This window comes from Uloborus diversus, chromosome 9, assembly GCF_026930045.1.
Source record: "Uloborus diversus isolate 005 chromosome 9, Udiv.v.3.1, whole genome shotgun sequence".
In the NCBI taxonomy this organism is placed as follows: domain Eukaryota; kingdom Metazoa; phylum Arthropoda; class Arachnida; order Araneae; family Uloboridae; genus Uloborus; species Uloborus diversus.
Window position 1 is genome coordinate 19,515,361 of NC_072739.1, and position 72,089 is coordinate 19,587,449.

The 72,089-nt window shown below is 34.6% G+C and overlaps 1 long non-coding RNA gene across 1 annotated transcript; it reads left to right on the top strand.

The window, feature by feature from the left end:
* The first annotated feature begins 20,335 nt into the window (after positions 1 to 20,335).
* LOC129229313 (uncharacterized) lies at positions 20,336 to 26,774 on the top strand. The gene is made up of 3 exons (XR_008581084.1): positions 20,336 to 20,390; positions 23,675 to 23,787; positions 26,624 to 26,774. It is a non-coding gene; the product is annotated as an uncharacterized LOC129229313 (long non-coding RNA).
* Positions 26,775 to 72,089: the final 45,315 nt, after the last annotated feature.

A 72,089-nucleotide genomic window follows, 5' to 3' on the forward strand; every position in this document is an offset into this window, starting at 1 on the left:
CATGTTCAAAACACTTCAACAGTTCTGTTCCTTTTTCAGTTTTTCCAGTGTCCTGTTTTTTAAAGTAGTGCTTGGATTGAAGGTAAGTTAGTACAGGGCATTATGTGTTATCTGTAATCAATGTAATTTTCTAAAAATCAATTAAAATATAATTTTTCGAATTTTGCATGAAGAAAAAAGTTAGGTTTTTATGCAAAATACTAAAAACTGTGTTTCTTCCTTAACTCAAAAGAGCTAAACATACAATTTACGCCTAAAATGTATCATCAAGGAAGGTGTATTTAATTTTAGGGATATATCTATTTTCGGAGTATTTAAAGATAGCAATTTTAAACAGCTTTTTGCATTTTATTTTGGAATTGGATGCGCAGCTTTTAAACCCTGTAAAAAAATGTAATTCTCTAAGTTATACATTTTACTTCGAAACTAATTTGCATTTTTAAAGACCTTTAGAAGCCGGATACACTGCCATAAACTTTGTTTTTAAATCGCTGTTGGAACAACAGATGGCTGATATACAAACCTTTACAGTTTTAATAGTCTCCGCGAGGTGTTACCTAAAATCATATTTTTGAGATGGCTTGCAGATTCTAGCACTTTTCTCCAAATCTTAGCGTGTAACCTTAAGTATTATTAATTGGTACATAGATAAACTTTTTCACCAAATGCAAATTGGAAAAAAAAATCTTTTGCTACTTTTGAACGTGAAGTTGATGTTTATTGAGCAATCATTTTGCTTATTGTTCTTATTTGACTGTCCTAGACGTTACGCTGATTTTATTTTCCGCCCGCCTTCCTCTGCAGCACCACCGTCAACCGGCTCCTCCCGATGCTGCTCCTCTAGCGAAAACCGTCTCCAGGTTACGTCCACATCCTACACACACACGCGCGTACATATACAACTACCCTCACACACACAAATGCACATACACCTACACACGCATACACACACACACTCGTGATTGCGAAAAACATAATTTGAATTTTAGACGTCAAAATTCAAATTTTTTTTTAAAATGTTTATTTTGATCTTCGCCCTCAGTCTTTCCTATTGCTACGTTATTTCTCTCTCACTCTCTCTAAGAATAATTAAATCATTTTCCACTCTCCGTTTCCAAGCACCTATTTTATAACCCCAAGCTGTAACCAAACCCCACTTCATCACACCCATCACATGTTTTGGGGAAACAGCTCTGCTTTTTATAAAGCAAAGGAGTTCAGGAGTTCGGGTAGCAGTTGAACCATAAAATATCATTTCCAGGCGCTCGTCAAGCGTGGCAAATGACTGTCCCTTTCCCGCGCATCGATCCGAGCTGCTCGAAACTCCATCAGCACCAAATGGAACTTCAAAGTGTATGAAAAGAACTCTGACGCCCACATAGGGCATGCGAATAGAAGCCATGACGCCCACTCCGACAAGCGGGCGACTCTTTTTTTTTTATAATTTGATTGACATTGTTGAAAATGACAGTGTTTGTGTTTTCTGCAGACCAGAGACTAGCATTCATCAAATGAGGCAGTGAGAAGCAAAGGGATGTAAGTGGACATTTTCAAGTTTTGAGTAAACGCGTTTAAAGATAAGGTCCTAGGTAGGCTTTCGTTGAATTTTTTTCTAAATCATGCTGTATAACAGAATCTACCAGGGCTACTAGTACTATCTCTTGCCCCAAGACAGAGAAGAGAGGTTCACCTACCATTTGTACTGGTTATCTCCAAATTTTTAATTTTGCCACTTACATTTCTTTGCTTCTCACTGCCTCATATGATCTCAGAATACTAAAAGCTTTCAAAGAACTTATTCATCGAGTCAGTTTGGGGCTTAAAACTTTTATTGAGGTGATCCCAGAAGGAAGATCACAAGAGGCCGTTGTCACCTCAACAAATTTCCTTATTCGGCAAATTTTGTCTGATGATTCGGCAAAACTATCATCATTCGGTGAAATTTGGAGCTCCATGAGGCAAATTTCTACAATCCCAAAAATTTAAGTTCGGGGCGCCCTTACTTTTATCATAACAATAATTTCTGAATTTTTGTATGTATTGTCCACAAAATATATTTTGTATTGTGATGGTATGTATCACCTCATTCAAAAGCAACAAATTTTCTTTTTTAAGAAATACTTCCTTCCTAGTTAAGGAATGCAAATTCTATCGCATATTGAGTATGAAATTTTTTTATCGCCCTTTTTAGAAACGAAAAATTTTATGTACTTTTCCTTGAGCTGAAATTCATCACCGCCTTCTAAACAAACTAAAACTAAAATCGCCTTTCTTTTTAACCCAATTCGGTTTTGGCGGCTTATAAAAAAAAAAAATATTTTTACCGTCTTCCATAAACAGGGCGGCCGAGAGCCACGGAAGGGCCACTGTCAGTGTCCGTTTGGCCGCCGGACCCTTTTTTCCATAAAAATTATAAAACGAAAGCAAGTGAGATTTGGAGTCCTGCCCTTTACGTCGGCCCTATCTATGTATAAGAACATTACATTTTTTGAACTACACTTTTAGGTATAATTTTAATCTTTAACATGTATATAACGCACATAATGCACAAATATCGGATTTGTATGTATGGAACAAACTGGTCTCTTTTTCTTTTCAAAAATCCGGGCCATTTCACTAGAAATAAAAGTTGTTCACGATTCAGTAAGTTTTGGACGGCGGCAGTGCTAGCGAGGTTAAAATGGAAACAAGTTCAAAGGCCAGAAAACAAGCTTTCGTTAAAGTTCTCTTTGTTAACACAGGAATCAAGATAATAAAAAAAAACAGAATGAAGGCCGCAGTGACTAATTTACAGCTAATAATTTTTTTACCATGAACTCGAGGATAATTACGACGGTGTCAACAATGATGAAAAAATGTCATTGGAACTTTTTTATTGATTTTTTGTTGTAATTACACAAATATAAAACTCGCTTCGACAACTTTTTGGTTTCGATATTTCCTGTACGCGTTATCACGAATTTGTTTTTTGTTTACATGTTGACTACAAGTAGGCTTTAATAAATCCCGACTGTAAGTTTTATCTAACTTCATGACCAGACCAACTATTTTCGTGCACTCTTCCGCCAGCGTAACAAAAAAAAAAAAAAAAAAAAAAAAAAACAGGGCTGTGGATCGGAGTCGGAGTAGTTGAGTCGGACTGATTTTAGGATGAAGGGGTCGGAGTCTGGAGTCGATGACTAAAATTCAAAGAGTCGGAGTTGGTTATTTTCCCTCCGAATCCGCAATTCAGCCAGGGTATCGGAGTCGGGAAATCGGAGAGATTTTGGCGTAAATGAATCAAAGTCGAATGCTCTAAAGATTTAGGAGTCGGAGCCCCGAGTCGTTTTTTTTCTTTCCACCATCAGTTTAGTATTTTAAATAATGCTTTTAGGAAGTTTTAATTAACTACGTCATATTTCTTTTGTGAGTGCTTACCGAATTTGCCTGAAATATATATTTTAAAAGCATCCTTTTTTCAGGTAATGAAACGCCGACATAGTGTAAGACGAAACTCATCTAAATGGCGCTCACCACTCGTTTTCATGATTATTTTTATGAAAAAACAAAGCACTTTATAGGCAAAAAATAGCTTTTTTTAATACATTGAAGCAAAGATATCTCTAAAATGAGAACCAATTTCATTTTTATTGTGAATATCTTTTTAATTTCTATAGGTAAGGCTTTTAAACTTGTTAGATATCCCAGAGAAAAAATTCCATCTTCCTTATTGTAGTTAAAAAATATGACAAACAAACAATGATCCGATGAACAAAAAAAGTTTTTAAAAAAATACGTGTTTCACAGACATAAAAGCTGAGCTTGGTACTTCCTAGAAAGATGCAAGAATTTTTTGCTTTTAACCCACCCTCCTTCCCCTTCGAGCGCGAAAACTGGTTTCTGTTCTTAAAACAACTATAATTTTGAGAATAGGTGCGTTGCACAGTTTTGTACTTGCAACGCACTGATGATTCTTCAATGATTTTAAACGTTTTATTACAGCTCTGAAAATTCAACCAGATAGATGAATTTTTAAACCACACTGATAATCCACAAAATTAATAATCCGTGGATGGATATACGGAAATTCTCTGAATACCTCTCACACACATAAAACACATAAAAGGAAAAATTATTGTGCCTCGAGTTCAGAGTTGTGATATTCCTCCAAAGCTGTTTTTGTTTGGAAGTGAAAATCAGGAAATCTTTTGAGAGTGTCATTTTCGTTCTAAATTTCATCCGAGTTGTTTTGACACAAAAACCTTTTCCATCAACAGCTGGAGAGAAATCATTTCTACTGCACTCACTCAAGCGTTGAAAAACGAAACAATATATTTTTTTTTCCACTCATTCCTGCATTTTAACACAATATTTGCAGACGACATAAATGCATCTTATGTTTGAAGATCGTTCCACCATTAGCTGACGATAAGGAAACAACTCAACCCATCTTTCTCATCATGAAAAAGAGATTAAGCTGAGCGTTTCTAAGCCTAACGTGCTTATTCGATACTTCCTACAGGAAGTAAACATTACTCGCCGTGGCCAGCTGAAGACAACTGATCTTCTGGCAAAACATCGAGAATGGCTGCCCTCTTCAAGTTCTAATGGCAAAAAAGAAACAATGGGTTTGGAGGCAAACAATGGCTTCTGTTTCGACCAAACCCTTCTCTTGACCCGCTTGAAAGTGGAGAAAGGAGCACTGGGCCAAAGTACTATCTTTCATGCCATTTGTTGATGGTGTTTAGATGCTTCTGTCACAAGTTAAAATGGCCTGTCACTCGGTTCTATTGTTTAGGGATTCGTTCTTGTTAAATGCAGCTAATAGTGTAAAAATGTCTGTTTTCACGAATACTTACGTGCGAAATGAGTAACATTAACACTGTTTTACATTGTAATTGGAATACTTGAAAGAAGCTGGCCTATTTCAAGGAAAACCCCATGTTTACAGGGGACAAAGTACGCAGGGACACAGCGATAGATTTCTAGAGTTAACCCACCTTCAACAATTATAGAAAGTAAAAGTTTGATAGAAACAATACTGCAGAGTCATTTAAAATGATTTACACTAAAAATTAGTACAAAACGAAAATTAAAGACTATATACTATCTGTGGCATCCTGGTAGGTGCTGTTATACAGCATGATTTAGATTTTTTTTTTAATGAAAGCCTACAAAGAACCGCATCTTTATAAACGCGTTTTAGTCAAAACTTGATAATGTCTACTGACATCCCTTTAAATTCAAAATGAATCCGTTTATAGAAAGTCAATGAAAATTGAGTTGAAAGATTCCGTTACATACATACATAGATACATACAAACATACAGAGAGTGCTATAAAAGCGTGCTAAAAACTAGAGAGGAAATCAATCAGCTAGAATGTGAAGACAGAAAGTTTCGTACTATCTGTATTTTTGGGCCTTTTTAAGTTAAACAACAACAAGACGAAAGAAGTTTTGACTTCAAAACTATTCTGGAATTGCTATAAACTGATTCGTATCAAAAAGTCTGACTACATCCTAGACATTCAATGAACCTATACTAAACTGAGCAAAATTTCATTGCAACTGGAAACTGCAGTAAACTAAGCAACATTTCAATGCAATACAAGTTCTACAGTCATTGAAAAATTTAGTAAAAGTTAAATTGAAACTTAAAAAAAAAAAAAAAATGTGTAACCGACCGATATTCAAAAGTTCAACAAAACTAAGCCTTATTGAAACCTAGATCTAAGGAAAATTACCATGGACGAATGTTATAGAATCATTATGAGCCGAAACAAAATTTAAAATTAGAGCAATTTACACATTTTCATGCAAACAAAACCTTAGAATTTTAAAAATTTAAGTGACATTTAAAATTTCTAAAACGATTTCGATGTTATAAGATAAATTTTTAATATCAAAAACTCAAAAATGCACTGCGAACTGCCAGTACACATTAGAAACTCCTTTGGAACACTAATTCAGGAAAAAAAATGGCCCAGTTGACCGAATGTGCTCTAAAATGTATTACAAATGTACTGCGTTAAAATAAAAAAAAAGGTATTCGGAAATAAGCTCAGAATCTGTTCCGAATGTGTCTTGCTCAGGATTTGTTAAACGTAAACTTGGGAACACATTTGAGAACAGTTTGGGAACATATTAGGGCAGACTTGTGAAATCATCGCTTTTTGTCGTACAAATATAATTTCAAAAGCTTTCGTTAACTACCAGTCGATAGAATAGCTCAATATGATACTAATAGAAATTTTGCTGCTACCAAGCACTGTCGTTTGGTGTCGATAAGGGCGTCAAAACTAATGGTCTTCTACTGTCTGTCTTAAGGTTGATAGCTACCTCGTAAGATTACTGTAAAATTAATAGCAAAAATTATTGGTGAAATCAAAAGAGTGACCCAAAAAATGAGCAACGAAGTATTCCAGAAAAATAAATATAGGTCAGTGTGCAAAATAAGTTCTCCAATGCGTTCCCAAAATTATTTTAAAAAGTGTGCTTTAATCCAAAGAGTGTTTTTTAAAACTATTTTCAAAAGTGTACTTCAAAGAACTCTAAAGATGGGAAAGAGTGTGCTTGTTCAAAAAGTTTCTGAAGATTTGCAGTGCGTGATTTAATTCATAATACTGCCCATAGAAACCTCGATAAATATAAAACATAATAAATACACTTTTTGAGACAAATTCATAGTTTTAAAGCATGCATACCAAAAACTGAAATCAAATGAGCTGATGTGCCTATTACATGACTTCCTTTTACTCAAATTTAATGTTATTTCCCCATTATTGGCAATTTTAATGTGATTCAATTGTTTACTTTCTAAATATCACCAACAGTGGACAAATTGAAACAAAATTAAAAAAAAGAAAAAAATATCGCCAAATTTGTCGCCAAGTTGGCGATAAAACTTGGCGACCAAAAGACTGGCGACATATTGCCTAGTGTCCGACAAATTATAACACAACTTGAGTTTACATTGAAATTAACAATGATTTCCCCCCAAAAAGAGGCAAAAGACCCCCCTAGAAACATCCGAATGCAACCAAAACGGAAGGTGCACAATTAGACCCCACTAGGAGTCTACGTACCGAATTTCAACTTTCTAGGACATACCGTTTTTGAGTTATGCGAGATACATACTCACATACACACATACGCACATACATACGTACATACAGACGTCACGAGAAAATTCGTTGTAATTAACTCGGGGGTCGTCAAAATGGATATTTCGCGTGTCTGTACGTTCCTATGCATATATCCACGTGTGATCGGGTCGAAAAAAATAATTAACGTTCATTCGGGGGTGAGAAAAATGGAAATTAAGGCAGATTTTTGAGTGAAAATTTTTTCGCGAATACAATACTTCCTTTTTTGCAAAAGGAAGGAAAAAAGAGGAATGAACTCTAAATTTTATTTATTTATTTTTTTTAATGAATTCTTTTGCATATAATGATAATGCTGAATAACTTTTCAAACAACTTCATCCTTTCCAAAACAGTCCAACCCAATAATCATTTCCTTTCTTTTACTTCTTTAAGAAGTTCCTCATTTGCATTTCTTCTCTTACGAGGAAGAGAAAAGAAAGCAGTCCTTTGATGAAAATGAAAACACAGCACCCTCCTCAAGCTCACGCTTTTTCCTGAAACAAACACCTACTTATGCCTACGAAACCACCCTGATGGTAATAAAATATAACAATTTCCTAAGGTAAAGTGTAAAAGACTGAATGCAATGTTTGTTAGAGGTGACCTCTTAAGATTTTACGAAGATACCTATTCATTTTTATTGAAACTTCCGGTTTTAAGGAATTTACATCAAATTGGAAAGGAAAAGAAAGAAAAAGAGAAGGAGTGTGGTAGCAGCTAGAAAAGTTTGTGCCTACACTCATCATAAAATAGTGAACACGAACGTTGATGGACACGAACTAGTTTTTTCACTGAATTGAAATTTTTGCTTTAAAGAGAAAAACTTAGTTTATTTTATTACAAACGGTCTTCAACCTTTTTCAACCCATGTACCTCTTTTGTGCATCGTTAACCGTGCGTAACCCCAGCAAAAGCATTACATTAACATTAAAATGTGTTGTACGTATTAGTTAAAATTTAATCACTCTAAAAGATAGTTTTAATTAAAATCAATAATATTTATTTTATGCAAAATTTTCTGCAACATTTTTGCTAGTCAGACATACAGTAGGACCTCCTTAATCCAGACTATTAGAGCATTCAGGTCGTCTGAATTAATAAAAGTGTGGATTAAACAAAATAACCTAGAAATTGAACGAAGGTACATAAACAAATTACCGTTACTCAGTAAAATTTACATTTTGAAGTCAAGAGAATGAAATATAAATCTGCATAAGAGAAAATTAAAAAAAAACACTTTGCAAAATATAAGATACAACATACAAAAAATACGATATTGAACTAAATCGTGTTTTAATTATGCAGTATGTGAATCGAAATGCTGTCCGAAAAAGAGAAGTCCGGTTTAATAGGGTCCGGATTAATGAGCGTTTGCTGAGAGATTGAAAAGGGTTCAGCAAATAATTAGTGAGGACGCTGGTCTTAATTTTGTTTGCTAACAGTTCACTAATTCTTGGGCTCCAGCATGGTCATATACAATCGAGAAATCACTTTCAACATTAGTTTTGTATATTTGACCTTCAGGGAATTTGAACTCAAAAACTCTTAAAGGCACAAGTACATTTTCATTAAAAGATACTTCACAACAATGTCGACCAAATCCTTGTGTGTATTTTTAAAACAGTCCAAAAGTTAACAAAGTACTACAACACTTACGTTTCAATGTAGAACCCCCACGATATTACTGTAACTTTTGTCAGCATTTAATGTTATTTTTATCAAAATAATTTTACCTGCATTTTGGTAATTAACTGCGTGACCTTTAGTGTTTCACGTACCCCCAAAGAAAAACGTATACCAATGGTTAAGAACCGTTGCTTTATTAAATTTTTGAGCCTGGTATGGGGCAGAATTTATGTCAAAAGAATTTTATTCACAGCATTCCAATTTTTTAATTATTGTTATACCTTACTAGGGGACCACACAAATTGCGTAATAATGAAAAAAATAATCTTATATAATAAAAACCCTGTGCGCATGTGGCTATGTATCTATGTATGTATCTATGTCCGAGTTACTTCTCCCGAAAGCCAGTGAACTGACCATCGAACCAGTTATCGATAGATTCATCGTTTTCCCGTCTTAATGTTTGGGTATTTAACCTAATACTCGAACAATAATTGGCGGAGATATCAATTGAAAACTATTAATTATAATACTTGGATTTCGGCTTAAAATCCCAAATTTTCGAAGGCTTTCCGCCATTTAAATTATTATTCAGTGCTTCATCTCAACTTTCCGCAACAATGCTTTTATTAAAATTTGTAGCGTTGAAGAAAATCACTGAGCAGATAGATCTGTTATCATTTTTTCTCGAATATGAACAATTAAAATTTTCGCTTTTGTTTTGAGGCTTTTCCTGTAATCGGGGGATTTAAAATGTTTCCTTTCTGGTTATTTTTCCGCAATCTGTCGCAACATTTTGCTGTTTTTTTTTTTTTTTTTAAATTTTTTGTTCAAGTCTGATTGTTGAACACGAGTCACTTAACATAACTTTTACTTTCGAGGTAGACCGTGCAAAGCCGGGCGACGTAGCTAGTAATAAATAACAATCAAAAGAACACAGAGAAACGTCGACGCCCATATTGTTTGCTCTCGTCTCCCCGAGATCAAGATAGAAAGTCTTCAGGTCTGCAGAAATTTGAAGAAAAGTCTCCAAACTGGCAAGAAGTGAAAGGTACCATACGACTTCACTGTTTGCATGCGGCAGGACATCCATATGCAAAGCGTGTGAAGGATGGCTTCTCACCAAAACTCGTTAAATTTGGTGACTTTTCTTAAATTGTTGGCACAAATTCAGACTTCATATTTCGATTACGAGGAGACGAGGGCAAACAATTTATTCGTCCTAAAAATGTTTTACTATGCTCGTTCGATTGTTACTCATTTAGATTTTTTTCATTATTACACTATCGTGTAGTTTTCCAGTTAGAATGAAGAATAGCCCTAGATTAATTCTTCAAAAACCTCGCTTAAAATATTCAAGAAAAGACCGTGGTCAACAACTTGCCTCGTTTTGTGATGATAAAATACTGCTGGTAAAAGTACTGTATGACCCGGAGATCAAGGGGTTAAAGTTAAAAATAATTTTATGAGCTACCAACGGATATAAAACTTCACCAGCTGATTCCGACCTCCGTTGGTAAACCGAACTTTAGGATCGTCAATCGGGTGGTGAATACGACCATAAGAGGAAAAAAAAGATGCAGTATTCCGCACTCTCAGCAGTTATCAACCTATGTTACTTTGAATCTTTGAATGCTTTTGTATTTCTGTTGGAATTCAGGAAGTTGGAACTAAGGAAGTGTTTTTTTTTAACAAAGAACAAAAGCAGTGCTGTCACAATTTCCGTTTTAACCGTCGCGGCGGTCCTCCCCCTACAGAAAACTAACATACCTGACATCATGAGATTCCATCACTAAGTGATATAAGTTGGAGGATTTGCACTTATAGAAATCATTAACCTACACATGTTGATGACTACAACGAGTTCTAATGACGAAATATTTAATTCAACATTACGAAAACCATATAATCATAAACATCAACGAATATCTGCATTACAACGACAGTAATCAAAAACACAAAGCAAATTAAAGGATGCTACATTTTCTATTTACCACTGAAAATCTATTTTTAGCTTCAACAATACAAAACTCTCGCTTTTAAACTCGAATAATAGAAATTGAAATACACCCAAAAGTGAAAGACAAAGAACCACTCCTACAAAGAAAACATGAAAAGTCAGTCCTAACATTAACCTCTTCAGTGCGCAATTAAACGCCTAAATAACAATGAAACTGAGGACTCAAATAGAAAAGTGTTTTTCCCAGAAATAATTTCCCAAAAGTAATGTCCTGACATCTTCTGATGCATTGTTTATGTTACGCTGACGCCTTTTCTGAATTCAGGTAAAGCAAAGTAGGGCAAGGAGGGTGATTTTATCGTGTGTTATCGCGTTGGATGAAAAATTATCTGGTAGAAATCGTTAGAAAGTTCACTTTTGAAAATTGCTTTTATCTGATGAGAAACTTTCGTTTCTCGTGACCTAGAAATGGATGGAGATGAAACAACCACCGGGTTATTACTGTAAACATTTGTAATAATTAGAACCCAGATAATATGCAAAATAAAATCATCAATATTTTCTGGCAAATATGCACTTAAATTCCTAAAATGCACTATTAAAACAGAGAGAAAATCGCATATTTTTGAGAACATCACTTATAGAGTAAGAGCCCATAAGTACTAGACCTACGTCATAATATAAAGGCCCGAAATTTTTCTGCGTTAAGAGATCACAGCAGGTAAGAAAAGTTATCTATTATTTAAGCTGAATCGCACTGCCTTTGGCAGAAAACAGGTAGCAATGTTGCGTCAAAAACTGAGTCATTCCATTTCAAGTGACTTCGTCGTCTCCACTCGACCATCTCCGATTTGAACGAAATTTTATAGAGGTGCCGACACGCCTTTGAAACTCACCTGTACAAATTTTCAGCTTCCAAGACCCAAATCCTAAGGATCGAAAGAAAAAGGGGTTCTAAAATGGCGGATCAGCTTTGTGGAACGAATTGTCATGTTTAGCACGGCTTCCCCATTGGACGCCATTTTGGAGTCCACTTTTTCTTTTCTTTTTGATGTATCCTAGATCTTTATGATTTGTGTCTTGGAAGCTGAAAATCTGCATAGGTTAATTTCAAAGGTATGTTTGCACCTTTGAAGAACGTCTTCCAAATCGAAGATAGTTGGATGGGGACTACCAGGTCACGTGACATGGAATAAATCTATGATGTTTAGCTTTTTGCAGCTATTTTACGCACCTTTGTTACCTGTTTCCTGCCAAAGCCAGTGTGACTCAGCTTAATTAATATGGAACCTTTTTCACCTGCAATGATTTCCTTACGCAAAAAAAATTTGGGCCTTTATACTAGTAGGTCTGGCACTCATGGGCTCTTGGACTATTAGTCAAAATGGCTCTGAGACAACTTGGCTTAGAATTGAAAAGCAAGAGTTCTTACTTTTGAAATATACCCTCTTCTCAAAAACGCTTTGCCATGATCTCATTTGTGAAATACCACTCTACTCAGAAATGAGCACAGACGGTATCATTTCTGAGAATAGGGCTGTTTCAAAAATAAGAACATGTCGAATTGGTTTGAGAATACGAAGTCTCAAAAATAAGCACATGTTGTACCATTCGTGAGAATGGTATTTTGTTCACAAGTAATTCTTGCTAAGCTAAGTAGTCCATGGACTTATTAGCTCCTTTGGGGAGCTTAAATAATCTGGACGGATCGTAATCGAACTGAAGACGATACACTTTATAAATAAGCTCAATTAATCTTTAACTGCGAGCTAAAAAATATTTTTCACAACAGTGAGAAGTGTGCAGTGAGAAACAGTGAGAAATTCAACTCCCGCTTCCCTTGCTGCGCATGCATTATTTTTGAGATAAAATCTGCTTACCTGAATTTAAATTTGACATTTACAGTGGCTCCCAAAAGTGTTCGTACAGCTACGACTTTCAATGAAATAGGCCCCTATGCATTGGTTAGAATTAATATTTCGGAATGGGTATTTAATTATAAGATCTATGATCTATTTTTAACAAAACTACCCGAAAAATTTTAATGAAATATTAAAACTTAATTTTTTAAAAATCAAAAACCAAAAAGTGCCGCAAATTTTATCTCACAAAAGTCTTCGTACACTTTGAAAAAATGTCAAAAAATTAGTAAATAATCTAACTTTTTACAAATTTATTATTTAGTAGAATATTATGCAGTATCAACAACAGCTTTTAAACGTCTGGGAATAGATTTCATTGTTTTTTCTTTCTTTTTTATGCAATGTCTGAATAAGTGTTCAGCCGCACTTCGAGTCTCACTGTTTCTAGTTCGCTTTTCGTTTCAATGGTGTATTTTCGTAATCTAGCCACCAGATATCTCCAAATATGTCCCATTAAGTTTAAATCTAGCGATTGAGGAGATATTTCTAAATTTAAGGACAATTTTTGATTCACCAAACGCAAACGTGTACTTCTTATCGTTATTTTGATGAAAAACTAAGTTGTTTCCGATTGCCAAATTTTGGGCTAATAGTTTAAAATTGTTTTTTGAAATATTTAAGTGAATAGCATGATTCATTATTTCATCAAAAAATTCCAAATTTCCAAGTCCTGATGCTGTTATGCACCCTCCCAAGTAGCATTGAATCTTGGCGCAATATTGTACTTGGTTGGCTGAATGTTGGCGTACGATTTACACCCAATATTGGCTGAAGCTCGTAGGGGATACATTTTAACAATATCGGCCAATATTGCTATTGCAATCTTGAGCCATTATTGCATGCCGATCTAATGCCAATATTGGCGTTACGTTGGCTAAATAGTGGCTCACAATATTGGCTGAAGCACGGAGGGGATACATTTTGACAATATCGGCCAATATTGCTATTGCAATCTTGAGCCATTATTGCATGCCGATCTAAGGCCAATATTGGCGTTACGTTGGCTACATAGTGGCTCACAATATTGGCTGAAGCACGGAGGGGATACATTTTGACAATATTGGCCAATATTGCAATCACACTCTTGAGCCATTATTGCATGCCGATTTTAAGCCAATATTGGTTAAATAGTGGCTTCCATTATTGTTATTGTTATATACACTGCTGTCTACACAAAATGCGACATCAAGAAGGTGCAGTCAGAATGATACAAAATTTTACACTTGATGGCAACATTGATTACAAAATAAAAATAAAATGAACATTTATTACTGAAAAATCCCAAATGAATGGAGGTTTAAGTACCCTGTTGAATCAACTCTAGCTTGAATGTACAACACTATACAGTCGAACATTGAGGTATACTAGTCTCATATGATGTAATACGTCAATTCCTATCAGTTAATGTAAAGCACTACTAATTCAATCAAACTCATAGATTGTTCAATTTACCGCCAAGTCATTCCAGATATGCTCAATTTGTGACAAATCATGACATCACGCAGGTCAGAAAAGGTGATAATGTGGGAGAGGACCCCCCCCCCCTGCTGTGTGTGACGGTGCATTGCCTTATTGAACACGAGTCTCAACACATGACAAAAATATACCATTAGGTTGTGATAGTGCAGCGAGTCAATGTTAGAGGTGATCCTGTCCCACACACAATATAGCACCCCATAGCATCACTACAGCTGTCGATGTGGTGTGCTCCTAAAAAGTAGGCTTTATTAGGGTCGCATACACTTGGAGTAGGTTCGAGTTCAAATCGATTTGCTAGCAACCGAATGGTTCCTGATTGCTCTCATAGCGATGAATCCAGATCGAATTTCGCAAAAATAACATTTTTTTAAGGTTATGGAGAACACGTTGTGAACTACCAAATAATGCTTTGGCTTTTCAGCGGCATACCCCACCCATAGCTGGGATGCCTTTATGGGTTGCAATCATGTACAAAACATAGTCACTTCTAATATTGATCCACAGCACTACGACAGGTCACCCTGCGGTCCCCATGACACCAAACTGCGTTAATATCATTATTCAGTCACATGTGTTGGCACTCATGCCGGGGCTCCCAGGAAGACACTGCTTGATCACACACAGCAAGGGTGTGAGGGGACTTCCTTTTCCACTTTCTATGTCCAGTGCGTCACCCTGCTTTGTCACAAATCAAGCATATCTGGGATCACTTGAGATGGTAAATTGCGTAGGCTATGAGCTTGATGGAATTAGGTGCACATTTCTAGTACCTGTGTAGTAGGATATCCTACAAGACTGATATGCTTCAATGTTTGACTGTATTACCTCGTACATTCACGCAACAGGTAGCTCGACAGGAGACTTAAACCTCCATTCATTTGGGATTTTTCCAGTAATAAATGATCAATTTGTTCTCATTTTGTAATCACTTTCTGATAGTAAGGTTGCCATCACGTGTATAAAATTTCATTTCACTCTGACTACTATCCTTCTTGGTGTTGCATTTCGTGTGGCCAGCAGTGTAGCTAGCTGTTACAGTTTAACCAGGACTGAAATTGTTAGGATTCCAACAATTTCAACGAAAAGGAAGAAGGAATTAAAAGTCGCTTTCCTGGAAGCTTCGACCACGTAAACACTGAAGATGACTGCCGCAGATGCAGTTGAAACGTTTGTGGTAACAACACTCAGACCACAGCAGAACAGCCCAAAATCTCACAACATCATCAATTTAATTCATACTAAAAGTGCCTAGTTATTAAATGTTGGTCAGAGAAAAAGAGAATTTCTTATGACTGTGCACCAATTAATGTATATTTTATTTTTGAATCATATAACTGTAAAAGTAGCTAACAGAAGAAAAATGAAACAGTCAATGCTTCCATAAAAGTTGATGAAAATGTAAAATGAAATATAATAAAAAGAAAACTTAATTTTAATTCTACATATTGTTATAATAACATAAGAAAATAAAGAGTGATTTGAGGAAGCATTTACTATTTTAAAGACTTTAATTTGTGCTAATTGAAAATATCGGATATTTCCGAATTCTGCTCAAAACTTACTAACATTGCTAAATATTAGTTACAAAAGTTCCTGAGCAGAATTCAGATTAGAGTTAATTCTCCCTCGACGAACAAATAGAAAATTTGTACACATTTGGTTTTATTGCAATTCTACGGTTGCACAGAAAGTAAATGTAATTGAAGTACAGTGCAAAAGTTGCTCAAAATCATTGCTTGATCGTTTTCATTGTCATTCAAATTAATAATAAACTTTTAAATTTGAAATAACTGATTAGTAAAGTTATTTTGTAATATTGAACAATTAATGGTAGGAATTTTTATTCCTATTTAAAAAAAATTAAATATGAACATCATTTTTAAGTACCTTTTTCTTTGACCCGGATAGTTCAGAAATAGCAACTTAATTTTGCAAGAATTAACTCCTTCAGTAAAATGTTTGACCATGTTTATGTAAATAAAGTAAGTAGATGCAGCAGACTCCAGCATATGTCTAATATTTTCACATAAACAAAAAGTATTCAATAATGAACTAACAATTATTGTCAAAGAAAAATAATAAGATCTATTTCACAAAATTGGCATTCATTATAATAAATGTGGAAACAAACTACACTCAAACCTAGTTTTGTGTGGTAGATAGGGACCGCATAAAAAAATTCACTCAAAACTTCACTATTAGCTACAAAAAAATGCTTTCGTAACACAGTCTCACTTGAAAATAACCCAAAACTTACGAAACAACTGTAGGAAATTTTTCTTTAAACAAATTCAAGACACTTTTCACTTCAGAGTTCCCCGTACCTACCACTTTTTGTGGCTTAACCAGTTAGATGGGAACCTGAAGACAGCTCTGCTTTTGCAACTACTTTGAATCTCGCCAACCATTTAAATCCGCTTTTAAAATATACATCAGAGAACGATTCATCACTTAAAAATACTACCGAGCACTTGTTTTATAGACAAGTTAGTCAATTGAGTCACAATTTGATTGAAATTTTCATGTACCACAAAGAAAAAGGATCCCACAGAAACAGGTTTGAGTGTACTGCAAATAAAGTTGTTAAGTTTTTCTTTTTTAAAATGGATGTAATGTAGGTGACAATGAACAAAGAATAATCTGAAAATCATTTATTATTGATGCAAATGTAGGTTGCACTTACTGCAATGAAATAATGGACAAGCAGTTAGCTGTCTAGTACATATGTTTGAAAACTAAAACACATAAAAAAATACTTCCACTTACCATAATGAAAGGAAAATTTAAAAAGTTGAAAATGATTATTAAACCCTTTGCATTTTGGCTTAACTTTTGACATCACTTTTTAGCTCTGTGTTGTCTTAGTTTTTATAAAAAATAAAAACATTTATTTTTATTTATAAACAAATAAATATTCCAAACATAGTGCAAAAGAACTTACAGCTTACTTTACATGTTTTTCCCCTCACCTTTAAATTTCCAAATTCTTCAACATTATTAAATTTTAATCTATTTGATATCACTTTTAATAGACGAAAGAGTATGAACACTTAATTTTTTTGTGCAAAAGAGATGATGTGGAACAATTTATAATTTGTTTTAAGGTTGAAAAGGAACATTCACTAGAACAGTTTGATACCAGGGTTGGCTTTCTGCCGGCAGAAACTAGTTTTTGCCATGCCAGTGGCAGAAACTGGTTATAACCGGTAAAAACCAGCAGGAACTGGCAAAAACTTAAGTGTCTTAACTCAAGTAATTAGTAAATGATATTTGTTTAAGTCAACTAAAAAATGAAACATGATTTCATCATTTAAAAAAATAAAATCCATTGCTAGTGCCCTTGATTTAGTTCAGAAAGGGAACTTTTCAATTGCAGAGGCTCGTAGTATTTGGATTAATTTATCAAAGGATAAAAAATCATACGGGGGTGCTTAGGAAAGAGGAGGGACATACAGAATTAAACGGGCATTACTGATTTAAATTTGCTTACTTATATGCTTCCTCTAAATTGTTTGTGATTGAAATTATCATGTCATGTGCTTCAAGAAGAAAGTGCCAGAATTTTACTTGCCTAGAATTTTGTACCTAATGTCACAGCTTTGCAAAACAAATTAGCCCCATTACTCAAAACGTATTTTTCTAGTCAAATTTTTACCACAACCCCAGTTTCCAGTTATGCAATATATAAAAGTTTCACAAACATTGCTTGCTCCTTGATGCATTGTCTGCTAGCTCTTCTGTTTCAAGAATATTCTAAAATTTCTCATTTGTGCATATTAAATTGAAAACCTGTTTAGATTTTTGAAACCATCTTTTCAAAGAGACAATTTCAGGGTCCCAACAATGTAACATTTGATTTTGCATTGGGATAATTTTGTAATAAAATTACAGTGCTTCGGTTAACAATTAATTATTTTATCCATGCATTTTCTGTTGTATATCAAGAATTAAATTTTCATTTTGCGAGTTTTTGCCAGTTTCTGCCGCAAACGTGGCAGAAAGTGGTTTTTGCCATGCCGGTTTTAACCGGTTTCTACCGGTGGTTTTAACCGCCTCGGCAGAAACTTGCCAACCCTGTTTGATACAGGCAACGGTATAAATAGAATTATTTGTAAAGCAAATGGACAATTCCATGGTACTGGACCTAGAATTTGCACAACATTTATCAATAAAAGTTCAGATTTTCTAGATAAACAGAGCCATTTTTTTTTTTTTTTGCTCAATACTTATGCATGTAGAAACAATTCAAAAATCTACGAAATTTCTAGAAAAAAGTTCTAACTTGAAATATGAAAAACGTCATGGTGTTGAACATACATTCAATAGATTCTTCACATGTCACGTCAAAAATAAGGGTTTGGCACAAAAAATTCAACACTGGTGTAAAATCATAGTTAATCAAAGCATCTTGGTTTTATTCGAATTTGGATACATTTCTTGTACTTTATCAGATAGAACTTCAATTATTTCCGTAACAATGGTTGACGATAAATAGTTTACACTACCTTTACTGCCATTTAATCGTACATGCTCAGCTGAAAATAGACCATGGAACTTAATTCTCATTCCGTAATGAGTCAAAAGTCTTATGATCATCAAAACGCAAGTCCGTGTAGAGAAATGAACTTGGTAGCATAAAACTAGTCCGTAAAACCTTCTTTCAGATTTCTAAAAGTTTACTTGATTATTGTCATTAAAATTAGGTGTTATAGAGCATTGTGAAAAGGAATGCAGTTTTCCAGTAGAAATTTGAATTTTCACGGAAAGTTTTTCTCATGATACATTCTCACTTTTTCCCAGATTTTTTTTTTAGAGTTCCTGCCACATCCACAATGTAGAATCATGAAAATAAAACTCCTGGAATCTTCATCATATATTGATCCAGTGTTTTCAAAGTCAAATATCGATCCAGAATTTACTCCAGTTTCAAATGTTAGTTCAGAATTCTCAATGTTCGACGCAATTTAGAATGTCACTGTTCGATTATGATTTCGAGTTTTGAAAACATAATGTCGATCCAAAATTTTCAGTTTCACATCGTTTCAGCAATTTCTTCAATGTTAGATATCTACCCAGAATTTTATTCAGCATTTAATATTTCTTCAAAAAATTTTTGCCTTATTTCATTACTTTTATTTTGGAAGACAAAGTTCATCACTGCAAAGGAAAGCTTTCTCATTGAGTTGCTCCAATAACGCTTTTCTCTTTCGCTTTTTGAAATTTTAGAGTGGATTAGACATAGTTAAAAAAATTCACTGATGAGAATGATAAAATATCATTTAAGAAATGAAGGCAACAATAAAATTTTAAGGAAAGTATCTCCGATATTCGGACAAAAGCATTTACCATGTGCAGCGGCGAGGAAGAGCAACAAAACACAAAATGTGCAGACAAAGTTGAAGTTTCTTTTTCGCCGGTTTTTAAAAAAATACAAATGCGTTTAAAGTGAACTCAAATATCTCCATTTTTTGAGGACTCTCTCTACGTTCAAAATTTGTTTTAGCATTCTAAAACAGTTTGTGGAGCTTCAGGTAATCAGGCTCAGTGTTTAATTGCTCACTTAGGAAAATGAATCATTTTTCAGATTTGTTTCAAAATCGGTTGAACATCAAAGAGCCATCTTCCGCCCAATATTGGCTTTCCAGAGTTTGACCAATTTTTTGCCAATATTGTCTCACAGTCTAAATACAATAATGGTTGCGCATTGTTAAGCCAATATTGGGACAAGATTGTATGTCAATCTAAGTACAATATTGCTAATGCAATGAGATGCCAATATTGGCACAAGATTATCTGCCAATCTAAGTACAATATTGTTAATGCAATGGGAAGCCAATATTGGCTTAACATTGCAAAAATCGTGCCAATATTGGCGAAGACATTGCCAACGTGAACAATCTCACGCCAATATTGAGCCAAGATAAAATGCTACTTGGGCTCACACAAGAACACCTTCACCTTCCTGATTAACTGCCACTGTTAAAAATTTCACTGAAAAAATGGTTAAATAACAGTTTATTTTATTGTCATTTTACCGTATTCAGCCTCAACAGTCAAATAACCATAAAAAAGATGATTTTCAAACCATTAATCGAAAGAAAAACAGTATTTTCACCGTATTTTGCAAAAGTGGTTATTTCACCATAAAGTTGAGCCAATCGGATCGACTGACAGCCAATAGGAATTCAGCGCGCGCAACGCCATCTTATGCGGATCCGGAAATGGAAAAGCGAGGGTGATGATACATGATAGCAAGCATGGCGGCCTGTATTGGAAAGGTAAATACATTTTTCATTTATTAGATTTTTAGTTAGTTATTTGTTGTGTACTTAATGTTATCCCTACTAACACTTATTTTAAGAGCTAAAACGCACTTATAACATATAAATGAGTGCCACTGCACCTATTCTTTTCTTACTTTAGATTATACATATACGTAAGCAATGTTGAATGTTGAATGCATTTACAGTAGTAAATTTGAAACTTTGACTCTTCCCTCTCTATTTCCCTGAGTTTATTATCCCTTCCAGGGAAAATACTGTTAAAGTTGCAAAAAACAATTATTTTTTAGGAATTGTACCATATTTTGCGAAATACTGAGTATTTAGCCGAGAATTACAATCGTATACGGTTGAAAATTGTCTTCCATATTGCATGTAGTATGATATGTGTCGAATTTGGTTAGTTTATCTGCAATTCTGCATAAATTTAAATTCCTTTATTTATTTGAAAATCTACTGCTTCAGATGTATGATTTTACAGCGTACAATCATGGTAATGTTATGTAAATAAATCTTGCAGGAAACCAAATGTTTCTGCACCATGACTAAAACTTTGATCACTGTGATTAATTAAATTAGATTGCTTTTTAGCAATATTTATTATATTGTAAATCAACTTTTAGATATTTGAAGTATGAAAAATCAGTAATAAGCTGACTTTTCATATTTATGACCACTTAATATCATGATGTCTTATTTTTTTACTTTTTCTGTTTTATGTATAAGGGGCATTCCAAGGTATTTTTGACATTTATATAGAGTCCGTAACATGACCTTTTTTGCCATAACTTTTTAATTTACTGTTTGTTTAGCATATTATTTTATTTTGATCTTTTCCTACAAACACACCAGCTCAAATTAAAATAATTTGCAAATCAAACGGTAAATTAAAAAGTTTTGGCAAAAAAAGGTCACGTTATGGACTCTACATAATGTCAAAAATACCGTGGAATGCCCCATAAATGAGTAAGTAAGAGTAAAGTTAATGTAATATGTCGTAAGATTTAAGAAATAATTTATTAGGTAACGGATAAACTAAAACCCCCACTTATACGAATTTAAAAAATCCTCCCGGAACCAAATACTTCCACTTAGACGCAAGTATTCAAGTTCCCAGCTTAATCGAATAATATTGTTTAGCTTTCCCAATATTTTTGCAGAGAAAATTTTCGAATAAATTAAGTAAGAACTAGGGTTTAAGCCGAGTTCAAAACTTTTTTAGCAAAAAAGCTAAAATGTGAAAAAAAAGCTTTAGCGAAATGCTAAAACATCCAAAGTTAATGAATATCTTTAGAGACGTACCAAGTAGCACTTTGGCCGAGTAGTCGAGTACCGAGTACTCGGCCTTTCATTTCTCGGCCGAGTACCGAGTTACCGAATACTCGGCCTTTCACTACTCGGCCGAGTTACCAAGTACCAATTATATTTTAAGAAGAACCACCGACATATGTGATGAATTTTGAACTTATTGGAATAGTAGTGTAGACCTCCTTGTGTTCATATAATAGTTTTTAAAACTAAATTCCTGCTGAATGTTAATTACGTATTAATTTTAAAAAATTTTTATGTCAAAAATTTAAAAAAAAAATGTTTTTAAAATTTAAAATAAATAAATGAAAGGTATGATTAATCAAGTTGGAATTAAAACAAATTATACCAATCTCTTATAGTTCTAGTCCGCCAAACATAAATAATTTTTTAAAGCAAATAAAACAAATGTGCAGGAATACTGCAGACACGTGTTTCTGCATTATAAGGAACGTCTTTTTCAGTGCATAAAATGTGAGCTAAAGAATGCAAAGACATTCGACAGAAGAATCCGACTTTTGGCGGATGCCTTTAAATCCACAAGCTCACATTTTGTGCATTGAAAAAGGAATTCCTTGTAATGCCAAAACACGTGTCTGCACTGTGCTTTTAACATTGTTTTATTCCCATTTATTTTTTAAGCAAAGGTATTTTTATATTTCTTATAACTAATTTTTGTTTGTAGAAAAAAATCCATTTTTAATATAAAAATTCCATATTTTCCACTCTTACTTTTTTTGCACCATTTTTAATAAAGTTTTATTAAATTTGGGGACATTAAAATAAAGACTAATTCCATTGAAGCATTACAAACCTCATTATTCTCAAAATTTAAATTTGACTTGTAAATGATTGCAGAAAATTATATATGCTTGCGCTGTTTTATAAATTTTAATATCTGTCTCGGACAATATTCAATTTTTTGCAACTACTCGGTATTGGCCGAGTATCTGATTAAAATTGGGCCGAGTACGAGTACTCTGCAAATTGGCCGAGTAGGCCGAGTACCGAGTAGTTACCGAGTACTCGGTAGGTCTCCAAATATCTTTCCATAAGGCAAATTATGGGGAAGGTATTTCTTTCTAAATGCCTCAATGCGTTTCCCCTGCAATTGCAAATTAAATTCCAAATTTAATTTGAAATGAAAAAAATTTAGAATTAATGCAACTGCAAGCAGAAACACTGGGAAGTACAATTATTGACGTAAAATATAAATTCATATTTTTTTGGCCAACAATGGGGGGGGGGGGGGCATTTATATTTTGTCAAAACATTTCCACTGACTCTAATTTCTTTTGTCGTTCCCATTGCAAAAACCAACGCAGTTATAAGTTAATAACACAGAAAAATATTTACCCTTTTAAGATGAGTATAAATTGCTAAATACGTCCTGACCTCTTTTTGTGGTGGATAGGGACCACATTAAAAAACTCGCATAAAAGAGTTCGTTCGTTTTATGAATAACTTCGTCCATTTTATAAATACTTCCCAATCTCAAGCTTCAAAAATTTTCATATTATGACATATTATTTATGTAACGCTTACTCATTTTGTGTGTAATGGATTACTGGGAGTATACCCTCAGAAAAATTGGTAGGAACATCACTGATTCAAATAACAATCAACAGCAAACAGAAGACCAATTACGTCAAATGTATTTCATTTTAGCAGTAATTGGTTTTAAGCATGTTCAAATTATGAGGCTCTGTTGTTTTTAAGTAATTGGCCGAAATACTTATAATTAATGTCCTATAATTTTCAAAATCTCATGACTCCGAGCAATGCCATGAGAGCTGTGTATGCACAGTTAAAAAGGTAATTAAAAAAAAGGAATTATTAAAAATCAGTTTTGCTATCTAATTTTTCTTTTGTATTTGTATTACAAACAGATGAAGCATTTTAAAATTATGAAAATTATGCTTATGTTTTTAATCCTTATGTGACTTACTATTGTTTTTCTTTTCACCTAATAGACATACATAGTAAGATCTGGAGAATTTGTGGACAGTTGATGGCATTGCGGTCAACACATCAATTAGAATTGACAGTTACAGATACTTATTGATACATTTGCAAACTTTAAGAGGTACTAAGTATTTTCATTTTTGATTTGTTTTTTGTTTCCAAATAGTCTATTTCTGGATATCTGTTTGACAATCTTGTAAATGCCTAAAAATTTACTATTATTAATCTTTGAATTAAATATTGAATAGTTAATATCCAAGTGTTTCTTTGTAATATATTATTAATCACCTATTTAATTAATTTTTGAAATTATATATTTTTAAACACTTAATATTACAAAGTTTTTTCTGGTTACTCTTTCATATTTAAATGAGTTTGATATTAGGGTTGATGTAATGTGCCGTAAAATTTAAGCAAAGTTGAAAAGCAGCAAAATTTTAATTTAACATCTGAGGCTTTTCTATTACAGGAAAATTACTTTGAATTTGATAATAGTAGTTAGGCTATGGTTTTTGACTGCTGTAACTTTCCTGCATTCCATAAAGAAAGATGTGTTTGTTTACCAATTGTCAGATATTTACATTTGTTTGCTATTTGATAGTAGAATACTAAAATAATTCGCCGAATCAAATATCTGGTTTATCTGCCGAATAGGCAGTATACTGAGTACAGTAAAATGTTATTTTAAAATTTTTATGAACACTTAATATTATGAGTTATTTTTCTGGTTATTGTTTTGTTTTTAAATTATTTAGTAATTTTCAGTAAGTTACTGCCCTAGAGCCAGACCTAACGCAGAAATACATAAAATACACCACCAGCCCATTCCATTCGAGGGCTGCAGTTTCGTGCTTATTAGCACTCATGAGCCCGGATTAGGAAGAGACTGCGCTGGAGGTGGAAAACAACTTAAGGGAGCCAAGAGTGCCAAACAAATTGGTAGCTCATATAGAAGAAGTGTTTGACACTCTTGGCTTCCTTAAGAGGTTTTCCACCTCCAGCTCAGTCACTTCCGATTCTGGATTGAAGAGTGCTCATCAGCACGAAACTGCAGTCCTCGAATGGAATGACTGAGCTATCGGTGTATTTTATAGATTTAGTAATAGAGTAATAATCAGGAGCATGCACAGGGGGGAGGGGAGAGAAAAACACCTGCTAGCCTGAGCATGAAATGTGCCTGAGATTTTTAAAATGAGAGATGAAATATGTGTAGAGGACATAGGAGTAAAGATTATGGAGGAGGGCCAGTAAAAAATATTTGTGACGGGCCCCAAAATTTCTGGGCACGTCCTTGGTAAGGTTAATGAGGTGTGTGATAAGATTTAAGAAAAATTGAAAAAGCAATACAACTTCAGCTAAGTATTTTCTCTTGCATTAAATTTACTTTCAGTGTAATAATACTACTATTAATAAGAATTTGCCTACTATAATTTTCATTCATTGTTTCAAAAAATATATTTTTGGTCTCCATTTGTCAAATATTAATTTTTTTCAATATTCCGTTGCTGAATATTAAAGTACATTCGACCAAACTGAATCTTCGGTGCATCCGTAATTTGAATTATGTCTGTGACAAAGCAAATTTAACTCTAACCAGGAGTTTGCAATTTTTTTTTGAGCAATCACGATTGCTTTCATTTGACTGTTTTTGACGTTCGTTTGATTTTTCCCACCGCCACCCTCTGCACCATCACCGTGGACAGGCGGGCTCCTCACGATGCTGCACCTACAGCAAAAGCCGTCTCCCGGTTGCATCCATGTCCTACACACACGCGCATACATACACAACTACACACACACACGCACACACAAACACATACACACACATACGCATACATACACACACATACACACAACTACCCACACATTCATGCCTGCACACAGACACAAACACATATGCCGACATACACACACATACACACAACTACCCACACATTCCTGCCTGCACACAGGCACAAACACATATGCCTACATACACATACCCCCACACACACCCATATACATACCCCCCCCCCCCACACTTATGCCAGCACACAGACATAAACACACATACCCCGTACACACAAACACCCCTCCCCACACACACACAAACACACATGCCTACATACACACACTCGTGTTTGCGAAAAACATAATTTGAATTCAAGATATCAAAATTCAAATTAATTTTTCTTTTTTTTTTTGCATTAAAAAGTTTAATAGTTATTTTTACATTAAAAAAAAAATCATTCAAGGTAAAACTAAAAATAATTCTTCAATTGAATAGGCTAACTCTTTAGGATATTATATAAATCTAATAACATTCTATCCAAGTAGCAATTTTTTTTTCTGTAGTGATTAATGTTACTTTTATATATTGTTGCGAATAATGCCAAAAATTTGAATATGTAAAATCAGTTTTAAAAATTCAAAATCCAAGTTTTAAAACCATTGGGGAAAAGTTGGATCATTGTTTAAATGTTGTTTTCAAAAATGTCGGGGTTGGGGGGAGGGGGGGTGAGAGAGAGCTTTTTTCAATGGCTTTAAAACTTGGTAACAAAGTTAAGGATCTGAAATGAAATTACTTTATAAATTATTCGAGATTTTTCTTTCGTTGTCATTTGAAGTTATTGGGCATTTTATAGAATATCCTTGTGGACTTAAAAGAGGAATTAATGGTGTCAGTTACAGTTGTATACTCCTCAAACAAAGGACAAAAAAGGTTGTCGGAAGATTAGTATTTAAGTTTCACAAAGTGGGGGCTTTATTTTTTTAGCAGAATAAAAGATCTGTGTATTTTGCTACATTCTTCCTAACGAACCAGTATGTTCTATTGTGTATTGAGGTAAATATTGGAAAAGATGAAGTGATTTTGCTGTTGCATTTAATTTAATGTTAACAGAAACTGATTTTGCAGTTTCAGAATACCATAATATTAGGCTTGTGTTTTACATGGCTAATTTTAATCTATGTTTCAGGTGCTTTGTGGAAATAAATCCAATGCCTGGGTCCAAGACATAAAAGATGATTTTTATTATTTGTAAATGTTGCGATTTGTAATACATTTGTTATGTTGTATATATGTATTTGTAAATTATTTTGTATTGCTCAAATTCTAAAATAAACAAGATCTCCACGTAAGGTTTCTTATTTTTTCTGTGTTTAAAATATTTTCAATAATAGAGAGCTTGGATTAAATTGTCATTTGGGTGGTAAAACTCAGTACCAGCAAATTTTGCATTATTGTCATCTACTGTACTTAAGGTTTTTTTTTTTTTGTACAAGCTTGCTTATTTGGTTGGAACTCGAAAAATAAAGCTCAAGTAAAATGTAAAATTTCAGCATTTCCCTAATGCTGGTATGGAATCCAAAATTTATTTTTTCACATAGCTCAAAAAATCATTTCTGCAGGTATACGTTCCCATAGTAGTACATTCAAATGCATGTGCAATTGCAGATTCTTGCTTTTTTTTTTTTTCATGTTAGTGCACTTGAATGCATAAATGTTTATTGCTGGGTTTTTTACTTGATTTTAGGTCCTTTTTTATCTTTGAAAAAAATTTTAAGAAGGAATTTTTGTTTCGCCATGTCTCATAGAAGCCGACCTTGAAGAACCATTGCTTACCATTTTTTGTGTGAATGATTGGTTAAATATGTATCTCCTTATAAAAACTGAAAGATCCAATCGTTTTGGTTCAGAAATAACAAGTTTTCTGAGCATTTTTTAAAATATTGCATGTTTTTTTTTTCATTTTTGCTGCATATTTTCGTATTTTTAGTGCATATTTCAATCACTTTTTATTGAATATAACCACAGCTCTAATTATACATTAAAAAATAATTATAATCAATCTTGTACTTTGTGTAACAACATGTAAGTACTGCGTAGTGTATCTATTGGGTTTTTACTTATTGATTTTTAAAAAATTGAAGTCGATTAAAATATTCTCTTAATGCCTTTATTTTTAATATTCCGTAACTGTTACAGTTGAAATGGTAAGCCTTAATTCTAAAAGGAAACTCTCTCTCTCTCTTGAATTAATTTCTTACCTGTATTTATAATTTATAGACTAAAGAGATCCATTCATTTAATTAACATACTATAAAACCTGAGCAAATGGGTTAAATTACTGTGAATACTAGTAATTAGGTGCCTATGCACATTTTAAATGGCTACAAAAAGTGTTTCATTAAGAATTTTTTCACGTGCTAATCGTATATGGTTACAATACCGTAAAGTGGTATAGTTACGGTACATCAACTAATTAGTCCTATATGATTACAAAACCGTAAAATGTTACGTTGTGGTATCTTTACGGTTTTTTTGACGTACTAGTGGAATATGGTTACAAACCCGTAAAATGTTGTATTTACGGTTTTTCTCCGTATTTTTGGAATATGGTTACAAACCGTAAATTGTGGTATTTACGGTTTTTCACCGTACTAGCTGTATACGGTTAGAAACCGTAAAATTACATGTTTACGGTTTTTTAACCATTTTAGTTGAAAATGGTTTTGAACCCGTAAATGTGAAGTATCAACCCTAACCGTAAACTTTACGGTTAATCAGACGGACACACTGCTGCCGGTTATTTCACCGTAATTTTAAGATGAAATTTCTAACAGTGTGATCCAAGTTCTTAAGATTAAAGTCCTCATTTTTTTCTTCTATTTACAATCATTCAACAATTCAACCCAAAATGTTGAATTTATTTTCATCTATAAGTAAGACGGTGTTCCAAAACGTTTTGAGCTTATTTATCATTGATTTTACGACGGAAAGCGTAAGTTTATTGTTTTTCGTACGAACAAGAAAATTTCTGCGGGAAGAGGTCCCCTTTAATCCAGCTAATCAGAGAACTTGGTGAACAATTTTAGGTGAAAATTAAATGTAAAATGTTTCATTCAATTTTGCAGAAATTTTTTCAGCGCTCAAATGTGTATTTTTCATAATTTTTTTAACTGTAAACCTCCGATCACGCTTTGTTAACTTTGCCAGTTGACCTTTTCTTACCTTGTTTTCGATTCGATTCTTGTCTTTAAAGCATTTTATAAAGCACTTCACTATAGAATGGTATAAATTAACTAATTTAGAGACATTTCAAACCAATTTATGGCTACTGTGAGGGGAAAAATCAAATTTCGAATCGTGTTTGTTGTTTTCTACGCATACCTGCAATTTTAAAATAATAAGCAGGATATTAGGGAATAAATAAGCAAAAAATTAAAGGCAAATGACTTTGCAGTGTAAAATAATAAAAAAAAACCACATATGATAATTTTAATCATGAATTTATTCGAAAATATTTCAGTGTACGATGACTTTTGTGGCGTATTTTTTCCCTGTCTCATTGTTTTTTGACAAATTTCAAAAATAAAATTCGGGAATATTTTGAAAAGAACTACTGGGTTTTATTCAGAATGGCATAGGAATGGTGTGAACAAAAATTGGACTTTATATTCGAATTCAGTTTTGCGTTATTTTGGTTTTACTACAAAATTTCAAGGTGTACGAACACTTTTGGGAGCCACTGTAGCTATTTCTAAGTCAAAACTGCTTGGAAAAAATGAGAAGATAAATAGTGCCATTTCTAAGCAGATGATTTTTAACAGTGTGTACTTCAAAAATTCAAAAAAAAAAAAAACACAAAATGTTTTATTTACACAAATAATTTTTACATTTGAATTAAACACTATTTTTTATATTTTTGGAGACGAATTTTAATGCATGCAATATACAGTCTGACCACCGATGGGATGGAAAGGCAAATATCCGGTTTAGAGTTGGAAATGGACGCATCTATTAGTTTTCAGGGATGCCAGCTTTTGCAGATGTAGTATGTTAGTCTCTAAAGCAAAGTCACATTGAAATTCGCGAATTGTACCTACATTATTTCGGTCGGTTGTTCAAAGTTTAAAACTTCGTTCACATGTGTATTGCGCCTAATTTCTTTAAAATGCCAGAAGTTTAATGTCTTTCATTCAAAAATAAAGTTTTGGCACTCTGTTCCGTCCTTTAACCTTTTTTTTAACAATCGTTTGGCGCAGTACACTAAAAAAAAAATCCTAATCGTCACTGATTATTTCCATGAAAAGTTTCGTAGTTTTTTATCCACTTCCTAAGTAAATCCAGTACTATATATCTGTCAAAAAGTTTCCTGAATTGCTCTAAGTTGCACAAATGCAGATTTCTCACTGTTAATAAAAATACTTTTGGTTACCAGTATAAATACTAACTGAGCGTATTTATTTAGTGTATCGGCTTCAGTTCGATTATGGCTGGTTCAAATTGACTAATATCCCCAAGAGAGCGTTTAAGTATCTGGATTCCATTGCTTTACAAGAATTGCAGGCGAGTTAGATTCATTGTACTTGCTTGCAATTCTGTTTTAACTTTGACCGTGATTGCAATAATGCTTTTGGAACTTTATTGGCCAAGCAGGAAGCTGCCAAGCTATTAGATTAAACCAACGTAAGTTTTCTCTGAAGGTTCAAGAGACTTTAACCGGGAGATTACTGAATTCTTCAAAAAGATTTCAGTACGTTACTGAATTTTAGCGGAAAACAATTCTGTTTTTCCAACAGGCTCGTAATCAGAAAATAATTTCAGGGAGGGTTTAAAAACTTTCATGCAGAGCTTACGAGCTATAAAGTAAGTTGTGCTAATGTTCAAGTCGTGGGGTTGCCTTTTATGAAAGCGCTTTACACAATTTTCATACATATGAAAGAAATTTGAGTTTTGGAACAATATTTTTGGGAATTTCTAAATATAAACGAACATTTAAATGTCAAACCGAACTTTTCGGGGGGAGGGGTTGAACCCTAAGAACCCTCCCCCACTCCCTTGTATACGGCCCTGTTTTCCGAGATATGTTACTAGCAGAAATTGGGCTCGTCAGCTGCCTATTATTTTTCAGGAACGTTTCTGAATAGTTTTTAGTATATAACTTATTAAGGCTATTGCGCTGTATCAAAACTAATTCAATCAACCAACCACCTTGCTACAAAATGATACTCACTTATCCTAACAGACGAGCTTGATGTAAAAGAAAGTTCGCGTTAAGCAGTTTCATGTTAATGATATTCAATAACAAGTATCTTTGACAAACTCTAACCCCCGAAGCGTACCTCAGGACATTAACATCCCAAGCGCTGTTCTCAAATGCAAATGACTTTAGAATTCACTTCGATTGAACGTCATTACTATGCACACAATTCTAACTTCATCGCTGTCTCGCTCCAAGCTTTGAAAGCTTTATGAGCCATAGAGACACTCTACAAGAAAACACTTTTACAAGTACGGCAAGAGATGGCTCTAATGGACTTTTTACAGCGCACTGAGATATGCAGATAAGACTAAAAATATATGGGCAGCTGGAATTAAAGTGCTAGATGAGGAAACTTGTAAAGTATAATTTAATGCATTTGGGTTATTAAGGTCCAGGTTAAGGCACCTGAAATTACAAATTGGAATTAAAAGAAATTGTAGTTTGAATTCTTCTTAAAAGGAAACACATTTGGTATTTTGGAAAAGGTTTGCGTTATTTATAAGAGATTTAAAATGTTAAAAAATGTTTAAGGCATTTTTCATTAAAGAGCTTGTACAAACATTTGGTGCTGTTGACTTATACAATGGATGTTTTTGAGAAGTTGCTGGCACACTTATTCCGCAATAAACTGCTGATGAAAAACCAAACATGATCGATACCTAATTTTAAATACAAAAATCTTCATGAATTTTGCCTGTGTCTGGACGATTTTTAAAAAAGTTAAACTCAATACTCGCGAAGGCATTACGCAACTAATGATTTTGCTTTGACTTTACTCTCCTCTACAATGGTTTTCTGAAGATTCACCGGTAGTAAAACTAGTGACACACACCACGACAAACTATTAATGTATACTAAAATTGAAAAACGTCTAATCCTAAATATGAAACTCCCTTATAACTTTCTGAGAGTTTCTAAACGATTAAAATAATTTAAAAAAGGCCAAAAACATTTTTACAAAGGGTCTTTTCATAAATTTTGGTTTTGCTTTGCGCTCGTTTCCTTCCAGTGTTAGTTTCTGAGGATATACCGGCACGATACTACAGTAACCTATACCGCGGCAAACTACGATAGAAGGATGTGATAAAAAATGTGTGTGAAAGTGACCTTCACTAATAATAAAGCTGAAAGTCTGTCTGGATATCTGTATCTCTGTCTGGATGTCTGGATCTCTGTGGCGCGCATAGCGCCTGGACCGTTCGGCCGATTTTCATGAAATTTGGCACAAAGTTAGTTTGTAGCATGGGGGTGTGCACCTCGAAGCGATTTTTCGAACATTCGATTTTGTTCTTTTTCTATTCCAATCTTAAGAAAATTTTACCGAGCAAACCATCAAAACGTGGACGACTAACTTACAAAATTATCATAACGTGGAACTGTAACATGGGCAAGCAAATGAATACAGCAAATTGGCGAGAAAACCATCATTCAATATTTGTAAATATAGAGGCGAACCAAATGACCTTTTAATTTTCTACTACGGGCAAAGCCGTGCGAGTACTACTAGTGAAAAATAAAGTGAAAGTGATAAAAAATTCGGTCAAGAAAGGGATATGCGACACTGCTTGTTTCAAGTTTACCTTACAGCTATTTGTTTAACTTCATTATATTTAAAATTCTTTGCATTTTCACATCCATTGTTTTAAAAACTGTTAAACAATAACTTGAAATTTTAAAAACCTACTTAGTTTTCAGCAAATGTTTATGATGAAATCTGTTGGCGTATTTTGCTTTCTAAGTGTTTTTTTTTCAGTCTAAATTGCTCAATACGCATGTTACGTAATAATAAAGCAAATAAAAAAGCAGGTGTCAAAATATGTAAATTTTGTGCACGTGACTATGATTTGAAAGAGCGAAATCTCCCATGAAACTTTTTCAAAAAAAAAAAAAAAAAAAGAAGAAGAAGAAGAGAAAAAACTTGATAAGAATTTCAAAGTTCCAAAAAAACTCTTATTAATCCGCACTCTGTTAAACCGGACTTTGTCTAATCAAAACGGAGACTTAGACACTGTACAAATAAAAGGTGAGTTGGCGCAACAAGGTATTTTTGTGGGCCGTATTTTGCTTTTTTGCAATTTATTAAATGCAGTTTTATAATTCATTTTCTTGAATTCAAAGCACAACTTTTACTTTGTACAGTAGTAATGTGAATGTACCCTGGCTAAATAGGTTATTTCGTTTAATCTGTATGTTTCATTGATTCGGCCCCTGGATTCCCAATTTGTTTGGATTAATAAGGATCTGCTGTAATTTCATGCTCTCAATTAGTGTAAAAAAGTATTGATTCTTCATGTTCCTTTCGAAAAGTATTAAACCAAAAGGAAAGAAAAAAGGTTTACCCTTTGTTTCTCTGAGAAAAAAAATACAATTTACAATCCTTTTATATCGCTTTCTACAATCTTTCTAAACACTGCAACGCTTCATTACTTAATAAATGAACGTGGCTAATAAAAACCGTTTATCACACCATCTTCAAATGCACGATCTCCCACGGAACTTTTCTTTCTTCAAACTATTTGGACCAATCGCAAGGTTGCCAACTGCTCCGAATCTTGCAGAATTGCTCCGCAAAAATAGCGAAACTCCGCAAAAAAAATATTGTGCTCCGCATTTCTCGGCCGAGTGTTTTCAAGCACGACATAGTGTAAAGCTGTTTTTTATTTCTATGCTAGTGCTTAAAATGATTGTCAAAGCTGAAAAACAATTTTATATAAGTAGCTTTAGTTTTTTTTTTTTTTTTTTTTTTTTTGACTTTTATTTAAAATACCGAGCTGCTCCGCATAACTTCAAAATGCTTTCAAAAAAAAAAAAAACTTCTTCATTTTTCTCCTCAAAATCACCACAGATCCTCCTCTAATTGTTTCTCCAAGGTTGGCAACCCCATTGGACCAATGATCCAGATTGCCTAACCTTGACTTTCTCAATGACATTCAATAGCAGGCCCGGACTGGCCAGGTCGGCTAGTCGGCGATCACCGAGGGCCCCAAAGCTAGGAAGGGCCCCCAAATGAAGCGAAAAAAATTTGTAGCAAAAAATGATTTTACAATTCTTTGATTTTCTTGTAACTATTTAAATCTGTTTCCTTATACGTTTTGCCAGGATCAGGGCCTGATTACTGAATGGACCAACTAGGCTGTGGTCTAGGGCCCTTGCTTTTTAGGGGCATCCAATGGCTAAAGTTGTTTTAGCAAATGACTAAAAGTAAGATTTGACTGCATAGTGGCTCCAAAAAATCTTTGCTTAGAACCTTCCTATATCTTAATTAGGCCCTGTCCGGGATGCTTTTGATCACTCTTTCTAGTTTTATACAAATAGCACACTGGGCCTAATTAAAGCCTGGTAGGGCCCCGGGTTAAACATTAATTTTAGGTTAGGGGCCCCTAGAGCTTTAAATTCTCTGAATTTGTCCCGTAAACAGGGCCGGATTACCAAATAGGCAACTTAGAAATCGCCTACGGGCCCCCAACAGAAATGTTCGGCCTCCCTGCAAAAAATCATCAGGACCCCTAACCACCCACTGGATTGCTCCCCCCCCCCCCCCGCTCAAAAAAAGTAAAAGAGTGGTTGTTTTTGTATGCTTCATTATTTCTACCTAAATTTTGAATTACTTTGTTTAAATATTTTTACAAGTTTATTATTATTTTAAGGTTTTGACTTGATGGGACTTTAAATCCTGATTTTTTGGATGCCCATTTCAATTTTAAGTTATATAAACAAGTAAGCAAGAGTTTCTCAGGACTTAACAGTATTCTAATAATAACTGTTCTCTGTAAATCTTGTTTTTGAAAAAAGTATTCACATTGTATGGAATTCATACTGATTTGGTTGGTAAATGAATTAGCTTTCGTTTTGTATTTCTTTTAAGTTTCAGGCATGTTTTTTTCGATTCGAGGGTTTTCTTTCAAATATTTTATTTTCTGTTGTCTGTTTGAAATTTTCTTTGAATTCGTTTTTGTCTCATTAATTAATGTTATTTCATTTATGTTGATGTTGAAGGCATTTAATGTTCTTTTCTGTGATGAACCAAAATTCACGGAATTTTTTGTTTACCTGAACTGGTCAAAACATTTTTTCGTGAAAATACTTCAACCAGTTTTCACGGCATTTTCGGTAAATTTTTGAATGCTTTGAATCCGTTTTTTGAATTTCATTTTATTCCTCTATTAACCGGGATGTTTAGAGGTGTTGTGTGCCTTTTATATAAGTTGAGATACAAAACATTAACATCAATCGTTTGATCAAGTTAAATTTTTGTTTTCACCTTTTTAGAACTGATGAGACTATCATTAAGAGATTCAGGGGTACCCAACCCCCCTAAGAGCAAGGGTGCACCTCCTTAAATATCACGAAGACCCCCCCCCCCCAAAGCAAGAGCCCCCCTCCCCAGAAAAGTGAAAAATACCCCTCAAAACAACCCCCCTAAAACTTTTAATGGCGCAGTATGCGCCATGCCCCCCCCCCCCAGATGGATGGGCACCCCTGAAGAGAGATTTTAAAACTTTGCGGATTTTTCATGCTTTCCGTACACACACACACACACACATATATATATATATATATATATATATATATATATATATATATATATATATATATATATATATATATATATATATATATATATATATATATATATATATATATATATAAATATATATATATATATATATATATTTTTTTTTTCTTTTATTATTTTTTCTTTTTTTTTTTTTTTTTTTTTTTTTTTTTTGTCACAGTTAATCTGCTCCTGGGTTAATATGTGTTGAGTTTCGTTTTTTATTCAAACATTTGCTAAAACATATTTTCAACTTTTAAAATTTTAGCAAAGGTATTAGGGGTCCGACTAAGATATCGATGACGTAGGCCAAAATTTTTTTGGGGGGCCCTGTATTCAAACTCTATCCATTGGCTAAAACAATTTTAGCCGCAAACTAAAGTAGTTTCAGCCATTTGAGGGCAAAACTCAACACATAAATATCGGGAGTCCTAAGCTGCGGCCTAGTTGGCCTATTCAGTAATCACATCCTGGAGGTGTTTAGGTGTTCGATTTATTTTTAAAAAGATTCTTAGGTTTCTCTGGCCGTGGACCCCTTAGTGGTGTGCCCCCGCCTCGCATTACAGAGTCTGCGAGTACGCAGGTCTCGAGAGTAATCCTAAAGTTGAAAAAAGTTATCTCTTGCAAATTCCAACAAATAAAATTTTAACCAACAACTTTTCTTTCCTTCCATATTTCTCCAAGTGTACTCGACGCGACGCCTCCGGGGGTGTCGGCGGTACTACACAGCTTTGTCAATTGGGTTCCACGTATGGTTAAGTTACTCCGGTGACAAGAGTAAATTAGGACCCCTCGGAGAGTGATGTCAGCTTTTGTGATCCAGGCCGGTAAAAGTGCGTTTCTCCACGTTTCTGCAAGTTCTTGTAGAAGCAAAAAGATGAGATAAGACAAGAACTGTGGAATTTGCATATGGATGATGGCCGTGTGAAAAAAACTCGAACAAAAGAGACATGCAGGTGTAATAAAAATAGGAGTAATAAAAACTTCATGACTCGTTCAAGACTCAATGGGTTCTTGTTGATTGCTTTAGAGCCCCATCTCCTTTTGCTTTTAAACCAGTTAATAGATGGGAAAATTGAATCCCACCAAAAACATTCTGTAAAAAACTAGCCAAGTCTCGATGGAGCTGCTTGTTTATCTCTAAAAAGTAATGAAATCTAGACAAAGTCATGACAAGTCTAACGTTCCTTACTGCGATTTCTTTATTATTATAGTTAATGTTGTGTGACTTGGCCGTTAAACATTCTTCATACGTTAGTGGGTACAAGTCAATTTTGTTTACACGTTTTCCAAGTGGCAATTTTCCATCGTCAATGGGTAGCAGTTCTGGCGACAGATTGGTGCAATGGTGTCATGGAGCACCTGGTTTTGTACCCTTGTGACCCTTTAACAGCCAAGTCACACAACATTAACTATAATAATAAAGAAATCGCAGTAAGGAACCTTAGACTTGTCATGACTTTGTCTAGATTTCATTACTTTTTAGAGATAAACAAGCAGCTCCATCGAGACTTGGCTAGTTTTTTACAGAATGTTTTTGGTGGGATTTCACTTCTTTTTGTAGAAACATTTAATTCGTGTAATGTTCGAGTAGACTAAAGTTAGGCTAGATTAAATTAGAAGATGTGTTCCACTACGCTGGACTTTTGCAATGACAGTCGACTTTTTTATGTACCAATAGTAGAAGAGGGCATTACCATATCTCTAATACAGCTGAGACCAGCTGAGGGTCCTTCATTTAGATACTTCAGACTTTCTATTTTTGACGTCAAATGAAGCGGCCCACCAAGTTGAATATTTTTTGTAAAGGCGGTATGTCGATCTCTAATAGTTTGGTTGGGCTCTTGTGTTTTCTAATCAGGGTCACTCCAGATCTTCGATTAGCCAAGTTTTTATAGTTTTCCCTTTATGTGGCCATTAAGCCCAAACTCTGTACCAAATTTCACCTCTCTGAGTTTATGGGAAGTACTAGTTCTATTTTGATGATCATGAGTGAGTGAGTGAGTGTCATAAATGCGAAACTTTGCTTTCGCTTAACTTCGGAACTAAATGACCTACAAACTTGAAATTTTGGATTTTAAGTATGTGATTATAGATTACTGGATGACGAAAATTTCTGCGTTCTGGTCTCATCTAGAAGTTTTCAAATAGGGGCCTGAAAATGCGGCGAAATGGTTCCAGTAAAGGATGGTACGGCAGTGTTTGCTTCGCGCTCGACTTGGCGGGGGCACTGCCGTGCCCCCCCCCCCCGATGCACATGGAAATCTTTATGATAGGGTCCAACCGGATATTGGCAATAAAACTATTCCACGTGGGGTTTTGTCTTCTGCAATCGGCATAATAGTAAGATAGTTGAAGGTTTGTATTTTACTTGCGTGCAAGCCAACTATAATTTTTATTATGGAAATTAAAAGATAGATACATTGGGACAAAATAGTGACAAGATGAAGCAAAAAAGGTCTGATTATTTTTCTACTATTAGGCATTGCTTTAAGCTCAAAATAGCGTGTGATAAAAAAAATCTCAGCCCCTTCCAACAAAGACTCACCCGCGGAGATGATAAGGGGCTCCCTCTTAGACTAGACCCCGTCCCCCCTCCCATTAGGCCTAAAAATGCAGAATTTCATGTATGATTTTCAAAAATTTCCCAAAGAAATAATTTGTGTTAAATTTAAATAAAATTTGCAAAAAGTCTCTAAATTAGCGTTTTGTTATATGATGCTAAGATCCAATGTGAAAGTAGAAGACGAAGAATATAAACACGATTATGATTTGTAATTTGTGTATTGACTATCAAGCTATTATTTACTTAGAACTCAATTTTGATATTTTAAAAAATAGTTTTGAATTTATATTTTTAATAATTATTTTTTCCCGTGCGGGAAAAACATAGTATTTCCCAGGATGGTAAATACCAGTGGTGGGAAAAACCTTTCCAACCCTGGCGCTGCATCGCAATCCTTCTCCACACAGTCTCCTCTTACAAGGTAAATAAAGTTTTAAAAAATAACAATAAAGAAAAAAACGTTCAATTCAGAAATAATGATAAATAAAATAACGCACCTTTAATAGATTTTGTAAAAATGGCATGGAATTTCGTTCTGCTTAAGGGTAAGGCAAGTAAAACTTCAAACACATGTTTTTTATACATAAATTTAACTTTAGTTTTATTATTTAACATGTCCAAAAAGAAAAAGCAATTTTTGAAACAATAACTTTCTCACATTTTCGCGGGAAAGGGCCCTCAGAACCGCCATACCAGGGGGCCCCTTTCCAGTACCTAGACGACCACCCCAGAAGGAGCCAGTCCGGGCCTGTTCAATAGTCGATGTATAAATAGCAAACCGAGTGAAGGAGTTAATAAGAGTGATTAAATTTCACTTATTGACACGTGGTTATTACGTCAAAATTCTGTGCCCATCAAACGACCATTGTTACTTGCTGTAAGAGTAGAGCTCATTGGCCGCCTTAAAAAAACGCATTCGGGGAAATTTAAAATGTTGCACTTTTATATTCTTGATCTCTATAACTCTCGGATGACGATTTTTAAAAACATTTGTTTAACACAAGCATAAAGGAAGACAACTGTAATTACACTTAAATTTATAAATCAGCTTACTTCTACATTTAAATAAATGCGAATGTGTTTCGCTACAAACTATACAACGTACGAATTTGCAAATGTATGCCAATTTATTCAAGGGTATTGCTATCTGTGTTCAAGAGCATCAATTAATATTTTGTTGAATCTAACAGGTCTCCCTCCCCCTCTCTTAATTTATTTTTCAGACTTTTAAGTCTATACAATTTATAAATAAGCTGTTGTGGGATATTTTCAGACTTCTGAAACACACTTTTGTTTTTCAGTAAGTGAATTGCATCCACTTTCATAGTCAATATTTTTTTCTGAACTCTGAACGTTTTCTGAAGTCTGTATGGATCTCCTTGATTGATTCAGGTTTATCTAAACATTTTTTTTTTTTTCAAAAATTTCATTTCAATATTTATTGGCGTCAGGGCTAGTTTCTTGAATCACCGCAAGATATCGTATCCAAGCTCTAGAACTCAAAGGGTAAAGAAATTTAAATAGAAAGGCCACGTCTATATTTAAAAAAAGATGAAATTTAAGTCGGAATTGTGGAATATATCCTTGCGAAAATGAGCATGGTTATGATATCGTGGCAGATTCGCGAGAATGATTGTCATAAAACTCGCAAAGGGACCGAATAACACAGCTGGCGGATTGGTTTAAATTTTAATTTATGTTTTAATGCAATTTCAAAACGTGCTTCATAAACTTGCAACAATATCTAAGTTTTGATTAACTATTGATTGAAGTTCAGTAATGGAATGGAATCTTTAGCGAGAAGCTATGAGTCATCCCCCCCCCCCCGATACATATATCCTCGACCATCTTGCGATACATCGGTACAACCTCGTGCTTCAATTCCTTAGTATAGCGTAGCCTCTCAATCATCAGTCTAGAACTGCTAATTAGTATTATTTTTTAGTTCACAGGAAAACTTGAACCCTTAACGTCTGCCAATGCAACAATCTGACGTTGGCTTCACTCGATTTTTACTGCATCATGCACGATCAAGAGCTTTTCAACAGGACCAACTTCATAAAACTCGTTCTTTGTAACATCTCCACAATGAAAAAGAAACCTACTTCCTAAATATAACATCATCTGAATAAGATGGACGATCAATTTCATCCTACTACTAATCTCCACCATTTTTCTTTCAAAACGAAAAACGAATTAGAGGAAGTGCCATTGGTACCGCAATTAATTCCTTTATGACTCAATTCAAATGTGACCCGTTCACCTGAACGCATCACTTATGTAAGGCATAAATGTGGAAGCATAAAAAGTAAAGTGCTCTCTGCAATAATGGACCGACCTCAAAAGGAACCATTGCCTTTTAAAGGAGGCCATTAATATTATGACAAGGTCTTCCAATTTTTGCACATCCAACGGTGATAAATACTGAACCTCTTTTTACCAACTTCTTCGAAGAGGAAGTCAACGGGAAAAATAAATTCTTAGAAAGTATTGTTGAAGTTTGTATAGGACTTACTTCCATAGTTAGCAGTGACCAAAATAAGTACGTTAGATATTTTTCCACGAAATATGGGACGTATTACTTATATTTAGTAATTCTTATGCATGGCATAATGGGTCACGATGAAACTCTTGACGTTTTTTGTAAGTTTTCTTTTGGAAAAGTTTACATTTGTCATCTTTTTGACGGCTAAAGAAAACTTACGTTAGCTATTTCAGGACACAATAGGACGCAAATATTTGATCAGCAGAAGAAAACGAAAGTCATTTATGTCACTTCTTTGTGGTATATTTATCAAAAATTTAAAGTAAACATTTCAAAAATAAGATTACTTTTGATGAGTGAAACTTTCTATGAATCCCAAATGCAAGCAAAACGCTATCACAAATGGTAGTTGTACTGAAAAGTGTCATACCAGGCGAGAGTTTATGTTCGACAATGTTAGTTGTTGTAACGACGTGAAAATTTACAGTAATGTTCTTTATGAGAGCCAATTTTTCTTTGAGTAGCATGCATGTTTCTGGATCAGTAGTGCAGCGATTTTGAAAGGGGCGTGGAAATATACTTTAAACGTATTTATGTATTTAGAACGCTGTAAAACGGAAACATATTGAGTGATTTATAGTACTTATATATGTAATTGAGAAATTGTAAGTTTGAACTCGGAAAACAAAGATTTAATCAGGTAATAACTGTTTAGAGCTAAACCAGCAACTTCACAATTTTCAAGATAAATACATAAATACTCAATAGCACACCTTAATAATGTAAAATATGAAAAAAAACGACAACTTATGTTTCGTACTCGTTAAAAATTTCTCATATACCAAAGCTGTTGAATTAATGCACTTTCTTGTATAGTAATCTAGTTGTTGAAGCCTTTTTATTTCTATATGCTTTAAAGCAAACCTTATACTTCTACTTAAAAACGGCAAATAATTCGAAAAAAATTCAATATTCAAAAAAGACAAGAATTTTTAACAAAAATAATTTGCTACGCAATATTAAAGAATTGCCCTAATATCGTCAAAAGAAGTAGATTCCTTCAGATGCAGTAAATCCTTTATTTTAACCTTACAACCTCTCCGTCCTTTTGCTGCGAATAAACAACTATTTTCCTTTATTTATTTATTTACTTATTTTAAATTCGTCTGATCTTGTCTTTTGACTCAGATCTTTGTTTCATGTTCTGAAAAGGCCGCATTTTCTGAAAATGCATCTTTTATCAAACACAGCAAAGCAACTATAAAACACTGTTTTGTATAAAATGAATTTAGCTTTGTGTTTGGAAGGAACAATTCCCTTAGAATTAAACAAAAGAAATTTACTCAGTCTTTTTTTTTCTTCAGATTTTTGCAGACCATTAGGAAGGAATCTTAACAATACCTTTTGGTCTGCATTTGTTGTTTACGTTTGTTTTTACTCGTTTTACCTATTTTCTATTAAAGTAAAATTTTGAACCTTCAAAAAATCCCTCAAAGATTTAAAATCATCAATGCAAATAATAACAAACGAATTGAAAACATTACGCAACAACCTATGAACGCTTATTAAATGATGCAACTTTTTGAATGATTAAAAAATTGTTTCTACAGAATGTAAAGGTCAAAATCTTTCATGATTGAAAAAAAATCTTTAACTCCTTATGGTGAACTGATAAAAATGTGGTGGGAGGTCTGTGTAGCCAAAACTTGCCAAGTGGGAAAAATATTCACTAAACCATACAAACCAAACATTTATAAGTGCATTGGCAGCACAGTGCTGGAGTCAAGTATCTCCTCAAGACCAGTAAGATAAGTGAAGTGTTGAAAAATGGTACCGAAACTACACTGTAAAAGCGATTCAGAAACATTCCTGGAAAATAAGGGGCAGCTGATGTGCCTAATTTCTGCCAGAAACAGAACCTGTAAAAACCAGGAACGTTTTCTGCTAAAATTCAGTAACCTTCCTGAAGTTATCCCGGAAGCTTCCTGAAAAATTCAGAAATCTTCCCGTTAGAAGCCAGTCGTGTCTCTGAAACTTTAAATTAAACTTAGGAATGAATACTATGATAGCTCCGCATTTTCCTGATTTACCAAGGTAGTTCCAAGGGCATTATTGGAATCATGGCCAAAGCTAAGCCAGAATTGCAAGTAAGTGACGAGAATTTTACCCACCTGCAATTCTTGCAAAGCAAAGTAGTCCACACTTATTCGCTCCCTTTGGAAGCTTAATTAGCATGGACGGGCCGTAATTGAACTGAAGTCGATGCACTTTATAAATACGTTCAGTTAATCTTTAAGCTGGGAGCTAAAAATAGTTTGACAACAGTGAAAAATCTGCATTCGTGCGACTTGTAGCAATTCAGGAAACTTTTTGACACGGATACTTGATTTTTCCAGGAAGTTAGTAAAAACCATTAAAATCCCGAGACGTAACTCGGAAATACTCAGTAACGTTTCGGATTTTTTTACAGTGTATACAAATGAACCCAAACATGTGCATTGGCCGCACAGTGCTGGAATCAAGTATCTCCTCAAGACCAGTAGGATAAATGAAGTGTTGAAAAATGGTACCGAAACTATACAAATGAACCCAAACATTAATAGGTGCATTGGCAGCACAGTGCTGGAGTCAAGTATCACCTCAAGACCAGTAGGACAAGTGAAGTGGTGAAAAATGTTCACTAAACTATACAAATGTGTCCAAACATTTAAAGGCGCATTGACAGCACAATGCTCGAGTCAATTATCCCTACAAGACCGGTGCGATAGGTGAAACAAATGCATATTCAGAAAGTTAATATTCAAGAAAGTCCAACAGCGGTACCCACCAAAATGAGATTTAAAAAGCTGTAAACTTAGTCCTCCTTAAAAACTGCAATGCTGGAGTCTGCACCATGCCGACCTCCCCCCTCTTTTGTCTCGAATTGGGTGTCCCCTTTAAACAACAGATGATAAGTTCAGACAGATGACAGAAATCAGATGTTCTCACAAAACCAAAAAGCTTGAATCAATCAGAAGCAGTTCCGCTAAATCCTGTCCTGTCCGATGAATATTACGATCAAGAACCACTAAAACCTTTGAGAACAGACGTCTAATGACAAGACTGAAACAATTAATCATACAGCTACTATTCTATACGATTTTCCAATGTATAGAAGAAAAAAAAAACATTTTCTGTATACAATTTTGAGTATTTGTCGATTTTTAGAATCAGAAACATTTATATGATTTGCCAATGTTACTGAGTTGTCAGTAGTTTTCATATTGAAAAAATCACGAAAGATACTGTTATGCAAACAGAAATCTAAAGTGTTCTTTGTAAAAACCGTCGTATTAAATATTATGTTTTTAAACCTGATTCTTTAATCGAGAAAAACGTATTTAGATTTTAAAGCTACAGAGATTCTAACAGCAGTTTTTTACCCAAAGCTCAGATTTTCTGCTGTCGTCGAAATTGTTTTCAATCGGGCAAACCAAAACCGCTCAATCTAGAGTTGAATCATCATAAAAATAAAATCACATAATAACTGTCTTAAAGCGGACATCATCAAGATAAGTTCAACTTACCTTTTCCTAAACAAGCGACTTTTTAAGAAGATATTATCGCCAAAAATACCTTCAGGAATACCTCGAGGAAAAGGTTTTACGCCATCAAATTTACTTCTTGTCTTCCCACAGATGACTATAATCAGCGACCAATTTATCCCTGTGCTCAGCTCTGCGAATTACGATTAGCATTGTTCGCACGTTCAACCTGTTCTAAAGTCTTGCAGGTTCGAAAGAATACTTTTTGTCAGCTTGTCAAAGAGTCGTGATTGTTTAGAAATTTTACTCGACCACTTCCTAGTACTTATTCGGTGTTAAAGAGAGAGGGAAAAATACGTAATCGTAAATTTTTGCTAAAGAAATGCAAATGAGGAAATTTACAATCATTGAATTCTGTTCAAAATGACTGTTTTTAAAGAGTTTGAATAGTTATTTTCAGTTGTTAAATTCTGTAGACATAGACTGTAGACTCTTTTAAATAAGGTTGTTTCCTTGCCACGTGGATTTCCATCATTATAAATTATTGAATGTGATGTCTGCAAGATGATACAAATGACAAGATTTTGTTGAGGACACGCCCCATCCGAAGTTGTTCCCTTTCCTTTAGGAGATTGACTTCATGTTTTTAATTTATCCCTCGTCCAAATGCCCTTATTTTCGTTTCGTCATTGCTTTGTTATAAATATTTTTTACTTTAATAAAAATTATTTCTCAGTTTATTCTTTTGATTTTTAATTCCAATTTTAAAAAAATCTTTATGTGTTTATTTCGGCAATGTTTTTCAAAATGCTAGAATTTTTTTTTCATTTACTCCCTATACATTTTCACTCTCTTGGCACTTTTTCTACTCCTTGATAATTGCTTGCCGTAGCATAGCCTATCAAGGCACTGGCACCAAAAAAAAAACAATAGAACTAACCAACCATGATTTTGTTTGCAACTTTTTATCCAACTTCAGACTTGAATCTACGATGTATGATGTAAATAGCTTTAATCCTAACTTCAGCGAATTTCTCTGCTTGCTGTTGATCAAACTATTATGCCAATTTCGAGACGCTACTGCCTGTTTAATTTAAAGTAAGGGTACATGCAAAACTGTTGCCATTTCAGGCTAGATAGGCCAAATATTTCAAATGTTTCCGAGGGTTAAAAGATATATACTCAATGTAAAGGACACAAAAAAATCGCAAAAATCAGGCCCACCTACTGGTGAACACCTTAATTTTCCAATGCTGAGGAAAGACTATTGATTCCTCTGACCCCCTCAATGACGCGCTTTGTCTTGTCAGTTAAAGTATTTTACTGTCCTATGTGATATCTGCCAGTGGCCAGCCAGGGGCGGCTCTAGCGCCGGACAAACCGGGCCCCTGTCCGGGGCGGCAAATTTGAGGGGCGGCATTTTGGTTCGAATGTCTAAAATACATTTTACATTAGGAGCAAATTTGTATGAGAGTATTTTGCGAGCACAATAGCTTGGGAGTCTGAAAAATACGTGAAGCCTGTTTTGGTTGGGAAACGAGACTGAATGGGTGGGGGGTCAGGGTCTGATTACCAGAACTTTCGCCTGATTCTGGGATCTGCTGGGCCCTAGGCTATGTGCTTTACTGCCCTATTATTCATCCCTGATTATTCCATGCTCTCTTCCTCTCTTCCTGTCAATTGCTTCGCCGACTCGGGGGTTGTATTTTACCAGGGTTAGGTACTTCACACTTTTACTTCTCTTTTATAACAGTTATTGTGCGGCGCCGTATCTTCCATGGTATTTTTTCTTTCCGTTGATTGTAGTCCACGTGTCCCCGACAATTTACCGTACACTTGAAGCAGGGAACATTCAAACAAATAATACTAATTCGTGCATCAAATTCCAAATTTTATTTCCCAACTTTAGCTATGTTTTATTGTTACACACATATTTGTGAACATAACAATTACGCTGATGATATGCAGGGTCCAACAAACGCTAAAATCTCATTAACCAGAAGAAATTTTTACACACCAGCCAAATTATTTCCCACGTAATCTTGATTTCAAAATAACAAAATATTCATAAACAGGTTTTTTTTTTTTTTTTTTTCAATTTAAGCATGTAGCTATTAATTTTTAAATCCTAATCTGCATTGTTATTGTTTTCGCCGTTTTCGCTACAAAATAAGATCAACGAGAAAACAAAACAAAAATATAAAAATACTTAACCTGACATTTTAAATGTTCTTACTTTTGTTTCACAAACCAAAGAATTTGATGTCATATTTTCTGTTAACATTTCACTTCTCCTTGTCACAAACCCACAATTTAACAAGCCAACCTCCCCCTCAAAGCGTGACATCATTTGTGAAAGAACCACTACCTAGTTAAAATAATTTTTCTCCTTGAATTTCTAGAATGTCTACAGGAGGTCGCAAAAAGCTATCTGGAGCGCAGTACAAGAGAAAGAGACTTGAAAAAGAAGTCAGCATTCAAAAACAGGCTGGAAGTTTGCTGAACTATCTGCAAGGCGCAAGAAAAAATGATAACGATTTAGCAATAGAATCCGAATCAGACATTCAAGATGAGGATGTTGCTGATCACATAATTTTAATGGATAATGGCACTGCTGCTGATCACACAATCGTAATGGATAGTGACACTGATGCTGCTAATCACACTATCTTAACGGATAGTGACACTACTGCTAATCACACAATTTTAACGAATTGTGACACTGCTGCAGATCACACCTTAATGGATTGCTCTAGTCCAGTAGAAGTTGATGCTCCAGTAAAAGTTACACCAGATCCAGTAACATCCAATGATACAGATACGCTGATGATAATCAATAATTCAGATCCAGGATCATGGCCAGCAATTTTATCAGACGCTGATAGATGCTTTTTGGTAAAAGAAGGTCCACCCGAACCGTTAACAAATTATGATTTTCCTTATAATGACTCTGGTCGAAGATTTAGCACACATTACTATGTCAGAGCTCTAAACAATGGTGAAAAAGTTATGCGTAAATGGTTAGTTTATTCCATTGAAAAAGACTGTGTATATTGTTTCTGTTGCAAGCTTTTTAGTTATTCTTGTAGCTCTCTCTCCAAAGAAGGTTTCAAAAGTTGGAAGCACCTTGTAGAAACTTTAAAAGAACATGAGACATCAAGAAATCATGTTCTAAGCCTAAAATCGTGGGTTGAATTCAGTCAGCGATTAGAGTGCTCTAAAACGATTGATTGTGATTTACAAAGACTTATTGCTGCGGAAACTAATTATTGGAGTGAAGTTCTTCTGCGCATTGTGGCAACATTGAAAATGCTTGCTCAAAATTGTTTAGCAATTCGAGGTAAAAGTGATAAACTCTATGACTCCAATAATGGTAATTTTTTACAAATAATTCAATTACTTGCTCAGTTTGACCCAGTAATGGAGGAGCATGTTCGAAAAGTACTTAGAAAGGAGGAAGCTAAAGTCCACTATCTAGGGAAAATTATACAAAATGAAATAATCTCCCTTTTACATCAAAATATTAAATCACATATTGTAAGTGAAATTTTACAAGCCAAATATTACTCCGTAATTCTGGATTGTACTCCTGATGTCAGTAAGATTGAACAAATGACATTCATGGTAAGATATGTATCAATTGACAAATCGCACCCAAATCAGATAATCGTTAAAATCAACGAAAGGTTTTTAGGTTTTCTTCCAGTTGAAAGATCAACCGGAAAAGACCTTTCAGATATATTAGTCGAAAAACTTTCAAAATTAGGTCTGAATTTAATGGATATGAGGGGACAAGCCTATGATAACGGTTCGAATATGAGAGGCGGTAAATTAGGGGTACAATCCAGAATTAAGGAGTTAAACTCACGAGCCGTCTATGTTCCATGAAGCAATCATTCCTTAAACTTAGTTATCAACGACATGGCAAAGGCATCCTTAGAGGCCTGTAATTTTTTTAATCTTGTTCAGAAAATTTATACTTTTTGTTCCTCATCAACTTTCCGATGGGGCATATTGCTACAACATATAAAAGGGTTCACCTTGAAACCATTAAGTAAAACTCGATGGGAAAGCCGCGTAGAGGCTATAAAACCCTTAAGGTATGAATTAGGGGGAATTTACGATGCTTTCCTTAGCATCTATGACAACATAGAAATCGACAACTCTGTCAGAGATGAGGCATCAGGATTGTTAAAAGCTCTGAAGCAATTTAAATTTCTATGCTCAGTAGTTATATGGTATAAAATTTTAAATGACATAAATCCAATCAGTAAGTTATTGCAGACCATAGACTATGACCTTCCATCCGCAATAGAACTCATAAAAAACTGTGGAGATTTTTTTAAGGATCTGCGATCCGATGCATCTTTCGAGGAAATGCTCTCTGATGCAACGGAATTGGCTGAAGATATTGACATCCCGGCTAATTTTGAGCTGACACAACCTCGTCATAGAGTAAGACGAAAAAGTACTCATTTTGTGTATGAAGCACGAGATGATCCAGTGGAAGATCCGAAATTAAAATTCAAAATAGAGTTTTACTTTTTTACAATAGATCAGGCAATTAATGCCTTAGAAAGTAGGTTTGAATTAATGAGTACCCACAGCAGCTTTTTTAAATTTTTATACAATGTGTATGACTTAAGGGACACCCCAAAAGAAGAGTTAATTAAACACTGCAAAGATTTAGAATTAGTGTTGACGGATGGAGATTCACGAGACATAAGTGCAGTGGACTTAGCAGACGAAATAGTGTCAGTTTCCGCCTTATTGCGAAAAAGGCAAAGCCCAATTGAAGTTTTGTCGTTAGTTTCAACTCTTGATATCGCACCAAATTTAGCTATTAGTTTGAGAATTTTATTGTCTTTGCCAATAAGTGTGGCAAGTGGAGAGAGGAGTTTCTCAAAACTAAAATTAATAAAAAATTTCTTACGCTCCACAACTCTTCAAGATAGGTTAAATGGTTTAGCTACATTGGCTATTGAACATGAGTTAGCTGAACAAATAGATTTAAAAGAAATAATCACTAAGTTTGCAGAATTAAAAGTAAGAAAAAAAGCCTTTTAAATGTGTTTATTTAAGGTGCGCAGTAGTAATAATTTAGAGGAGGGGGGGCGGTACACATTGAATTCTAACCTTTGTCCTGGTATTCTTTTTCATTTTTAGTTATTTAACAGACTTGATGCAGACTGAACTTTTATTATAAGTTACTACAAGAAGAGAAACATCGGTAAACAGTAATCTGACTTCTAAACCTTTTGTACAACACGAGAAAGTAATTTTCATTAAGCTGTCATGAAAATATGCACCAATACAAAAATTGTTTAATTGCATTCCTACTTTATGATTATTTAAAAAAAAAAAAGATGAGTTAATGTTTTTAAAATAACGATTCTATTTTTTTCGTCCATTTTAGTATTTTGCTTTGCTGTCACTTTAATTGTCAGTAATGCATAGCACTTCCAAAATCCTGTCTGTTCTCAAGAAATATTGTTAAATTAATTAAATACTATAATTGTTTTTTTTCTTCCAATAATTTGATAATCCAGCTATGTTTCGAGGTCTTTAACACAAGACATGTTAATTTGGTGTTTGTTTTGAAGTGCCCTTTTTTTTGTCTAGTTTAATGTACAGCTTTAATAAATTTGATTTCATTTCATTGTGCTGTTTATTTATTGGCATGATCTATTAAAGGTTTATTGGCATGTATTTACTGTCAATTTATCCCTTTTTATTTTTTCCCGTGGGGAGGGGCGCCGTGGGATATTGCAATTGCGTAGCAAGTAATTATTATATACCACTAAAGTAACGTAAAGTAACAACGTCTAAAAAGCACAAATTCGCAGAATTTGTGCTTTTTAGACGTTGTTACTTTATGTTACTTTACTGTTCAGCACAAAGGTATTTATTTATATTATTTACCACGTGTTAAATAATGATACATATTTGACGGTCCAGTTTTTGAACTTCTGCATGTTGTCGGAATTGGATCGCGCACAGGACTCCTCTCTCTCCCCCACCCCCTTCCTAGATTGAGCATTTTTAAAAAAATGTTCCATGCTATTAAAGAGAAGAAATTAATGCTCCTTAGGGAAACAAAGTAATTTTAATTGGAAAAAATATCGATTGTCGTGAAAAAGTCTTAATTTATTTTCAAAAGAAACTTAAAATTAAATTTTTCTATAGTTACAGATTATTTCTTAGTTAATCACACCTCACACTACACTTCATATTTGTTTTACCCCCACCTCTCCTTTTTTTTTTTCTTTTTACTTTTACTAGACGATCAAAAAATAAGAAAATACTTAAAATTCTACGCTTCGGAAGCCTCCTCCCTCAGTTAAAATCATTAAAGTGCTCTTCAAATCTCGTTTCACCCTGCTTTTAATATCATACAAATCGTCTAAAAACGACGCTTTGTTGAGGTGCTTAGCGCGAAGTCCTCTTTTAATACATTGAGACGATGCTCCCGTATGCAATCTGAAAATGAAACGAGCTGATGTGTGCAACACATGACTTCCTTTTACACCAATTTAATGCTATTTCCCTATTATTGCAATTTTAATGGGATTCTCTCTCTAACTCTTTAAATATCACTAGCAATGGCCACATTGAAAGCAGATTTAAAAAAAAAAAAAAAAAAATCGCCAAATTTTTCGCCAAGTTGGCGACAAAACTTGGCAACCAAAAGACTGGCGATATATCGCCAAGTGACCGCCAAATTATAACACCACTTGAGTTTGCATCGAAATTAACAATGATTTCCCCCCAAAAAGGTGCAAAAGACCCCTTTAGAAACACCCGAATGCAACCAAAATAGGAGGTGCACAACTAGACACCGCTACGAGTCTATGTACCAAATTTCAACTTTCTAGGACATACCATTTTTGAGTTATGCGAGATACATACGCACATACGCACATACACACATACGCACATACATACAGACGTCACGAGAAAAGTCGTTGTAATTACCTCGGTGATGGTCAAAATGGATATTTCGCGTGTCTATACATTCTTAGGCACTTTTCCGCATGTGGTCGAATCGAAAAAAAAAAACTCAACATTCATTTGGGGGTGAGCAAAATGGAAATTAAGGGCGATTTTTGAGTGAAAATTTTTTCGCGAATACAATACTTCCTTTTTTGTAAAAGGAAGTAAAAACTATAATTTCAAAAAATTGAGATGAGACCTTTTAACCCTCACCCCAGTCCTTGAAAATGGCTTAAAAACATCGCTTTTTATTACTTCTCTTTTGGAATGTTTCTTGGGGAGATTCAAAGAGCCCTTTCCTGTAATCATGAAAGTTTGTCGGTAACTGCCTTTTGGAACTTCAGTGTCACAAAATTGGGGTGAAAAGTTTACGTCATCTCAAATCTATTTAAAAAAAAAAAAAAAATCATCGAAGACCCAACCCTTACTCTGAAGTCAACACATTTCGCCTATAATCGTGTTTTTAAGACTTCAGTTTCTTAAAATTCCCCCCTCAAAAGACCCCCTGAAACTTTCCACCGTCTAAACCGCCACAGAGCGTCTAAAACTGCGTTCTTAAGACTATAATTTCAAAAAATTCTCCGAGGGAGAACCCCCAGACCCCTCTAGCAGATACGGGTATTTTTTAAGCGTACCCCCCCCCTATAAATATTTTCTGGTGGCACAGCCCAAGTGCAGGAAAGCCATGGTCGTACTTAGGATTGATGAATTGATGAATACGTGAAGACAACGCGAAACTGCTTTCAAGCATGACCATTTTAGGGGGTGGGGGTGGGGGCTTATCGTTTTTTTTTTTTTTTGAAAGAATGTTTTATATTTAAAAAAAAGAGGAATTACCAAAAAGAAGGGACTATATTTGTAATGCAAAAATTGTAATGTTTGATTTTTTTTACCGTGGAGAGGGGCGGCACTTTGGAAATTTGTCCGGGGCGGTAAAACTGCTAGAGCCGCCCCTGGGCCAGCACACATGTTGCAGGTAAATATAATCTTTTTATTTCAACTGAGTAATCCAGTCTTTTTAATGAGCTAAAATTGCTCTCACAGATTTCAATAACTTGATGCACATTGTACACTTAAGTCTTGGGATTGATTTTTTCCAAAGGCTCATATGCCACCTACTCTTAATCTAAACTAGACGCGTGCGCGCGTTACTCCGTTTCTACATACAAAACATCTTTTAACGGCGTACTGTTTTTGAGTTTTGCGAAATACATTCATTACTCACATACGTACATACAGAACCACATGCAAACATCACGAGAAAATTCAGGAATAGTCAAAATGAATATTTCGGCTATATATAAATTATTAGGTACATGTGCACGTGCGGACGAGCCAAGAAAATTATTTAACAATTTCTCGGGGGTGACCAAAACGTAAATTTAGGTCGACATTTGAGTGTAAAATATTTCGCGATTTCAATTCTTCCCTTACTATGTAAAGGAAGAAAAAGATTGTAAGGCAATTATTAAGTTGTATTTGGTCATAATTAAGCTGTATTTGGTTTGTTTCTAACTGGCTCCAAAATATCGTGGGGTGAGTTTTTCAAGTAGATAACTACAATTGAGGCAGTGAAAGTATTAAAATTAAAAATTTGGAGATAACCCGTACAAATGGTAGGAGAACTTCTATTCTGCTTTGAGTTGAGATATTCTTTGGTACTGGTACACCCGGTAGGTGCTGCTATACAGCATGATTTGAGAAAAATATCAATGAAAGCCTACCTAGAACCGGAACTTTAAACGCGTTTTATTCAAAACTTGAAAATGTCTACTCACATCCCATTATTGCTTCTCACTGCCTCAATTTCACTTCCTTTTTTTCTTCTACAGCTTCGAGGAAATTTCAGCATATTAATGCGTTTCTTTTTCGTTTACGTTTTTTGGCGAATGTGAAAACTTGATTTTAATGTTATTGAACTACCATTTCGAAATTTTATTTAATTGGAAGTGTTAATATGTTTTCTTTCGAACAAAACTTTCCAACAAAAGTGTAGCATTCTATTTTTTCCAAGTTTGCAGTAACCTATTTTTTGCTCTCAGTCGACTATATCCTACAGATTAAACAAAACGATTAAGAGCACCTGATATTTTACAGCGATTTCATTTTAACGCGTTTTATTCAAAACTTGAAAATGTCTACTTACATCCCATTATTGCTACTCACTGCCTCAATTTCACTTCCTTTTTTTCTTCTACAGCTTCGAGGAAATTTCAGCATATTAGTGCGTTTCTTTTTCGTTTACGTTTTTTTGGCGAATATGAAAACTTGATTTTAATGTTATTAAACTACCATATTTCGAAATTTTATTTCATTAGAAGTGTTAATATGTTTTCTTTCGAACAAAACTTTCCGACAAAAGTGTAGCATTCTATTTTTTCCAAGTTTGCAGTAACCTACTTGTTGCTCTCAGCCGACGCTATCCTACATATTAAACAAAACGATTTAAAGCACCTGATATTTTACAGGGATTTCATTTTAGACTTCTATTTAAAAAGCAACATATATGAATGAAAAATGTACCCATTGTTTAAAAAAAAACTTTTGTTCTATGTAGCGCATGTCCAAAAATAAAAAAAGAAAGCGGTTAACGTAATTTTGCTAAAAGAAATATTCTGCAATTAAGCAGAGGGATTAACCTTTCAACCCTTTCCAATTATGTCCGAAACACCTGCGCTACATACAGAAAAGAAACTCGTCATAAATATACTTTTATGGACAAAAATGGAACGCGACTCTAATATTCAAAATAGCAGATGTCGGACGGTTGTTACCATGGTTACGGGACACTCCCACTGATATACTGTTGCAACGAAATAGTGTCTGCTCAGAGCCTCCAAACAATGGAATATATTTTGAGGATTTTGTTTCGCACGCAGGTGCTTCTGCCTATATTTTGTAACTCTTGAACGTTATTTTAGAAGTACGACATATCTAATTACAGATGACACTAATGTTTTACTAAAATAAGTCGTTTTTCACAATTATTTGCAGTTTTTTCTTTTATTAGATTTATACGTAAGGGTAGGGGTGAGGACACTGATGGTGGTAACTTACAGCTTATTACCCAAAGGGGTCTAAAGATCCTTAACCTTCAAAATTTTTGACTTTCTGAAAAAAATAGATGTTATGCATAATTTAATTCTGAACAATTTGATACCTTATTTATTACCATACGCAAAAAACTTTTCAAGTTATCGAAAAAATGTTTAAACTTTCCCCATAGAGATTTATGTTAACAGCAACGGTTAAAACTTCTTTTTCACAGGTTGCGTTTTCTCAGGTTTCTCATTTTGCGTGCGTGATATCTCATAAAGTTTCTTATATATTTCCTGAAAACTTTTAAGGCATGTTTGTCTGATGTATTTTTATGATCTGAACCTAAATTTATTCATTTATTTTTCTTAATTTTATAAGTTAATATCAAAACTTTCCAAAATTTTGGGTGAAAATATCTTTTTTTTTTAAATATTAACTTTAATTTTCTAGTTAAAATTTAGGTTCAGATCATAATAAATCGGACAAATATGCATTAAAAGTTTTATGGAAATACATAAGAAACTTTCTGAGATATCACGCACGCAAAACGAGAAACCGGCACCTGAGAAAAAGAGGCTTAAACAGCTGCTGTAAACATGAATCTCTATGGGGAAAGCTTACACATTTTTACGACAACTTGAAAAGTTTTTTGCGTATGGTAATAAATAAGGTATCAAATTGTTCAGAATTAAACTACGCATAACATATATTTTTTTCCAGAAAGTTGAAAGTTTTGAAGGTTAAGGGTCTTTAGACCTCTTCTCTCTGTTGTGCTAAATTAAGTTTAGCTGCCACTTTGAAACGGAGCGTGCACAGGGGGGAAGAAGGGACACCTGTTTGTCCGGGCCCGAGCCTGCAGGGAGCCTAATATTTTTAAAACTGGGAATGAAATATAGGGGTAAACAATAGGGAGGGGGCCCGGAAAAGTCATTTGTGACAGTCCCCAAACTTTCTGTGCAGGCGCTTGCTTTGAAATTAACCTCAACATCAAGAAGAGAGCATCCGCCTCCAGCTTGATTGTGCCTATTCAAGACTGGAAACTCTCGTCTCTGGACATTGTAACCGGGAGGTCGATATATATGCTTTTTTTTCTTTCCAATGGGGTTGTATAAGAGACCCACCTCAAGAGGCGTTTGGGCCATAACCAGACCCAGTGCGCTCTCCAACAATGCATCAGTCTTTCGTATGTCACCATTAAGGCGCTGATGCATGACACAGTAGTGTTTTTGACGCCCAGTTTCCACCAGGTGGAGGCACCTGGGCTCTCAATTGATGCGAAATTGCCCTAGGAATTTAATTTAGCAGAGGGATATTCTAAGCCAAACGAATACCCAAGGGATCTTTTACATGCCGCGTAATCACACGACATGGGCGATGAAGATTTTCTGCATCTTGAAAACCCACCGACTGGTCACTCAGGTCAGAACCTGGATCCCCAGGCGTAGAAGGCCAGCGCCTAACCATCACGCCACCAGGCCTTCGGTCGGTATATGCTGGGAAATGTTATTTTTGTAAAATTATGATCAATTTATGTGACGAAAAATTGAGCCTTTTTACTAGCCTCGCACTTTGATGTTTAATTAAGAAAGATAACTCTCTTTCTCTCTCTCTCTCTAAAGAGTGTTTTGATAAAACTACAATTATTTGTTTTCATAAAACTAAACTATTTTTACTGTTAAGTAATGCTTATATTTTTCTTAGTGCAGTGTATACTTTTCAAAGTGGGGTACTGTATGATAGGAAGGTAAACAAAAAATTAGCCTCGTCAAAAAAAAAAAAAAAAAAAAAAAGAAAGAAAGAAAATTTGGTATTCATTTAAAAGATTTGTACAGTTGTGCGGGCTTAGTTTCAAACTATGCCCAGTAGTACTCAGGTGCACGATAAGGGGGGGTTATGAGTTGAAGTTCACCCCACCCCACACTCCTTCCAGAACCCTTAGTTATAAGCTATATCGTCGATTCAAGTACGGTAATTTATATAAACGTTATGATTCAAACTCTCGCTGCTCTCGGAAAAAAAATATGATTTGTTAAGACCAAACCTCTCCACCTAGCAGGACAATCTGACAACGTTAGTGGTGCAATCAATGTAATGTGTAATGATTACAGAGCTGTGAATGCCCCGTAGTGTACATTAATTTATGCATCTCACCTTCCCCGCTTTTTTTGACGTGCAATGTCCATGAAAATGGTGTTTCTATTTTCCCCATGAATCCTGTAGTCTGGTGTTAATGGAAACAACAAGTTTTAAACAAGTTTTTCTTTTCTTTTTTTCTTTATTTCTTTTTTTAAGTATTAAATTTTGATGCAAACTTTTGTGCGTTCTTTACATAAGTTCAGCGCATAATTTAATTTTTTTAATGTTTCTGTTTAAAAAAGAAAGTCGCCCGTCAAGGTATGACCGGTGAAAATTGCTTCTACATTTTAACGAAGCAACTGCCTGTTTGGTGATATTTTGATATTGATAGTTGGAATTGTAACCCAAACTTCACTGGATATACCTAAACTCCTAGTTTTTTCGTTTCTTCATTCCCCTGAAATGACACAGTCTTACCACTGAAACAGTTAAAGTACTGGATTGAGTTCAGCCTTGCCACAATAAAGTTTTTCCCTGCATGTTAAACGTTACCAAAACACATTATCAAATTATCATGTCATGACGTGAGTTTCATTGTTAAAACACACGAGTTACTCTATCATCGGCAATTATTTAAATGAGGATGACTTCAGATTACATTTGGAGGACTCGGAGGGTCGCATGCGACCTACGGACCACAGATTGAGTATTGCTGTTGCAGAACTTAAGCTCCTAAACTGATTGCGCAGGTGTGATCATCAACCTACATCATCCTCATGGGTAAATAAAAAAATGGGGTGTTTCTATTTACCTCAAGAAACATGATTTTATTTGACAACAAACAGCCAGAATTTTTCATTGAAACATTGAAATTCGGTTTCCTTTACCAACATACCCTACGTAGTCAACTGATGTAGAAAAAAAAAGATATGCTGAAGCCTCTCACTATTTCCTGGATGCGGAAGAAAGCAAAAAAAATATGGGAAAATATTTGAAAACGTGATGTAACAGAGATCATTAAAAATAATGACTCAACTAACACATAAGCAAATGATGCGTGCTTCTACAAACATTTTGTTTTCCTTTTTTTCTTTTCTAATGTTCGAATGTGTTTCTCACTGAAACAAAATATGAAAACCTGAGTATCAACTCCTTTCAAAGTAAAGGAATTTTTAACGTTTCAATTGTTTTTAAGCAAAATAAAAACCGAAAGTTGTAACTTAATGCACGGTTCGTTTGAACTGCAGTGAACTCAGAGGAATAGATTATATATGCTTTTTATGCATTAACATAAAAAAAATACTTTTCCTGAACTGCAAGGATCTCAAATTAAGGAAAAGTTTTTCCTTTAATTACCAACTGGGGTTTGAAAGGACAGCAAGAATGGAGAATTATATGCTTCTCTCCATAAGTCACGTGGTGTACCGATTAGCGCTTACTTTTATCGGTGAAATTTACTGTAATTTTTTCTATACTGTAAACACTCCATTTTACAGTAATATTTACCGTAAAATTTTCCAGATAAATTTTTAAGAGTAGAGGTTGAAAATTGACTGTTTCTTTCAAAGAAGAAATCTTCCTACTTCGTTTTTGTTAGACAATTCCACGGACAAATGCCAGATGAAAAAATAAAACTAACCTATACTTCGTGTTAAAACGTAGTTTAATGAAGAATTAAACTATTTCGTATTTTAAAAATTATGTTCACGGGAAAGTCAAACCGGAGCCAATTAATCTGTGATCAGAATAAGCGAGGTATCATTTTAAAGATCGTTTTCTCAATTTCATATTTTGTCGAATGACATCGGCACTTACCAAGCCTTTCGAATGTGAACCATATCGACACAAAAAAACTGCTCTGCATTGACTAAATTCATTTAAACCAGGCAGCTGGAAAACATGACCAGGATATTGTTGAACAACTCATTCGGAAACTGACGATGTAGACTTTTCAACAGACTCAAGAACCATTCACCGAATCATAAGGAAAGTTTTACCACAACCTGAACAAACAAGTATTTTTTTTTCCTCGATGGAACCCAACTACCGAAAATGACATTTCCTAGTCGAACCTGGTTGAAAAACGAAGATGGGCGTTACCAGTACCGCCTCCACGTCATAGGTTAGTGGACAGCTCTACGTGACGAAATCCATTCCGTTCCATTGTGCGACTTCATGTCTATCCAATTTCGTCATAGACAAAGGACTGTGCCAGTGGATAGTAGATACTAGTCAAATAATAGCATGGTGCTGGAGCTGATATTACCCGGTTGCATGCTTTTTGATTGGAATATTGGAAGCTAAATTATCTTTCACTAAAAGTAGGCTTTATCAACCAGCCTGGATGAAGTCGTGTATGGAGTCAATATAAATGTGGAATCATTATTTACCTCTAAAAAGCCAACGTTATAAGCGCTTGAGCATTCATATATATGGCACGTTTGCTCTTGTTTGCAATCGATATGAATCGATAACTATTATCTGCTATTGTACAAAAGTCAATATATTTGCTAACAGAAAAAAAAATGTTACTGCTCAGATTTATGTGACAGAAAAATAATGTCGTGAACTGATTATTCTCTATTGAATAAGACATGCACTGATTCAAGTATATAACTATATTAAACTGAATTTGATTATAATTTCCTATTGAATAAGCAATGCACTTTGGTCAACAAGGAAGATTGTTGCTTTAGCTGAACAACGTTAAAATATTTTAGTGTATAAAAATATGAAAATAACAAATTTTTGCCTAAACCGAAAGAAAAAAGTCTAACCATGAACGTTAAAATAATCTTATGAGAAAGAAAAAAAATAAATTATGGAAATGAGGGAATAAACACCAGTTTTTGCAAAGTCAATTATAAGCGTTATTAATAAAACACGGAATTTTCCTCTGAAAGAAATCATACAATTTTTGAGGATGGCAAAAACGAAATAGTAAAAAAAGTATTAAAAATGATGACAATTTTTTTTATTCGGAAAAAAGTAGTTTTGCCATTATAAGTGTACCAATCACATTTTAAGAATGAATTTTACATGTTCACTAATATTATTTTTGTTATTTGAATGCTTATGCAAGAACAGGTGTCGGGATTGTTCATTTAGTGGAAAGTTTAAAGATACCCAAATACCATGTGATTGTGCAATAGAGCTAAAATGTGCATGGTTAGAAACTAATGATATTTAATTGTGAAAACAATGGCAATGGAAAGACTGCAATGCTTAATCTCTGCTACTAATATTAAATTCAGTAGGAGATTTTATTAGTGTCCAATCCTCTAAGGTGGGGTAGGCCGTTACTCGAATTTCTATAAATTCCTTTCATCAGTGCGAAAATATAAATATGATTTTTAGTACAGTGAAAGCTGTGTAAGTTAACCACTTGCGGTGCACTACTTTAGTGGTCAACTTAAGCAGGTGGTCAGAGGTTGAATTATATGATAAGATTTCAGTTGACTGCATGAAAATAGCGGTCAACTTACAAGGGTGGTCAACTTTACAGGTTTTACTGCAACTGAAACATTAATTATTTATTTAATGTATTAGTATTCATATACTGAGTAGAATTTTTCCACAATTAGTTTACTCAGTAAACGTATGATTCATACATTTGATGCACTGGTTTCCACAAAAGACAAATATTTTTTCGACGAAACAAATAATAAAGACATTTAACGCGTCGTTGGTTCGAATTAACCTGCTTTTAGTAGTTTTGGACAGGTAATAAAAAGTGATTTGTCGCTTAAAAGATTTGGAATTCTCCGTACAAGTTGTTCTTATTTAATTTTTTTCACTAACCGTCAAACAACTCCTGAACAACGTAAGAATGTTGGAGCAGAATTTGTGGAGAAATACTTTATGATTGTACAAGGAGATGGCCATGCATCACTTTTGTTCATTTTGTTGTTGTAGAAGTTGAGAAAAAGTATTTTATAATTGTAGCAAAGAGCACATGCTCTTGTGCCACTTTTTTTTTCCAGTGCATGCGGTAGAGGGGCACCAAGGATCAACTCCCCCGTTCCCCTCCTAACACGTTACTTTTAGCCTGTATTGAAACCTCAGTATGGTAATATGTGCACTCATACGGACTTTTATAGATCCAATTCCCTTCTCTCCAGAAGTAAATTCTTGCTGTGTCCCTAAAAAATTCTTTTTTTTTTTTTAAACAATATTGTGAACTTCACATTAATTCTCCACAGGCACCAACCCAACCAATATGAGATCCTGGAAGATTTTTTTAAGTGAGATTTCTTTAAGTTAGCAATCTTGAAACCAGTCTAATATAGCTTTCCCAGTCTCACAAAATTTATATGCAGTGAATTCCTTCTTGGACCCCTTTGAAAAATAATAACTTCTTAAACTTTCTCGAGAATTACTTAAGAAGAAAAGTTTTAAATCTCCTGACTTGGAGGATTCCTCTGGTACATAATTCGTATATCAGAGACTGCTCTGGTGGTGTTCTTGCCTGTGGTAAAAGCAAAACTCTGCAAACTAGTATCTTCAGATTTTTCATTGGTCACTTGGAACGTCTTAGATAGGAACTAGGTTGCAAAATTGCCAACCACTTGCACAAAATGTAACACCCAGCAGGCCTCATTCAGTCATATTCTAGCTTGTCTGGGTTTAGATACGAAGAGCCTCCTAGGGCCTACAGAGCGGACATTTTACAGGCGTTCTAGACTTGTTTTAGATATTCTGAAGACTATTAGGCTCATGGACCAAGTCTGGTCAAGAGTTGGATTAGAAAGAACAACGACAACAATATTTAAATAGAATATGATTGCCTAATGTACCTAACTAAGCTTTGGCCCTTGTTGACAAGCTTTTTTGATCTTTAAATAGATACCAAATCATTACTAAGTAATGCAACGGCAATACTTGTTACAAACCCACGCCTGACACACTTTATTAATAGATCTGCCAATTTTAAATGCGAACCCCTCTCTGCACATTTTGGATTCAAGGATGTAGCGCCTGTCCCACCATTAAATGGGCGGAGTTTCTCATGATCACAAGGTAAAGCTAACTTCCTGGGTTATGGTCTAATCCAATCCCTTCGTGCCCATAATGACATTAAAATTAATGCTCGGAGGGTAAGACATGTTTGAATGCAACTCATACCATTAGAAAATAAGAGAGCCATAATAGACATGCCTGTGTAACCTTGGCACGCGGTAGCTGCAAGTCAATTTTCTTTTTTCCTACCGACCATTAGCCGCTTGACTACTGTTTAGAGCAGGATTTTAGAGAAAACTTCTCCAACCCGGAGGCGGCCATTCCGAAGTGTGTTATACAATGGATCTAAATTTGAAACTTCAAGAACTCGGGGCGGATTCTTGTGAGTGACAGACAAAGGCCTGAACCTCGATGGCGGAGATGGTAAGCAAGATGTGGAGGAATGGACGCTGAAGAGCGGGAAAAGGTTGTAAATACGAATTAGCGGCTAAATGTCAGAAAGTAACGATTAAATCTTAGGCCATTTTATGTGAAATTAAACCGATATCCATCAGTTCCAACACAGAGGTAGCGCATCGTTTGAAACGGTCATTATGGTCTCTTTTGAAAACATAAATTCTGGTGCAAATTTTCTGTCATCAAACCGTTTTAAGACAATGAAATAGCGATGAAATAGTTGCAAAAAAAAATAACCACTTAAAAATAAAGTCCAATGTTTCACCGAGAAATTTGTTGAATCTAGCAAAATTTAGCTGCAACCACCTTATTGGTGACAGATTTCACCAATGTAATGGTGCTTTTGGTGATCACCAATTTGTGAATGCACCGTACCTTGGTGAAAGTTGTCCCCAACAAATAAGATGATGATTGCAGCTAAATTTAGCCGATTTCTTGGTGAAACATTAAACTTTGCTTTTAACAGTATGTGATTGGATTGAATTCTGAAAATTCTTCTCATATTTCGTATAAACAGAGCTTATGTTAGGGGTCTAAGGACCCTTAACCTTCTAAACTTTCTGGAACAAATATATGTTATGTCTAGTTTAATTCTGAACAATTTGATACCTTATTTATTACCAAGCGCAAAAAAAACTTTTCAAGTTATCGAAAAAATGCGTCTACTTTCCCCGTAGAGATTTACGTTAACAGCAGCTGTTTAAGCCTCTCTTTCTCAGGTTGCGTTTTCTCAGGTTTCTCGTTTTGCGTGCGTGATATCTCAGAAAGTTTCTTATATATTTCCGTGAAACTTTTACTGTATGTTTGTCTGGTTTATTTTTATGATCTGAACCTAAATTCATTTATTTTTAAAAAAATATTTATTTATTTTTTTTTTGAAATTTTATAAGTTAACATCAAGATTTTCTAAAATTATAGGTGAAAAAAAATTTTTTTTTTAATATTTACTTTCATTTTTACTTCAAATTCAGGTTCAGATCATAAAAATAAATAAGACCAACATGCGTGAAAAGTAGTACGGAAATACATAAGAAACTTTCTGAGATATCACTCACGCAAATCGAGAAACCATCACCTGAGAAAAAGAGGCTTAAACAGCTGCTGTTAACAAAAATCTCTATGGAGAAATTTTACGCATTTTTACGATAACTTGAACAGTTTTTTGAGTATGGTAATAAATAAGGTATCAAATTGTTCAAAAATAAATCATGCATAACATATATTTTTTCCAGAAATTTTAAATTTTTGAAGGTTAAGAATCCTTAGTTCTATCAAGTTCATAATAACCGGGATAGATTGCGAAAGATTTGAATCTTGATGCGGTGGAAAAGATAATCCAGATGTTTAGGAAGAAATGTTGAAGCGCGGGAGATGTGAAACGAATTGCAAACATGAATTAGCATTGATGATTATATCTATGGGAATGTTAAATTAGACCGACACCAATCAGTTCCAATATAGAGGTAGCGCATCACTTGAAAAGGTTATTATAGTATTTAAACAAAAAAATTTCCTGTATCAATGTCTAGGCTATCATATCGTTTCATGGTAATGAAATGGCGAAGTTTGAACTCCAACCATCGGGAGTGTAGGAGCGGAGGTATACGGCGCATACTTCTAGTTATTTTCAGTAAGTTACCGCCCTGTAGTCAGGGCTAAGGCAGATATACATGTATTTCTGCCTTAGCCCTGGCTATAGGGCGGTAACTTACTGAATATACCTGCCTTGCCTTCAATATTCGAGTTGAACCGAACCATTGTTTCGATCAGTCGTCTGGTCAGTGCTAATTCTGTATTAGCTACCAGTTTGTTTAGCACTCTAGCTTCCTTAAGATGTTTTCCACCTCCAGTTCAGGCACTCCTATGCCGGGCTGATGAGTGCTAATAAGCACGAAACTGCAGTCCTCGGCTGGAATTGGCTGAGCTGGCGGTGTATTTCATGTATACTCCTCGTTAGTTTCGTAAAATGACGCATATCCTCTGCTTTTTAATTAGTTTGATAATTTTACATGTTATTTGAGTGATTTTTTTAAAATAATGACGAAAAATAAAAGCGTATTTACGTTTTACAAATAGTAATATTAAACTAAATTCTAGCGTAAATAGAAATATCTAATAAATCATTCATGTATATTTTATTTAAATTTAATGCTCATCATTTATTTATCGTTACACATTATAAGTTCATCATATTTTGTGAAAGAATAAGATTTTGCATCTGTATGGGATGCATCTTCAAAAAAAAGGTAAAATCTTATTAGCTGTTTTCTACATTTTAATCTATACCAATCTTCCTCTTTTAATTTTGAGCTGATATATTCTCTCCCACTTTTAAATTTTTCTACAATACGTTTCCTGAATCTTGCACGATTAACACAACTGATTCCCAAGCAAAATGCTTGTGCTCCTTATAAAGAGGATCCTTGTTGTACAGTGACTCGTAATAGACGGAATGCATTCGGAGTGTATTTGATAGAGGTTTGAATTTCGGATGGAGGAGATAAGTGAAACGTGGGAGAATGAATATTGAAGGGCGGAAGCTGGGAAAAGGTAGTAAATATGAATTAAGTTTTTATGCGTTTGAAAGTTCAAATCTAATAGCTTGTTGCTTGAAGTAATGAGATACAATCGGTTACAATATCGAAATGGGGAATCATTTGAAAAGGTTATTATAGCCCTTTGAAGTGCAATTGATGAAACCAAGTTCATATTACGACGCCGTTTCAGGCTGATGAATCAAATGTTATGAATAAGGAAGCCGCCCATTGAATATCAAACACGTTTTTCTCCCTCTTCCTCCCTCCGAATAAACAGGGTCCTTTCTATCCTTTGTTCCGTAAAAAAAGGGATATTTTATAAAAGTATTTGCAAATGGAAGATTTTTTTACATTGTATTGACTGCAAATGCTTTCTAAAGTCAAAGCAATTCATGCTGATGAGTATGTAAAAGAATTTCTTGATTGATTTGCCTTTATAATTAAATGTTTGGATTTCTTAGACAAATTTCTGCCCCCATGGAAAAAAATAATGTTTCTCTTTCACAATGAAATGCTTCTAGTCTAAGACAACGCAAGAATTTTCCCCTCCTTTCTCCTTTATTTTCTTTCAAGGATTAAAAATAATCCTTTATACTTTTAGAGGAGTGCAAAACTCGAAAACAGTTGTTTTTTTAACGTTTATATTGCTAGCTATTTTGTTTTTCAAAAATAACAAAACTTTCAATTTACTTTTTTTTTAATTACCGTAACATTTTATTATTTTCTCACCATCTTTCTTTTTTTACATTTTATACGATGTTGCATTTTTATTTCAAATACAAAATATGAAAATAGGCTTTGTTAAATTTAAAATAATGCGAAGCAGAAATAAAAATATATCTACTTTCAGGGGCGTCCCGAATGGGAGTCACGCGTATAAAGCCCTGTATGCGTAGCGCGGTATACAGGGATTTAGTCACGACAGGTTACTGTGACTTTCGAAAAATGTCCTTATTCGGTATATTTTATTTGATGATTTGGAAAAATTGTGATGATTCGGAAAAATTTGGAGTTTTATTCGGCAAACTGGGAATTAGCGCCCTCCTAAAAATTTAAGCTCGGTGCGTCCCTGTCTACGTTGCACTGCCATGTTTGAAATGCTTTTAATTTAATGCAACATCATTTCACTGCATATTCAACTTGATTTGAATTAAAAAATTGGCCTCGGCTATATTACAACATTATTTGTTTAAAAAGCACTTGACAACGAACGACAAACTGTCCTATAATTTAAACATTCCTTTGTCTCCAAACAACAGCGTTTTGTTTAAATATCTTTTGATTGAAATACAATGCTATTTGGTTGTATTACTTGATTGCGCTGCAAAATGTGATTTGATTAGGACATTCCATGAGTAAAATCAAAGGCTGCTTGCTTGAAAAGAGATAACTATTAATGGAATAAGACTTCATTTTCATTACACTGTTCAGTTTAGGCATCCCCATCTCAAGAAAGATATTTCGTTACTAAAAGGTTCAGAGGAGGGCTAATAAGCTAGTAAGAGAACTTTGATATCTAGATAATGATATAAGGTTTAGAAGGCTTAATATCTATAATTTCGACAGAACCGACAGATTAAGTTGTTCAAATTTATCAAAATGAAGGGTGATGATTGGCATAATTTTTGCACGGAGGACAAGAGTCCGGAAATCATTAATTTAAAGCATTTAAACCCCAAGTTAATCTGAAAGAGAGGAATCATTACTATACTTCAATATAGTTCTAGGTACTTGAAACAACTTACCGGAAGAGGCTGTAAAGAAGCACCCTTGATCTTTACTGGTTATTCATTAATTGACTAGGCCAGCCTAGCTGGGCCCAGAGCCTGTTGCTGGTCGCAACTTTTTGTATTGGTGTTTTGTAAATGCTTCATCTACGTTTGAAAATTATTGCAATGAAACATCCCTTGTAATTAATCAAGAAAAAAAAGTCTTACCTTTTCTTTCTTGTAGATTTCCTGTACTTCATTTGTAGGAAAATGATCACAGATCTTCATATTGTTCAACTTTTCTTCTACTTCTCTGAGCCATTTTCGAAAATTTTTCATCTGAGTCGTGATAGCTAAAAAATTACAAAATGTTACATTACTTAAAAATTCCATAATGCTTTCAAAAGAATGTTTTTTTTTTCTAAAATTACATACAGCTGCAAACGAAAAAATAAAAATAGTTAAAAATCATCACCAAGAAATAAGCACAAAATAGTAGAAATAACACAAAAGTTTCCAGATTACATGCATATATTTACGCACATATATACTAGCGCTCTATCCCCTGCGCGCTGCCGCTCACCATCCACGAAGATTGTTTCCCAACCTTATTTGGTTCGCGAACATTTTAAGCACATGTTAAGAAGAATCAAATTAAAACAAACTTTACGACTAGAACAAAATAAAAATTGCGCTCCCCTTCACGTAGAAAGTAGAGTTACAGTAAAAAAAAATCAGTAAATTTAGAAAAATATTTAAGTCTCACTCCTACCCGAAGACAAAAAAAAAAAAAAAAAAGTTGACAAAAATACACATAACAAAATTTGTTTAAAAAAAACGCTTCAAAGAGCAACCGTCCCCTGGGGCCAAACAATTTTATACCAAATTTCACACCTTAAGGACATCTTGTTCTATACATAGCAAATGTCATTTTGTACGTTTGAAAAGTCGCTTTCAAATTCGTGTTTTGTAATAATATTTTGCTCTTTAGCTCCGGGCTTGAATTGAGTTGAACTTAGGACATTCGCTAAATTATAAACACTTACGTCTGCTTTTTTAATTAATTGAGGAAATTGGAACAAGCTCAATCTGATGCAGAAGAAAAAGCTCTTTCGAATGACGTAGGGTGTCAAGGGGTGTGCGAAAACTTCTATCTTTAATGGCAATTTATATGAAATTTTAGCTTAAAAAACTAAAACAAATTCAAAATTACTCCTGCGAACCGTCGGGCTAAAAGTAATTTTGTAAAAATTTTCAAAGCTGTAGCAAAAAAAAAAAAAATAATAACAATAATAATTTGAATTTTGACATATGGAATTCAAATTATGTATGTTTTTCGCAATCGCGAGTGTGTGTATGTAGGCGTATGTGCTTGTGTCTGTGTGCAGGCATGAGTGAGTATGTATATGTGAATGTAATTGTGTGTATGTAGGTGTGTGTGTGTAGTTGTGTATGTCTAGTTGTGTGTACGTAGGTGTGTGTGTGTAGTGGTGTGTGTGTATGTGTGTGAATATGTGTGGGTGTGTATGAGTATGTGTGTGTGTGAAATTGTGTATGTATGCGCGTGTGTGTAGGATATGGATGCAACCTGGAGACGGTTTTCGCTATAGGAGCAGCATCGTGACGGTGATGCTGCAGAGGAAGGCGGGGGGGGGGGAGATAAAATCATAGGAATTCAAAACCGTAAAGTGAGAACAATAAGCAATGTGATAGTTCAAAAAAAAAAAAAAACCCTCAAAATCGGTTGATTCGTTTAGTTGCTACAGTGCCCCGGACAGACACACAGATATGCAAACAGACACCCCAATATTATAACCCCCTTCCTTGCTGCGTAGGGGGATAATTATTAAAATTGGTACACCTGTTTAGGAGCTACGATGCGACAGACAAACACACAAATACACACCTCAAAGTTATAACTTCCTTCCTTTTACGTTGGTGCGTTAATAAACTTTTTAACATGTATTAATAGCATGTGCTTGTCATGGTAAGAAATAAATTAATATTTTCTTCTTCAACCGTAGAGAAAATATATGAGTTTCACTTGTGTCACAAGCGGATTCAAAATAACTTAAACCTGTATTGAAAAAAAAAAAACTCTCAAACTTAAACAAGAAAATATTTAACTTTTTTTTTCTTTGCAAGCGTAATTAATTACCTACATATTTTCCAAACTTTTATCTCGTTACTACATTTATAGACATTTCCTCCTTGAAATACTTAAAAAAAAAGGTACCCTAAACAATGAAATCGAATCACCAGTGCTAGATATATATATATATTAACAGAGGCACGAATAAAACTACTTTGCGCTACATTTCAAAGATCATCTTTTGCGAATACGACAAGCAATAAAACGTCTTTACCAACTGCAATCGCGGCAGGGTAACGCCCCAAAACAAAACGAAATTAAAAAGAACGAGTAGCTGCTGCTATTTCCTCTATTATTTCTAATCCTGACATTAATCCTCGAGTTGATCTTCTCCCCCAGGGCGAAATCGCTGTGATAATTGTTACAAGAATTGCCTCAAAGAAGAAAGACAGCGAGCAGGAAGATTTATCGTTGGAACTGGATGTTAACTTCGGATGGACTTGACAAGAGATATTGGACGTCTCTTTGCTGAAGGTGTCAAGTTGCTGTTTCGGAAAGGGGGTCAGTGTGAAATATTTTTGAGGTTTGCTTTCAGCAAATGCATCATGGAAATTTAAAAGGTCAATGATTCGTTTTGCTTTTAGCAGTAAATATTGGCGGAACTACTTAGTTCATGACAAGGAGGAGAAAAAAAAACAAATAAATTACGTAGACACATGCGCCAAGTCATATATGTGCGTAGGAGTTTCAAAAAGTAAGATTACAAGAGCTCTGACGGTTGTGCAGGTTCTCTGCATAAATAAAAATCACGCTGAAGATAACGAAGATGATCAGAGCTTTCAAACGGTACCGGAGGACGGAGCTGAGTGTCCACAAAAAAAGGACAAAATGTCAGCTAGAGGGTGGCTGCATTGACGCCAATGAAACAAGAAGTGTGGTAAGGTATTTGTGTCGGAGGTACTGGACCACCCTCCTTAAAGTCCTGATCTTGCACCAAGTGATTTCTATCATTTTGGATTTAAAAAAACACCAGTGAGTTCAACAGCTCATATCCGAGGCTGCGATTCGGCAAGCCAGCTTGGTGTGGTTTCACATTCTTTGCAAATGAATGGCAATTCAAAATACTAAAATAGTACAAATAGATAAAAAGATGCTAATAGATATCTGAAAGGTACAGCGTCGTACGAGAAGCATATTATCCTCAGAAGGCGGATTCAAACGTCACTTAGTCTGCAATTTCTGATGAAATTGTTTTTTTGCCTTGAAAGTTATGTTGAATTTATACCATGACCAATGCGATTAAAGTACAGAAACAAACATTCGGAAGTGATCACCAACTACAGGCAACTTAATTAGAATACATTAATACACCTCTTCCTGGTCATCGACTCATACTCATCAGTCTCATCAGTTCGTTGTTATGGCAAATTTCATAACTTTTCGCTAGATAGCGTAATGGTTTTTTTTTTTCTTCTAATGGGGCCGCTTTAGAGGCACAACCTTTTGCAGACCTAGTGCGACCCCCCTACATAGCATCCATTCTTTCACGTGGCACCACTATCGGCGGATGGTTTTGCCACTAGAATTTTGACTCCCAGTTTCTCCACTAGATAGAGTGACCTATTCTCTATTCGTTGCGAAACTGAACTAGGAGTTTAATTTTTCCAAGAGCGCTCCAAGACAAACGAGTACCCGAGGAATCTTTTACATAATCATACAACATAGACACTGTCGATTTTCTGCATCTTGAAAATCCCCCGACTGGAGCCAGGTTCGAACCTGCGCCTTTAGGCGTATGAAACCAGAGTCTAACCAATATATCACTTTGTCGGTAGATAAGATAATATCTCCATTTCAATCTAAACGAGTATGTAGTACATTTCAACTCAATGGTGAAACAATTCAAAACGGAAACTACAAGAAACTTGTTTATCTTTCCATTTCTGCTCTAGCTGCTTCTTTGCTTTGAACACTAAGCTGATTCCAATACAATGTTCAAGAACAACAACATACTTTTGCTCCCAACTTAAAAAAAAAAAAAAAAAAACTACAGCTAACTTAAAGAACACAACGAAACAAACTGAATTTAAATGAGTTTCACACACCGCCTTGTATGGCCAGATCACGAGATAACTCGTGTTTCTGGAGATTGCCTCTATATACCCACGTGTTGAAAATTGTAATTTCTACCATAGTGCACCTCAGCATTGTTGGTACTCTGAGAAAGAGTCAAAAGCATCGAATTCATAAGTAATAGGGAGGGCAAAAAACGTGACCAGTAATCTACTGCGCGTGTTTAGTATCTCCTCCATAAATTGCACACATTTATTGCTGATTTTTTTTAATTATTATTTTACAAATGGCAACAATAGTAGTTGTAAATACGAGGAAAATATGATTGTGTTCTTTTTTTTTTCCGATGTGGTACAGCAAAACAAGAAGTGGCTTCCTTGTGTGATTGATACAAAGCATCGACTTTAGTGTTTTTCAATAAATTTTAATTCATTTTTAATCAGGACTGCAGATTCGGAGTCAGATTGATTTAGCCGTAAAGGATCGGGAGTCGAAGGCTTTAAAATTCCAAGAGTCGGGGTCGGCCATTTTCCCTCCGAGTCTGTATTTATGCCACGGCTGCGAAGCCAGGACCTCCTCCGACGAACTCAAAAATTTCGAGTCGGAGTTGGACTAATTTTGGTGTAAGAAGTCGGGATTCGCATGCTTTTAAAGTCGAAGGAGTGGAGTCACTCAATTTCCCTCCGAGTCTGTATTTCTGCCATGGCTGCAGAGTCAGAATCGGAATTTTTGAGTCGGAGTTGGATTAATTTTGGGGTAAGAAGTTGGGAGTCGAAGGATCGTAGTCGCTCAATTTCCCTCCGAGTCTGTATTTCTGCCATGGCTTCAGAGCCAAAATTGGAGTTTTTGAGTCGGAGTTGGACTAATTTTGGTGTAAGAAGTCGGGACTCGAATGCTTTTAAAGTCGAAGGATCGTAGTCGGTCAATTTCCCTCCGAGTCTGCATTTCTGTCGTGGTTACGGAGTCAGACTGAGTTTGGGATAAAATAATCCGAGTCGGAGTTGAGGGCTCTAAAATTTTAGTAATCGGAGACGTAATCGGTTATTTTCCTTCAGACTCCGTGGCCCCGCTGTTTATACTGAGCACTGTTTTATTGACCCTGTGATAAAAGGTCTTTAAATTCTGAAAAAAAAAAAAAAAAAAAAACACTCCACTACATAATCTGCAATAACAAAACATCTTGTATCCAATTTTCAAAAAACATGCTCCAATACTTACACTGGTGTAAGTGACCCATAATTAAGTATTTAAATTCAACGATGAAAAAAAAACCTCCGACCATAATCCAGCTCATTTAACAATCAAATCACGACGCAAAAACATTCGTTACTTTTACGACTTTCATAAACGGCAACATGAACAGATTGATTGTCCCTCTCTTTCTTTCTGGTGAATTATCCATGCCTAATGATACATCGATTATCTAACGCTTGTGGTTTTAATCGATGACTCACAAAGTGATCGATGGTGTAGCATTAAACCACCACATCGCGTGGCACGTAGCCTAGATGTTTGGCTTAACGGGGTTAATCTAGTTGATGACCGTGTTGTTTATTTGCTTCTTTCAAAAGTGTAATAATAGTCATCCTCAAACAATTGAAATGGATAGTAAGGATTGGTTTGCCTTTTACTTGATTGTACATGAGCTAAAACTATGCTCTAATAAATTGGAAGGAAATGTTTTTTTTCCCTCGTTTTTCGTTTAAATAGTTGTTTTGAATTGAAATTAATTTCCGTTTTGCGTAACTCCGTAAAACTATTATATTTCCTCGATGTATTTTCTTCATTGTGACAAAATAAATTAGTTTTATGTAATACACGGAAATAAAAAGCGGTTTTGCTTAGCATCATACAATACTAACTTCGAACTATATCGGAAACTGCAGGGAAGTAATATGAAATATAGAACAGGTAAAGCAGTTTAAGGCAGCGGGAAAATATGTGTTTATAGAATGAATGATCGAAAATGAATCACTATTATATAAATGAAAATATCGAAAGTTACAAACATTTCCTTAAATAACAGTAAACAACACATTCATTGAAAAACAAAGTAGAGCAAAACATTATTTTAAATTAGAACTTGATAAATACTTTCACGCAGAAAAGTAACAAGTTTATTTGGTGAAAAAAACTTTAAAATATTTTTTTAATGAATGGCTTGAGTCAGGGAAAGCCTCAAAAGTCTAGATTATTTACAAAGTTTGTAAAGTTTCAAAATTCCACAACCCAGTTCTTTGCTTAAGCTCAGCATTGAAATTGATTTGTTAGCTACATTAACAATCAGTTGTATAACTACTGTTATTCATTTCTATGTGTGGAAATGATTTT